This window comes from Nannobrachium achirus (genome assembly GCF_963921795.1).
Source record: "Nannobrachium achirus genome assembly, chromosome: 14".
Lineage (NCBI taxonomy): Eukaryota > Metazoa > Chordata > Actinopteri > Myctophiformes > Myctophidae > Nannobrachium > Nannobrachium achirus.
Window position 1 is genome coordinate 11,471,019 of NC_137821.1, and position 72,089 is coordinate 11,543,107.

General features: G+C 45.5%; 5 protein-coding genes across 5 annotated transcripts; all 5 read left to right on the top strand.

Moving 5' to 3' along the window:
- Positions 1–6,280: 6,280 nt before the first annotated feature.
- Positions 6,281–22,235, top strand: LOC308297800 (zonadhesin-like; the record flags this gene model as incomplete). Its single annotated transcript, XM_080741367.1, has 22 exons — positions 6,281–6,322; positions 8,556–8,697; positions 10,773–10,966; positions 13,244–13,385; positions 14,845–15,101; positions 15,305–15,453; positions 15,595–15,723; positions 15,841–15,982; positions 16,087–16,228; positions 16,519–16,718; positions 17,362–17,503; positions 17,983–18,239; positions 18,443–18,591; positions 18,733–18,861; positions 18,979–19,120; positions 19,225–19,366; positions 19,624–19,823; positions 20,467–20,608; positions 21,088–21,344; positions 21,548–21,696; positions 21,833–21,961; positions 22,079–22,235. 22 exons carry the CDS (start codon positions 6,281–6,283, stop codon positions 22,233–22,235), a joined length of 3,534 nt encoding a protein of 1,177 aa, XP_080597493.1.
- A 69-nt stretch (positions 22,236–22,304) lies between these two features.
- Positions 22,305–25,237, top strand: LOC308297802 (zonadhesin-like; the record flags this gene model as incomplete). The annotated part of the gene is made up of 7 exons (XM_080741369.1): positions 22,305–22,467; positions 22,631–22,830; positions 23,475–23,616; positions 24,090–24,346; positions 24,550–24,698; positions 24,835–24,963; positions 25,081–25,237. 7 exons carry the CDS (start codon positions 22,305–22,307, stop codon positions 25,235–25,237), a joined length of 1,197 nt encoding a protein of 398 aa, XP_080597495.1.
- A 69-nt stretch (positions 25,238–25,306) lies between these two features.
- Positions 25,307–38,691, top strand: LOC308297803 (IgGFc-binding protein-like; the record flags this gene model as incomplete). The annotated part of the gene is made up of 28 exons (XM_080741370.1): positions 25,307–25,469; positions 25,633–25,832; positions 26,477–26,618; positions 27,092–27,348; positions 27,552–27,700; positions 27,837–27,965; positions 28,083–28,224; positions 28,330–28,471; positions 28,727–28,926; positions 29,571–29,712; positions 30,186–30,442; positions 31,762–31,910; positions 32,047–32,175; positions 32,293–32,434; positions 32,540–32,681; positions 32,942–33,141; positions 33,786–33,927; positions 34,403–34,653; positions 34,876–35,024; positions 35,161–35,289; positions 35,407–35,548; positions 35,654–35,795; positions 36,070–36,269; positions 36,914–37,055; positions 37,531–37,781; positions 38,004–38,152; positions 38,289–38,417; positions 38,535–38,691. 28 exons carry the CDS (start codon positions 25,307–25,309, stop codon positions 38,689–38,691), a joined length of 4,668 nt encoding a protein of 1,555 aa, XP_080597496.1.
- A 69-nt stretch (positions 38,692–38,760) lies between these two features.
- On the top strand, positions 38,761–53,009 carry LOC308297804 (IgGFc-binding protein-like; the record flags this gene model as incomplete). Its single annotated transcript, XM_080741371.1, has 28 exons — positions 38,761–38,923; positions 39,193–39,392; positions 40,037–40,178; positions 40,652–40,908; positions 41,112–41,260; positions 41,397–41,525; positions 41,643–41,784; positions 41,890–42,031; positions 42,297–42,496; positions 45,034–45,175; positions 45,649–45,905; positions 46,109–46,257; positions 46,394–46,522; positions 46,640–46,781; positions 46,887–47,028; positions 47,298–47,497; positions 48,142–48,283; positions 48,757–49,013; positions 49,217–49,365; positions 49,502–49,630; positions 49,748–49,889; positions 49,995–50,136; positions 50,403–50,602; positions 51,247–51,388; positions 51,862–52,118; positions 52,322–52,470; positions 52,607–52,735; positions 52,853–53,009. The coding sequence occupies 28 exons, from the start codon at positions 38,761–38,763 to the stop codon at positions 53,007–53,009; spliced, it is 4,680 nt and encodes a 1,559-aa protein (XP_080597497.1).
- Positions 53,010–53,078: 69 nt separating this feature from the next.
- LOC308297805 (zonadhesin-like) lies at positions 53,079–59,106 on the top strand (the record flags this gene model as incomplete). The annotated part of the gene is made up of 14 exons (XM_080741372.1): positions 53,079–53,241; positions 53,490–53,689; positions 54,334–54,475; positions 54,951–55,201; positions 55,424–55,572; positions 55,709–55,837; positions 55,955–56,096; positions 56,202–56,343; positions 56,606–56,805; positions 57,344–57,485; positions 57,959–58,215; positions 58,419–58,567; positions 58,704–58,832; positions 58,950–59,106. The coding sequence occupies 14 exons, from the start codon at positions 53,079–53,081 to the stop codon at positions 59,104–59,106; spliced, it is 2,352 nt and encodes a 783-aa protein (XP_080597498.1).
- Positions 59,107–72,089: the final 12,983 nt, after the last annotated feature.

The window sequence follows — 72,089 nt, forward strand, 5'->3', positions numbered from 1 at the left end:
ATTGGTTGCCTGGACTAACTGGCTAACAGGCCAACCCTAAACATGTGATGTACCTGACCGACCGACCGACCGACCGACCGACCGACTGACTGACTGAGTCAGTTGTTAAGCTTTGAAGTTACGACATTGGTCAGTCAGTTGGTCTAACAATGAACCATCCCAAAGCACAGAAATCATACCTCCAGGCTACAGGATCCAGGGGTCATTCTATGAAAACGTGGCATTTTGTGTTCTCAGAACAAAACGATTTGTAAATTTGAATTAAAAATTACATAATTATAAAAATCATAATTTACATTCCTTGATGTGTTTTCATAACATGAGAACAATACATCTTCTTTATTGTATTGTTTTATAGGGTTATTTAAACACTAACACAATAATATTGAACCAAAAAAATCTGATTAAGAAATTCAATGTCTCATATAAAGCCTCAAGTGTCTTTTCATGACTTTGAAAAGGTTTTATTAATGAAAAAAGTGTGAAAAAAATAATATTTGAGTTGTGTCCCCATGTTTAGTCAACCCATACTGTTAAAAGAAAACAACCAATCAGAGGTAATGGAATGTTCCAAAAGTTCATCTTACCAGGAAGTGACATCATCACTCCTTCATGAAATTGCTGGCAAAATTAAGTGTACTCTTCTTTTAATGCCTTTTCTTTTTTTCGTTTGACACGAAATTATTGATAACTCAATAGATTAAAAGGACAGTAATCCACACAAAAATGTGTAAGATAAAATACCGGTAAGCTGAATTCATAACCTTTTCTAAAAAAAAATAAGGTGCTGTAGAGGGGTATCAATTGCTAAATTGCTGGTTGATCTGTGAGAAAAAAAGTGAAACTTGTAACTATTTTCGATTGAAAAGTGTTGAGTGTACCAAGAGGAAATAATCCTTCATATTGTATAAATACGTTTATAAAACATGTTCAAAAAGTAATATGTTGGTAACAGGGTTGACAAAATGCACATGCATGCTGATTAAAAGTGTGAAAGAATACATAAAATGAAATAGCCTAAGATGGCACGGTTCATGTTTCTGATAGGTATGGATCTACTTCATCCAAAACACATCTTAAAAACCTTTAAAATTGTATTTTAGAATGACCCAAGGTTGATGGCAGCTTACAGTATCTGGAAACAATACTGTATCTATTTAGCGTAACATTTTGAGAGAGTAATAGGTATAGCAGTTGCTTAATCATGATGATACATTTAAAGGTTTGGAAACAATATTTGGAAGTTACCATGGAGGTAACAGTTGCTACTGTATGTGGTTGCTACTGTACCTTGTCCCATTTAACAATCAAAGTGTTGTCGCTTCCTGTATTGTCATAGACAATAAAACATATCTGTAACCCAAGCAGGCAGTAACTCATTCCCTCCTCCACTATCTTTAATACAGGTACATCCACATGCATAGCATCTGGAGACCCACACTACACCACCTTTGACCGTCTCAACTACGACTTCATGGGCAAATGCAGCTATGTGATGTCTAAACCATGCAACCACACCTCCATGCACTACTTCGAGGTCCATGCCGACAACGAAAACAGCCAAAAATGGCCTACCGTTTCCTACGTAAAGGCTGTACACGTGTACTTGCAAGAGTACAGGGGGCAACAGGGCCAGCACCATGACTCGTGGATCTTGCTGAAGATTTCCATCCTGAAGGGAGGCACCGTACAGGTGAGATACGTGTAGCACCCAAATTACTGACCCAACTAATGACTACATGTTGATATTGATTAGATTGGCTAGGGCCCTCAGCTGGCATTTCAAACATCTCCGGAAGGAAAAATAGTGGAAGTCTGAGAAAATGCTTTAAAACACCTAACTTTACTTGACGTTATAATGAATTGTCATGTTTGTCCGTCTGTCTTGTGTTGCTCTTGCATAGCTGAATGGGATCAATGTCAACCTTCCAGTCAAGCTTCTTCGACTCTCTCCAACCAGCAGTGTCTCTGTGTTCAAGTATGGGAAACACTACACTGTAGCCATGGACTTTGGTGTGACCGTCCGCTACGATGGAAAGCACTACATGGACATCAAAGTGATCAAAGAGTGAGTGAAACTCATAACAGCCTATTCTTTTAATCATTTGATTGATCTAATTTTAAGATGCGTACAGTGACTGAACAGGTGTCCCATGAACTAATCCCGCTCCACTCTTACCTTTGCCTCCACCTGGTGTCCTGCAGTTACAAGGACACATTGTGTGGTCTGTGTGGAGACTACAATGACAATGCCAAGGATGACATGAGAAAGCCAGACGGCACCTTGACCAATGACCCCAATGTGTTCGGACACAGCTGGTTGACCGACCCCAACGTCAGCAAGTGAGTCATTTTAACATGAACGGCGCCTACTCCATCACGAACATGCATGAAAACATGCATTGATAAAGATACATTCATCCACAAACAACCACCATTTCCTTTCTTGTATCTCTATAGTTGTCCTGTGGTCTGCTGCCACACTCCGTGTACGGATGAGGAACAGGATCTGTATGAGAGCTCTGGATACTGTGGCATGCTGTTGGACAAGAAGGGACCCTTTGGTGTCTGTCACCGTAAGATCAACCCCAATGTGAGTGCTGCCTATTACACACAAAAATGGAAACACATTGCACATGCGTATGCTCTCAAAGACTCTGTCAACTCTTTTATTAATATTAATTCATTTGTTTATCAGCACCACTTCAAGAACTGTGTGTTTGACCTGTGTGCGCTGGACGGGGCCTTCCTGTGTGAGGCCATTGAAGCCTACGTCAATGAGTGCCAGGACCGTGGAGTCAACATCCCCCCCTGGAGGAACCAAACATTCTGCCGTGAGTCAACAGACCAGTGGAGGATGGATGGATGGATGGATGGATGGATGGGTGGGTGGATGGATGGATGGATGGATGGATGGATGGATGGATGGATGAGGGGATGAATGGATGGATGGATGGATGGATGGATGGATGGATGGATGGATGAGGGGATGAATGGATGGATGGATGGATGGATGGATGGATGGATGGATGGATGGATGGATGAGGGGATGAATGGAGAGAGGAGGGACAGAGTGATTGATTGATTGATTGATTGATGGAAGACTTTATTAGAAGTTTGCATAGGAAAAGGTACAGCTTCATGACAGTACAGTTCACTGGTACAAGGTCAACTAAAAGGATCGACACCTATATTGTTTAAATTGGGTTCCTTTTCAACTCATATAAGATGGAGGGAACAGGGAAAGCCCAATGAATGACAGGGTAATGCAGGAATGTATTGATCAAAGCTGACATGCCAGAAAAGATGAATATGGATGGATGGATTTTGCTACATCATCTGAGCAGAATGAGAAAGTATCCAAGGACTAATAACCAGTAAGACTCCCTAATCGGGAGATAAGCGACCGTCAGGTCACACAGTGTGATTTTAGGCCAAAATGTGTAGGAGAAGTGTCCAAAAATGTGTGTGTAAAAATCGGCCTGATGGTGGCGCTATATGGGACCGATGCATGTTGATGAGATGAGTGTAGCCATACTGTGTACCAATTTGCGTGATTTTAGGGCAAAATCTGTAGGAGCAGTGTCCAAAAATGTGTTTGAAAAATCGGCCTGATGGTGGCGCTATATGGGACAGAGCCATTTTGATTATATGAGTGTAGACATGCTGTGTAGCGATTTGCGTGATTTTAGGGCAAAATCTGTGGGAGTAGTGTCCAAAAATGTGTTTTAAAAAATCGGCCTGAAGGTGGCGCTAAATAGGACAGATCCATGTTGATGACATCAGTGTAGAGCAAGTGTGTACCGATTTGCGTGATTTTAGGGCAAGATTTTTAGGAGCAGTGTCATAAAATGGGTTTTAAAACATCGGCCTGAAGGTGGCGCTAAATTTGACATATCCATGTTGATGAGATGAGTGTCGACATACTGTGTACCGATTTGCGTGATTTTAGTGCAAAAATTGTAGGAGCAGTGTCCAAAAATGTTTTTTTCAAGAATCAGCCTCATGGTGCCGCTAGTCCGTCCGAGAATTGATGGGTGGAGGTTGTGGTTTGGCAGGCAAGGTGTATGTGTGCAAAATTTGGCATGGATCGGGGCAACGGTTGCGGAGATATGAGCAGGGCAAAATTGTGACGTGTGACGTGTGACGTGTGACGGACGGACGGACAGACAGACAGACGGACAGACAGACAGACAGACAGACAGCCGGTGGAGGTTTTGGTAGTAAGTGCGACCTGACGGTCGCAATAAACATGAGGTGACAATAAGCACCTGTTCCAGTTTTAATAGATGTGTGTGTGTGTGTGTGTGTGTGTGTGTGTGTGTGTGTGTGTGTGTGTGTGTGTGTGTGTGTGTGTGCGTGCGTGTGTGTTTATACATGTCCCTCTCTGTCATTCCTGCAGCTCTGGACTGTCCTGCTAACAGCCACTATGAGCCGTGTGCTGACCCCTGTCAGGACACGTGTATTGGGAAGCCCCCCACGGGCTGCGGTGGTCCCTGTGTGGAGTCGTGTGTGTGTGACCCCGGATACATCCTCAGTGCTGGAAAGTGTGTGAGGACCACCGACTGTGGATGCAAACACACCAACGGACAGTACTATGAGGTATATAGGAGAATGTGAAATGTCTACACAACTTAAGGAGGAATAGTTTCACACTTAATAGGTTATATCCCCGTTTTCAAAATTGTGCAGGATGTACTTCCTCTCCCTTTGTCCCATCCAATGTAATGCTCTGTGGTGGGTCTCAGTGTGTCAGCATGCTTAAAGATGGGGTGCCATGATTCCCCCTCCCTCCCCCCCCCAAAACATGATTATCATATATTATGATTGCGACCGTCAGGGAGCAGTTTACTATGAAAACCTCCACCGGCCGTCCGTCGGTCGGTCGGTCGGTCGGTCGGTCGGTCACACGTCACACGTCACACCTTTGCCCTGCTCATATCTCCGCATCAGTATAGGGCTTGTTTGTTTATTGTATGACATCACACCACATCATCAGCTGTGGACTCTGTGATGTCATTGTATCTCCATATATGGCCATCTCTGTATATGGAGATATAAGTCGTCCATGCCCAAGTATGGGCTGGTGAGGTCAGACTTTGTGTGATGCGTAGGTTATCTCCATATATGGAGATTCAACATTCCAGGCAATGCTCTCTTCCCTGGTGAGAATTGCCCCTTTATATAGGGCTTGTTTGTGTATTGTATGACATCACGCCACATCATCAGCTGTGGACTCTGTGATGTCATCGTATCTCCATATATGGCCATCTCCGTATATGGAGATATAAGTCGTCCATGCCCAAGTATGGGCTGGTGAGGTCAGACTTTGTGTGATGCGTAGGTTATCTCCATATATGGAGATTCAACATTCCAGGTGTAACTATGGCTACCCGTATGACGTGAGAGGTGGAGGTTGTGATATTTGTGGAGATAAGCGACCAACGGTCGCTTATCTCCCGATTAGGGAGTCTTACTGGTTGATTATACTAGGAGGAAGATTTCTTTTCTCCAAAAAAGTGTACAGAAAGAGTTAAAACTAGAAAAGTTGAATTTGGAAATTGCAAGTGTGGTTGCTGACGTGAGTATATTCTGCGGTAAGCTAACTGTCATGTGAAGCTCGACCAATTGATTCCCTATTGATTATTGATTCCCACTCCCATTGAGTCCCTACTGATTCCCTATCCCATTGATTCCCTATTGATTCCCATTCCCATTGATTCCATCAATTTCCAATGGCAGTGGAAAAGTTACCCAAGTAACAAATAAAGTTTCCTGATTCCATCAATTTCCAATGGCAGCAGAAAAGTTACCCTAGAAGTCTATAAAGTTTCTCTAGGACTATAATGTGTTGCCCTGTTGGGCAACCACACTAATTAGGTTTTTATGTAGCCACACCCACTAGCCTGGTTGTCATGGTTGGTGGTAACTGGTAACCCAGCTGAAGTTAGCCACACCCACAGTGTTGGGTGAATGGTAAAAGGGGAGGGGATGATTATATGATGTCACTCTATCTGTGTTTTTGGATCGGCACTTTTGACCCACAAGGTGGCAGCCTCGAGGAAGAAACCCAAAATACAAAGGGAATACATAATTGTTCATAACAACCACACCAGGGGGTCTAATGACGTTCTGTCAACCTCATAGATACATGAAAACCAGAAAAAGTACAAAACTATGGCACCACCTCTTTAACATATGGGGTGCCTAAGACGTCTTAACCTTCCTCCGAAGTGCTGTGGCCCCCTTAAGACGTCCCTGCACTTCTTAGCTGGTTACCATGGTAACCAATAGCCCTGTGCTGCAGCTGACGGGAATGAAGGTAAAGACTCCGTTTCCCATGATGCCTCGCGAAAGCCACTCCCGGCCATCCATTGAACTGTATTCATTCTGGCTGCAGAACAATCAATACATTTCTGCTTTTTTGGAGCTGTGTGCAGCTCCCTATACGTGGCTGTGTGGGTCTGTGTGTGTGTCTGTCTGTGTGTCTGTGTGTATGTAGCCTGACTTCGGCGCGTAACTAGTGCCGCACCATTTACGCCACTCGCGCAATATATACATCAAAATGTGCGGCTCGGCCGGGAATGGTGTTCTATTACCTTTCGTTCCGATCCGCCTTACCATGCCGACGTAATCGGCAAAAAACGACGCTTAATTGTCCCCATTGACTTATAATGGGACAATGCAAGAAATCACTTTCAAGTATTTTTCTCTCGTAAACCATAGGAGCTACAGTTTCAAACCTCGGAGAGGAGATTCATAATGATTTTAAGAATGAATCGAAAAATAATTACATCACTCGGCCTCATGGTGGCGCTATAACGGCCCACTTTACGTTTTGCCCTGTAACTCTTGAACCGTAGAACAGGAACCCCCGCAAACAATGAGCCTCCGAAAATCTGGTAAATACAATAGGAAAAAGCTGTGGCAGTGATCGATATTAGTTATTATTTAGTTATGGCAAAACTATGGCACTCAAATATTTTTAGCCACATTTCCCGGTCTGCTGGCGGGGTACTATGTAAATGTATAATTTACCAGTCTGTTGGGAAATGTAGACGTTATTTCTGTCTGTCTGTCTTTCTGTCTGTCTGTCTGCTGGCAAAGCAACGCCATTGGTTTCTACAAGCCCGCATTGGTTTCTTCAAATCCGCAGTTTTCTGCTACCAGAAATGAATGCTATTGGTTGGGACCAGAGCGAGCAGTAGGCTGAAAGAGAACCCGAAGAGGGCCTCATTTCCAGCACCGGTTACTGAGCCATTGTGTAGAACCCACTTAAAGCCCCCATGGACAAACCCATTTGGGACCCAGGCTGATATTGCCCACAAGTTGCCCATAATAATTTAGCCCACCGTGAAACAATATGGGACGTACTTGGCCATGCTGTCAGGGAGTAAGTAATCTATAGATAATCTATATGATCTGAATCAAGGTGTCATGAACTGAGAGGAGATGAAATGATTACATTAGAGATGATATAGATCAATTCCATGTATACATTAAGGCCTCTCCACACCAAAAAGTCTGCAAAGGACTGCAAAGAACTTGCAAAGGACTGCAAAGAACTGCAAAGAACTTGCAAAGGACTGCAAAGAACTGCACAGAACTTCGTCTGCCGACTGTATGCCGACTGTACTTACTGTATGCAATTGTGCGCATGCGCGGAGAGATCGCATGAAATACCATTCCAAACCAGGAGGTGGCAGTAGTCTGAAAGGCTATTTTCACTCGTCCCTGCATGCCGTCGCTGTCGGAAAATGCTGTTATTAAGCCTATTATTAATATTATTATTTGGATAAAGTAGAACAACCTTTAAAACCAATCATAATCATTTAAAATTATATCATGATCTGACACTTTCACAACAGCTTGTTGCTGCTTCAGCGTTCTGCCTCCGCTGCTGTGTGCAGTTGTATTATTTTGTCATACGATACGATGGTGTGACGTCACGCATTGAAAATATCAGAGCTACAAGCTCACAACATGTCGGAACTTGAAGCGTTGTGAGCTTACATATGTCTGCTATGCTCGACACGCACCGTCATACGCTGAAGCACACATCCAGCTTTTCACAGCTGAAAGAGGAGGTAATCTAACCACTAGTAGGCACGGAGGCACTCTGTACGTGACTGTTCTCCGTGCAGAGGAGAAGAAAAAAAAAAAACAACAACACGGGCAGCTGCTGCACTATTACTAGCCCACTTTATTCAGTTGTGTGTAGTGTGTTGTCTCGGTGTCCTCTGTGACTGTGTGGAAACAGTATGTATGCCAAACAGATAGCTATCAGCGGATTGTGTGTTGTCTTTTATCCGCTCTCGTTGGCTCATTTCACTGCCGACGGGCAAGGGACCGACTCAACAAAACCGGGCAAGTCCAGTTTTCCAGTTTTCGGTCGATAACGTTCCCGACCCGCTGCCGAAAACCTGACGATGAGCTCCCGTTCGGCAACCGACGCTATCCGCCGCCTTCCGCCGCCGAATCGTCGACGAATCTGTGCGGTTAAAAGTGGCCTTTAGACTAAAGACTGACTTCCTGCCCTGTCATCTGTTTGTCAGCCTGGAGAGATCATCTTTGGGGACGGCTGCTCCAGACTGTGTCGCTGTGCAGGGAACAACACCTTGGACTGTGTGGATAATTCCTGTGAGCCCACAGAAGAGTGTCGTGAGGTCAACAGAGAATTAGGCTGCTATCCCAAAGGTGAGAATATCAAGGAAAACAAAGGTGGCATTGGTTGGCTGGACTGACTGGCCTAATGCCAACAATATACTGTATTATGTGAATGCAACTGACTGACTGACTGACAGTTGTTAAACATTGAACTTACAGTGTTGTTCAGTCAGTTGGTCTAACAATGAAGCATCCCATAGCAGCTAAATTATCCCTCCAGGCTATGGGATCGATAAAGTTTATACTGAAAGGACAATGGCAGCTTACAGCATCTCTATTTCACATAAAAGTTTCTGGTTACATTTTAAGAGAGTAACAGGCCAATGATGCATTAATAGTGCTACATTTGATAACCTTCAACTTCAGATCCTACTACACCTGCACCTCCAACTCCTGGACCAACTACACCTGCACCTCCAATTATAATTGAAACTGCACCTCCAAATACTGGACCAACTGCTGCACCTTTAAATAGTGGACAAACTACACCAAAACCAACCACATCAGGCACAACATGTAAGTTTGAAAATAAACAAACATTGTCAGTATAGCATTTGAATGTTATAAATTCCTGGCCGTGCTCTCTTTGACGTTACTGACACAATCGGACGCTGCATGCATGATTTGAGGCATTTTGTTCCAAAAATGTGTTATGCAAAAGTTGACCCGCTGGTGGCGCTATAACAGGTCAATGTGAGAAGGGTGGCATCTGTTCCTTAATAGTGGGAATGTGCTTGCAAGATTTCACGCACATCGCAGGCTGATCGATAAAGTTTATACTGAAAGGACAATGGCAGCTTACAGCATCTCTATTTCATTTATGTTCCAAAAATGTGTTATGCAAAAGTTGACCCGCTGGTGGCGCTATAACAGGTCAATGTGAGAAGGGTGGCATCTGTTCCTTAACCTAGTGGGAATGTGCTTGCAAGATTTCACGCACATCGCAGGCTGATCGATAAAGTTTATACTGAAAGGACAATGGCAACTTACAGCATCTGTATTTCATTGACCTGTGAGAACAGGTCAATGTGAGAAGGGTGGCATCTGTTCCTTAACCTAGTGGGAATGTGCTTGCAAGATTTCACGCACATCGCAGGCTGGTCGATAAAGTTTATACTGAAAGGACAATGGCAGCTTACAGCATCTCTATTTCACATAAAAGTTTCTGGTTACATTTTAAGAGAGTAACAGGCCAATGATGCATTAATAGTGCTACATTTGATAACCTTCAACTTCAGATCCTACTACACCTGCACCTCCAACTCCTGGACCAACTACACCTGCACCTCCAATTATAATTGAAACTGCACCTCCAAATACTGGACCAACTGCTGCACCTTTAAATAGTGGACAAACTACACCAAAACCAACCACATCAGGCACAACATGTAAGTTTGAAAATAAACAAACATTGTCAGTATAGCATTTGAATGTTATAAATTCCTGGCCGTGCTCTCTTTGACGTTACTGACACAATCGGACGCTGCATGCATGATTTGAGGCATTTTGTTCCAAAAATGTGTTATGCAAAAGTTGACCCGCTGGTGGCGCTATAACAGGTCAATGTGAGAAGGGTGGCATCTGTTCCTTAACCTAGTGGGAATGTGCTTGCAAGATTTCACGCACATCGCAGGCTGATCGATAAAGTTTATACTGAAAGGACAATGGCAGCTTACAGCATCTCTATTTCACATAAAAGTTTCTGGTTACATTTTAAGAGAGTAACAGGCCAATTAGGCATTAATAGTGCTACATTTGATAACCTTCAACTTCAGATCCTACTACACCTGCACCTCCAACTCCTGGACCAACTACACCTGCACCTCCAATTATAATTGAAACTGCACCTCCAAATACTGGACCAACTGCTGCACCTTTAAATAGTGGACAAACTACACCAAAACCAACCGCATCAGGCACAACATGTAAGTTTGAAAATAAACAAACATTGTCAGTATAGCATTTGAATGTTATAAATTCCTGATAGATTGATTATAAATTCATTATAGATTCCTTTTGTCCTTTTCTCGTTTCTAACTCATTTACAAAGCATTTATTCCATTTTCTGACTGTGTTGTTTTTCTTTGTTATCTTGTGACCAACAGTAAGGTGTCCTCCTAATGCTGAGTACATAGAGTGTGGTCCAGCTTGTATTCCCAGCTGTCAGGAACCCTCCCCCATCTGCATTCTCCCCTGCATTAGTGGCTGCTTCTGTAAGCAGGGTTACGTCTTTAAGGGAAGCCGTTGTGTCAAACTGGAGACTTGTGGCTGTCTGGATGAACACAACAACTACTACGAGGTTAGATGCCATACTTTACAATGCTTAGTCTACCATTTCAATCTGATTAGGACCCACGTTGGAAACTATCTTTTCAAAGGAACCATTGCACACATAAGGCCAATTGCCTAGTCGGGATTCACCGCAAGAAACCATAAGAAACCCACGTGTCCGTGTTGACTGGGTGTAAATGATCTATAGATGATCTATAGATGATCTGAGTCAAGGTGTCATGAACTGAGACAATTAAATCATAATAAAAATATAGCTGCAAGCAGCGATAACGTTTCTAAGCCAGGAAAAAGTAGGAAAGGAAAAAAGCAGCGGAAAAAAGCAAAAGAAAGAAATCAAAGAAATCAAAGAAAAACTAGAAGCAGTGTTCTTCTGAGAACAGGTCTCCAGCAGGTCAGGTAGGTTTTTTGGCCTCCTGGTGGCTCTATAATAGGCCAAAGTGAAAGTATTTCATCATGAAAATGTGACATTGCATGTATGTTTTAGAGGCAGAAGAATAATTTGCATAAAACTGCAATATTCATTGAATTATAAAAAAAAAACAATTATAAAATATAGCTGCAAGCAGCGATAAAGTGGCCAAGCCAGAAAAAAGTAGGAAAGGAAAAAAGCTGCGGGAAAAAAGCAGGAAAAGCAAGAAGTGGGAAAAGAAATCAAAGAAAAACTAGAAAATATTGTTCCTTCGAAACAATTGTGGGCTCGCTTCAAGCCAGAAAACAATGGCTATGAAAGTACAAAATGTCAAGATCGCAGACCGTGCTCTCTTTGACGTTACTGACACAATCGGACGCTGCATGCATGATTTGAGGCATTTTGTTCCAAAAATGTGTTATGCAAAAGTTGACCCGCTGGTGGCGCTATAACAGGTCAATGTGAGAAGGGTGGCATCTGTTCCTTAACCTAGTGGGAATGTGCTTGCAAGATTTCACGCACATCGCAGGCTGTGTTCATGATTTGAGGTGTTTTTGGCCACTTTATCACTGCTTGCAGCTATATTTATTATTATTATTATTTTATTCTTTTTTTGTGTGCACTTCATAGGCATGTTAGTTAAAGGTCCTTAGATTGTGTGTAGAATGTTTCATGCAAATTGCAAAAAAAATATCCCAGAATAAAAACAGGTTTAAGCGTTTCACAAACTGCTCAAAATGATATAGCGCCCCCCTTTGGCCAATTGGGGTAAGATTGGTTTTAGTGATATTTGGATTAATCCTCTACATCTTTGCCAAATGCCATAAACATGTTACTTTGCATGTATGACTTTGAGGCAGAAGAATAATTTGCATAAAACTGCAATATTCATTGAATTATTGAAAAAGCATGTTTCAATTTAAAAAAAAATCCGATCTGACAGCTCTTTAGATATTGGTCCAAAGTTCATGTAAAAAATGTTTTGTGCACGTGACGTGAAAATACCAGAATAAAATGTGGGTTTAAGCGTTTTACAAACTGTTCAAAATGGCGGAAAATCTAAGGGCGGAGCTTACTTGACAAAGACAGAGATGTGTTCCTATTGAGTCAAGGCACGTGTGTAAGCAAGTTGCATGTCTTCAAGCCAAACAAGGCATGACTTATGCCCATCTAAAGTTTGAATTTTCAAATGCTTTGTATAGCGCCCCCCTTTGGCCAATTGGAATAAGATTGGTTTCAGTGATATTTGGACTAACCCTCTACATCTTTGCCAAATGTCATGAACGTGAATTTGCATGTATGATTTAGAGGCAGAAGAATAATTTGCATAAAACTGCAATATTCATTGAATTATTACAAACAAATTATTTCTCACCCCATAGTCTGAGAAGATGTTGGTCCAAAGTTCATGTGAAAAAATCTTTGTGCATTTGACGCGAAAATTCCAGGAGGAGATAGATTTTTACAGTTTTTCATATAATTCAAAATGGTGGGAGATCTAAAGGTCAGAGGTCAAAAGTCAGAGTGGAACAAATTGTTCGGCATGAGGAGACGTGTGTCCAGGTTTCATGGCTGTATGTCAAACAGAGCATGAGCTATAGTACCGGTTCAAAGTTTGCTTTTTCAAAGGCTTCCTACAGCGCCACCATTTGGCCAATTGTTGCAAAAAGTCACAGCTGAGCACATTAAAGTTTGAATGGTGTTTTTCGGTGTAAGTATGTAGGAGTAGATGTGTGCCAAAGTTTTGAGGAGAACTTACTATATATAGATGACTGATAGTTAATTAAATAATGAGGATAACATACGTGTGCTCGCTTTCAGCGAGCCCACAATTAGACTAAAGACTGTCTTCCTGCCCTGTTTTGTGTTTGTCAGCCTGGAGAGATCATCGTTGGGGACGGCTGCTCCAGACTGTGTCGCTGTGCAGGGAACAACACCTTGGACTGTGTGGATAACTTCTGTGACCCCACAGAAGAGTGTCGTGAGGTCAACGGAGTAGCAGGCTGCTATCCCAAAGGTGAGAGAATGAATATTAAGGAATACAAAGGCAGTATTGGTTGGCTGTACTGACTGGCCGGCAGGCCAACCATATACATGTGACTGACGTTAACCTGACGTTAAGCATTGAAGTTACGGCATTGGTCAGTCACTTGGTCTAACAATGAATCATCCCATAGCAGTGAAATCATCACTCCAGGCTATGGGATTGAGAACATTTTTACTGAAAGGACAATGGCAGTTTACGGTATCTGGAAACAATCTCTATTACACATGACAGTTTCTGATTACATTTTGAGAGAGTAATAGGCCATGCAGTTGCTTAATCATGATACACTTAATGGTTCAGTAATAATAATTGGAAGTTAGTTGCTATGTGGTTGCTACCCCGTCACATTTAACAATCAGAGTGTTGTGGCTTCCTGTATCGTTATATACATAACTAGTAAGACACCTCAGGGTGACTTGCGACCTCAGGGTGACATAAAGGGCGAGGTCGTGCCAATTCTTGGCCATCTGGCCAACCACAGCGTTTCTCTGACGCTTCTAGTTGTTGTCATTCTGGGGGGAGTTTGTTCATGTTTTTGTGAGGGTATCAACCCTAGGAGACACGGAGAGAACATGCAAACTCCACACAGAAAGGCCCTATCGCCAACCCCACCTAGAGTGTGGGCGCTGATGACGTGGAGTGAGGAACACACCGCCCATATATGTCCTTAATATTGATAACATAATATCCTTAATAATATCCTTAATATTGACAATATAGGAATCTCCATATATGGGCATAAAACGTACATAAGTAATGCCAAGCAGGGCCTTGTGTTAGGGCCTTGGTTTGATGCTTGTGGATCTCCATATATGGGCATAAGGGGGTACCCTAATATTCTCATTTTTGGCCTGGAAATCTCCATGTATGGGTTAGGGTTAGGGTTAGGGTGAGTTAGGGCCTTGGTTTGATGCCTGTGGATCTCCATATATGGGCCATAATAATGTTCTTAATATTGACAATATAGGAATCTCCATATATGGGCATAAAACGTAGGGCCTTGGTTTGATGCCTGTGGATCTCCATATATGGGCATAAGGGGTACCCTAACATTCGCATTTTTGTTCTCCATTTTCTGTACAATGTCACGTGACATCCCTTTTATGCCCACATATGAGTCATTCTGTACCACATCACTGTGATCAACTTTCGCTTTGCCATGCAATCAACTTCACAGTGAGTCACAGTGATGTGGTACAGAATGACTCATATATGGGCATAAAAGTGATGTCAAGTGACATCACTTCCTGTACTTCCTCTACTGAAAAACATGTGACATCACACTGACATCACTTCCTGTACAGCCGGACAGACAAGCGACAAGGTTTTTCAGGGTATAATGCGACCTTCGGTCGCAATTAATTAATTAAACATATTTGTAACCCAAGCAGGCAGTAACACTTTCCTTCCTCCACAATCTTTCATACAGGTACATCCACCTGCATAGCCCACACAGACCCACACTACACCACCTTTGACCGTCTCTACTACAGCTTCATGGGCAACTGCAGCTATGTGATGTCTAAACCCTGCAACCACACCTCCATGCCCCACTTCGAGGTCCATGCCGACAACGAAAACCGCTACACACCCACCATTTCCTACGTGAAGGCTGTGCATGTGTACGTGGGCGTGCTGAACTTGGGCTTGATGAAGATTTCCATCCTGAAAGGAGGCACCGTACAGGTGAGATAGGTGTAGCACCCACATTACTGACCCAAGAAGTGACTACAGAGGTTGATTAGATTGGCCAGGGCCCTCAGCCGGCATTTCAAAAATCTCTGAAAGGGAAAATTGTGGAGTCCTGATAAAATGCTTTAAAACACATAACTTTGCTTAACTTTATAATGAATTTCCATATTTGTCTGTCTTGTGCTGCTCTTGCGTAGCTGAATGGGAACAATGTCAACCTGCCAGTCACTCCAGCCAGCGGTGTCTCTGTGTTCAAGTCTGGGAGACACTACACTGTAGCCATGGACTTTGGTGTGACCGTCCGCTACGATGGAAACCATTACATGGACATCAAAGTGATCAAAGAGTGAGTGAAACTCATAACAGCCTATTCTTTAATCATTTGAATGATCAAATATAAAGATTTGTACAGTGACTGAACAGGTGTCCCATGTCATGACTTAATTCCTCTCAACTCTTTCCTTTGCCTCCACCTGGTGACCTGCAGTTACAAGGACACATTGTGTGGTCTCTGTGGAGACTACAATGACAATGCCAAGGATGACATGAGAAAGCCAGACGGCAACTTGACCAGTGACCGCAATGTGTTCGGACACAGCTGGGTGACCGACCCCAAGTGAGTCATTTTAACATGAACGGCGCCTACTCCATCATGAACATGCATGAACACATGCATTGATACAGATGCATTCATCCACAAACAACCACCATTTCCTTGCTTGTATCTCCATAGCTGTAATCCTCCATGCACCCAAGGGTGCACCCAAGGGTGTACGGATGAGGAACAGGATCTGTATAAGAGCTCTGGATACTGTGGCATGCTGTTGGACAAGAAGGGACCCTTTGCTGTCTGTCAACCTAAGGTCAACCCCAATGTGAGTGCTGCCTAATACACACAAACATGGAAACACATTGCACATGCATATGCTTCAAACACTCTGTCAACTATTTTCTTAATATGAATTCATTTGATTATCAGCAATACTTCAAGGACTGTGTGTTTGACCTGTGTGAGCTGGAAGGGAACTCGTCCATCCTGTGTGAGGCCATTGAAGCCTACGTCACTGAGTGCCAGGACCGTGGAGTCAACATCCCCCCCTGGAGGAACCAAACATTCTGCCGTGAGTCAACAGACCAGTGGAGGATGGATGGATGGATGGATGGATGAATAGATGGATGGATGGATGGATGGATGGATGGATGGATGGAGAATGAGAAAGAATCTAAAGACTAATGATAAAAATGAGGTCGCAATAAGAACCTGTTCCAGTTGTATGTGTGAGTGTGTGTGTGTGTGTGTGTGTGTGTGTGTGTGTGTGTGTGTGTGTGTGTGTGTGTGTGTGTGTGCGTGTGTGTGTGTGTGTGTGTGTGTGTGTGTGTGTATACTTATCCCTCTCTGTCCTTCCTGCAGCTCTGGACTGTCCCACTAACAGCCACTATGAGTCGTGTGCAGACCCCTGTCAGGACACGTGTGCTGGGAAGCCCCCCACGGGCTGCGGTGGTCCCTGTGTGGAATCGTGTGTGTGTGACCCCGGCTACATCGTCATTGCTGAAAAGTGTGTGAGGACCACCGAATGTGGATGCAAACACACCAACGGACAGTACTATGAGGTAGGAGAGTGTGAAATGTCTACTCAACCTAAGGAGGAATGGTTTTACACTAAATAGATTATACCCCCTTCTTCGAAATTGGGCAGGATGTTGAGGGAAGTAAAACATGTACTTCCGCTCCCTTTGCCCATCCAATGCTCTGTGGTGGGTGTCAGTGTGTCAGCACGCATTTTATGTTTTAGACACATTTCCCTGTCTGCTGGCAGGGTACTATGGAAATGTATAATTTACCAGTCTGTTGGGAGATGTAGACAAAACATATTCCCTTGTATTGAGATATATTTTATTGCGACTGGTAGGAGGTGAAATGCGACATCTGCTGGGCCATTAATGGGAACAGCAGCCTGAAATAGAGGAAGTGGTTTCATTTCCAGCACCGGGTACGGAGCCATTGGGTAGAACGTTTTGTGTTCGCAAAAACGAGATTTCCCCCTGACATTGGCCACATTAGTTTAGCCCACCTTGAAACAATATGGGACCCACGTGGCTCTGCTGACTGTGTGTAAATAATGATCGATATATGATCTGAGTCAAGGTGCCATGAACTGAGAGGAGATGAAATGATTACATTAGATGATAGCGATCAATTCCATGTATAAATCAGACTAAATGCTGACTTTATGCCCTGCCTTATGTGTGTCAGCCTGGAGAGATCATCTTTGGGGACGGCTGCTCCAGACTGTGTCACTGTGCAGGGAACTACACCTTCGACTGCGTGGATAATTCTTGTGACCCCACAGAAGAGTGTCGTGAGGTCAACGGAGTAGCAGGCTGCTATCCCACAGGTGATAATATCAAGAAAACAAAGGCAGCAATGGCTGGCTGGACTGACTGGCCGGCAGGCCAACCATATACATGGGACTGACGTTAAACTGACGTTAAGCATTGAAGTTACGGCATTGGTCAGTCAGTTGGTCTAACAATGAACCATCCCATAGCAGTGAAATCATCCCTCCAGGCTATGAGATTGAGAAAGTTTGTACAGAAAGGACAATGGTAGTTTACGGTATCTGGAAACAATCTCTATTACACATAAAAGTTTCTGATTACATTTTGAGAGAGTAATAGGCCATGCAGTTGCTTAATCATGATACACTTAAAGGTTTGGTAATAATATTCGGAAGTTAGTTGCTAAGTGGTTGCTACCCTGTCACTTTTAACAATCAGAGTGTTGTGGCTTCCTGCATCGTCATATACATAATTAAACATATTTGTAACCCGAGCAGGCAGTAACACTTTCCTTCCTCCACCATCTTTCATACAGGCACATCCACCTGCATAGCCCACACAGACCCACACTACACCACCTTTGACCGTCTCTACTACAGCTTCATGGGCAACTGCAGCTATGTGATGTCTAAACCCTGCAACCACACCTCCATGCCCCACTTCGAGGTCCATGCCGACAACGAAAACCGCTACACACCCACCATTTCCTACGTTAAGGCTGTGCATGTGTACGTGGGTGTGCTGAACTTGGGCTTGCTGAAGATTTCCATCCTGAAAGGAGGCACCGTACAGGTGAGATAGGTGTAGCACCCAAATTACTGACCCAACTAGTGACTACAGAGGTTGATTAGATTGGCCAGGGCCCTCAGCCGGCATTTCAAAAATCTCTGGAAGGGAAAATGGTGGAGTCCCGATAAAATGCTTTAAAACACATAACTTTGCTTAACTTTATATTGAATTTCCATGTTTGTCTGTCTTGTGCTGCTCTTGCGTAGCTGAATGGGAACAATGTCAACCTGCCAGTCACTCCAGCCAGCGGTGTCTCTGTGTTCAAGTCTGGGAGACACTACACTGTAGCCATGGACTTTGGTGTGACCGTCCGCTACGATGGAAACCATTACATGGACATCAAAGTGATCAAAGAGTGAGTGAAACTCATAACAGCCTATTCTTTAATCATTTGAATGATCAAATATAAAGATTTGTACAGTGACTGAACAGGTGTCCCATGTCATGACTTAATTCCTCTCAACTCTTTCCTTTGCCTCCACCTGGTGACCTGCAGTTACAAGGACACATTGTGTGGTCTCTGTGGAGACTACAATGACAATGCCAAGGATGACATGAGAAAGCCAGACGGCAACTTGACCAGTGACCGCAATGTGTTCGGACACAGCTGGGTGACCGACCCCAAGTGAGTCATTTTAACATGAACGGCGCCTACTCCATCATGAACATGCATGAACACATGCATTGATACAGATGCATTCATCCACAAACAACCACCATTTCCTTGCTTGTATCTCCATAGCTGTAATCCTCCATGCACCCAAGGGTGCACCCAAGGGTGTACGGATGAGGAACAGGATCTGTATAAGAGCTCTGGATACTGTGGCATGCTGTTGGACAAGAAGGGACCCTTTGCTGTCTGTCAACCTAAGGTCAACCCCAATGTGAGTGCTGCCTAATACACACAAACATGGAAACACATTGCACATGCATATGCTTCAAACACTCTGTCAACTATTTTCTTAATATGAATTCATTTGATTATCAGCAATACTTCAAGGACTGTGTGTTTGACCTGTGTGAGCTGGAAGGGAACTCGTCCATCCTGTGTGAGGCCATTGAAGCCTACGTCACTGAGTGCCAGGACCGTGGAGTCAACATCCCCCCCTGGAGGAACCAAACATTCTGCCGTGAGTCAACAGACCAGTGGAGGATGGATGGATGGATGAATAGATGGATGGATGGATGGATGGATGGATGGATGGATGGAGAATGAGAAAGAATCTAAAGACTAATGATAAAAATGAGGTCGCAATAAGAACCTGTTCCAGTTGTATGTGTGAGTGTGTGTGTGTGTGTGTGTTGTGTGTGTGTGTGTGTGCGTGTGCGTGTGTGTGTGTGTGTGTGTGTGTGTGTGTATACTTATCCCTCTCTGTCCTTCCTGCAGCTCTGGACTGTCCCACTAACAGCCACTATGAGTCGTGTGCAGACCCCTGTCAGGACACGTGTGCTGGGAAGCCCCCCACGGGCTGCGGTGGTCCCTGTGTGGAATCGTGTGTGTGTGACCCCGGCTACATCGTCATTGCTGAAAAGTGTGTGAGGACCACCGAATGTGGATGCAAACACACCAACGGACAGTACTATGAGGTAGGAGAGTGTGAAATGTCTACTCAACCTAAGGAGGAATGGTTTTACACTAAATAGATTATACCCCCTTCTTCGAAATTGGGCAGGATGTTGAGGGAAGTAAAACATGTACTTCCGCTCCCTTTGCCCATCCAATGCTCTGTGGTGGGTGTCAGTGTGTCAGCACGCATTTTATGTTTTAGACACATTTCCCTGTCTGCTGGCAGGGTACTATGGAAATGTATAATTTACCAGTCTGTTGGGAGATGTAGACAAAACATATTCCCTTGTATTGAGATATATTTTATTGCGACTGGTAGGAGGTGAAATGCGACATCTGCTGGGCCATTAATGGGAACAGCAGCCTGAAATAGAGGAAGTGGTTTCATTTCCAGCACCGGGTACGGAGCCATTGGGTAGAACGTTTTGTGTTCGCAAAAACGAGATTTCCCCCTGACATTGGCCACATTAGTTTAGCCCACCTTGAAACAATATGGGACCCACGTGGCTCTGCTGACTGTGTGTAAATAATGATCGATATATGATCTGAGTCAAGGTGCCATGAACTGAGAGGAGATGAAATGATTACATTAGATGATAGCGATCAATTCCATGTATAAATCAGACTAAATGCTGACTTTATGCCCTGCCTTATGTGTGTCAGCCTGGAGAGATCATCTTTGGGGACGGCTGCTCCAGACTGTGTCACTGTGCAGGGAACTACACCTTCGACTGCGTGGATAATTCTTGTGACCCCACAGAAGAGTGTCGTGAGGTCAACGGAGTAGCAGGCTGCTATCCCACAGGTGATAATATCAAGAAAACAAAGGCAGCAATGGCTGGCTGGACTGACTGGCCGGCAGGCCAACCATATACATGGGACTGACGTTAAACTGACGTTAAGCATTGAAGTTACGGCATTGGTCAGTCAGTTGGTCTAACAATGAACCATCCCATAGCAGTGAAATCATCCCTCCAGGCTATGAGATTGAGAAAGTTTGTACAGAAAGGACAATGGTAGTTTACGGTATCTGGAAACAATCTCTATTACACATAAAAGTTTCTGATTACATTTTGAGAGAGTAATAGGCCATGCAGTTGCTTAATCATGATACACTTAAAGGTTTGGTAATAATATTCGGAAGTTAGTTGCTAAGTGGTTGCTACCCTGTCACTTTTAACAATCAGAGTGTTGTGGCTTCCTGCATCGTCATATACATAATTAAACATATTTGTAACCCGAGCAGGCAGTAACACTTTCCTTCCTCCACCATCTTTCATACAGGCACATCCACCTGCATAGCCCACACAGACCCACACTACACCACCTTTGACCGTCTCTACTACAGCTTCATGGGCAACTGCAGCTATGTGATGTCTAAACCCTGCAACCACACCTCCATGCCCCACTTCGAGGTCCATGCCGACAACGAAAACCGCTACACACCCACCATTTCCTACGTTAAGGCTGTGCATGTGTACGTGGGTGTGCTGAACTTGGGCTTGCTGAAGATTTCCATCCTGAAAGGAGGCACCGTACAGGTGAGATAGGTGTAGCACCCAAATTACTGACCCAACTAGTGACTACAGAGGTTGATTAGATTGGCCAGGGCCCTCAGCCGGCATTTCAAAAATCTCTGGAAGGGAAAATGGTGGAGTCCCGATAAAATGCTTTAAAACACATAACTTTGCTTAACTTTATATTGAATTTCCATGTTTGTCTGTCTTGTGCTGCTCTTGCGTAGCTGAATGGGAACAATGTCAACCTGCCAGTCACTCCAGCCAGCGGTGTCTCTGTGTTCAAGTCTGGGAGACACTACACTGTAGCCATGGACTTTGGTGTGACCGTCCGCTACGATGGAAACCATTACATGGACATCAAAGTGATCAAAGAGTGAGTGAAACTCATAACAGCCTATTCTTTAATCATTTGAATGATCAAATATAAAGATTTGTACAGTGACTGAACAGGTGTCCCATGACTTAATTCCTCTCAACTCTTTCCTTTGCCTCCACCTGGTGACCTGCAGTTACAAGGACACATTGTGTGGTCTGTGTGGAGACTACAATGACAATGCCAAGGATGACATGAGAAAGCCAGACGGCAACTTGACCAGTGACCGCAATGTGTTCGGACACAGCTGGGTGACCGACCCCAAGTGAGTCATTTTAACATGAACGGCGCCTACTCCATCATGAACACGCATAAACACATGCATTGATACAGATGCATTCATCCACAAACAACCACCATTTCCTTGCTTGTATCTCCATAGCTGTAATCCTCCATGCACCCAAGGGTGCACCCAAGGGTGTACGGATGAGGAACAGGATCTGTATAAGAGCTCTGGATACTGTGGCATGCTGTTGGACAAGAAGGGACCCTTTGCTGTCTGTCACCCTAAGGTCAACCCCAATGTGAGTGCTGCCTAGTACACACAAACATGGAAACACATTGCACATGCATATGCTTTCAAACACTCTGTCAACTATTTTCTTAATATGAATTCATTTGATTATCAGCAATACTTCAAGGACTGTGTGTTTGACCTGTGTGAGCTGGAAGGGAACTCGTCCATCCTGTGTGAGGCCATTGAAGCCTACGTCACTGAGTGCCAGGACCGTGGAGTCAACATCCCCCCCTGGAGGAACCAAACATTCTGCCGTGAGTCAACAGACCAGTGGAGGATGGATGGATGGATGGATGGATGAATAGATGGATGAATAGGTGGATGGATTTATGGAGAATGAGAAAGAATCTAAGGACTAATGAGGGGGGGGGGGTGTGCGTGTGTGTTTATACTTATCCCTCTCTGTCCTTCCTGCAGCTCTGGACTGTCCCACTAACAGCCACTATGAGTCGTGTGCAGACCCCTGTCAGGACACGTGTGCTGGGAAGCCCCCCACGGGCTGCGGTGGTCCCTGTGTGGAATCGTGTGTGTGTGACCCCGGCTACATCCTCATTGCTGAAAAGTGTGTGAGGACCACCGAATGTGGATGCAAACACACCAACGGACAGTACTATGAGGTAGGAGAGTGTGAAATGTCTACTCAACCTAAGGAGGAATGGTTTTACACTAAATAGATTATACCCCCTTCTTCGAAGTTGGGCAGGATTTTGAGGGAAGTAAAACATGTACTTCCGCTCCCTTTGCCCATCCAATGCTCTGTGGTGGGTGTCAGTGTGTCAGCACGCAATTTATGTTTTAGACACATTTCCCGGTCTGCTGGCAGGGTACTATGGAAATGTATAATTTACCAGTCTGTTGGGAGATGTAGACAAAACATATTCCCTTGTATTGAGATATATTTTATTGCGACTGGTAGGAGGTGAAATGGCGACATCTGCTGGGCCATTAATGGGAACAGCAGCCTGAAAGAGAGGAAGTGGTTTCATTTCCAGCACCGGGTACTGAGCCATTGGGTAGAACGTTTTGCGTTCGCAAAAACGAGATTTTCCCCTGACATTGCCCACATTAGTTTAGCCCACCTTGAAACAATATGGGACCCACGTGGCTGTGCTGACTGTGTGTAAATAATGATAGATATATGATCTGAGTCAAGGTGCCATGAACTGAGAGGAGATGAAATGATTACATTAGATGATAGCGATCAATTCCATGTATAAATCAGACTAAATACTGATTTTGTGCCCTGCCTTATGTGTGTCAGCCTGGAGAGATCATCTTTGGGGACGGCTGCTCCAGACTGTGTCACTGTGCAGGGAACTACACCTTCGACTGCGTGGATAATTCATGTGACCCCACAGAAGAGTGTCGTGAGGTCAACGGAGTAGCAGGCTGCTATCCCACAGGTGATAAGGAAACGAAGGCAGCATTGGCTGGCTGGACTGACTGGCCGACAGGCCAACCAAATACATGTTACTGACGTTAACCTGACGTTAAGCATTGAAGTTACGGCATTGGTCAGTCAGTTGGTCTAACAATGAACCATCCCATAGCAGTGAAATCATCCCTCCAGGCTATGAGATTGAGAAAGTTTGTACAGAAAGGACAATGGTAGTTTACGGTATCTGGAAACAATCTCTATTACACATAAAAGTTTCTGATTACATTTTGAGAGAGTAATAGGCCATGCAGTTGCTTAATCATGATACACTTAAAGGTTTGGTAATAATATTCGGAAGTTAGTTGCTAAGTGGTTGCTACCCTGTCACTTTTAACAATCAGAGTGTTGTGGCTTCCTGCATCGTCATATACATAATTAAACATATTTGTAACCCGAGCAGGCAGTAACACTTTCCTTCCTCCACCATCTTTCATACAGGCACATCCACCTGCATAGCCCACACAGACCCACACTACACCACCTTTGACCGTCTCTACTACAGCTTCATGGGCAACTGCAGCTATGTGATGTCTAAACCCTGCAACCACACCTCCATGCCCCACTTCGAGGTCCATGCCGACAACGAAAACCGCTACACACCCACCATTTCCTACGTTAAGGCTGTGCATGTGTACGTGGGTGTGCTGAACTTGGGCTTGCTGAAGATTTCCATCCTGAAAGGAGGCACCGTACAGGTGAGATAGGTGTAGCACCCAAATTACTGACCCAACTAGTGACTACAGAGGTTGATTAGATTGGCCAGGGCCCTCAGCCGGCATTTCAAAAATCTCTGGAAGGGAAAATGGTGGAGTCCCGATAAAATGCTTTAAAACACATAACTTTGCTTAACTTTATATTGAATTTCCATGTTTGTCTGTCTTGTGCTGCTCTTGCGTAGCTGAATGGGAACAATGTCAACCTGCCAGTCACTCCAGCCAGCGGTGTCTCTGTGTTCAAGTCTGGGAGACACTACACTGTAGCCATGGACTTTGGTGTGACCGTCCGCTACGATGGAAACCATTACATGGACATCAAAGTGATCAAAGAGTGAGTGAAACTCATAACAGCCTATTCTTTAATCATTTGAATGATCAAATATAAAGATTTGTACAGTGACTGAACAGGTGTCCCATGACTTAATTCCTCTCAACTCTTTCCTTTGCCTCCACCTGGTGACCTGCAGTTACAAGGACACATTGTGTGGTCTGTGTGGAGACTACAATGACAATGCCAAGGATGACATGAGAAAGCCAGACGGCAACTTGACCAGTGACCGCAATGTGTTCGGACACAGCTGGGTGACCGACCCCAAGTGAGTCATTTTAACATGAACGGCGCCTACTCCATCATGAACACGCATAAACACATGCATTGATACAGATGCATTCATCCACAAACAACCACCATTTCCTTGCTTGTATCTCCATAGCTGTAATCCTCCATGCACCCAAGGGTGCACCCAAGGGTGTACGGATGAGGAACAGGATCTGTATAAGAGCTCTGGATACTGTGGCATGCTGTTGGACAAGAAGGGACCCTTTGCTGTCTGTCACCCTAAGGTCAACCCCAATGTGAGTGCTGCCTAGTACACACAAACATGGAAACACATTGCACATGCATATGCTTTCAAACACTCTGTCAACTATTTTCTTAATATGAATTCATTTGATTATCAGCAATACTTCAAGGACTGTGTGTTTGACCTGTGTGAGCTGGAAGGGAACTCGTCCATCCTGTGTGAGGCCATTGAAGCCTACGTCACTGAGTGCCAGGACCGTGGAGTCAACATCCCCCCCTGGAGGAACCAAACATTCTGCCGTGAGTCAACAGACCAGTGGAGGATGGATGGATGGATGGATGGATGAATAGATGGATGAATAGGTGGATGGATTTATGGAGAATGAGAAAGAATCTAAGGACTAATGAGGGGGGGGGGGTGTGCGTGTGTGTTTATACTTATCCCTCTCTGTCCTTCCTGCAGCTCTGGACTGTCCCACTAACAGCCACTATGAGTCGTGTGCAGACCCCTGTCAGGACACGTGTGCTGGGAAGCCCCCCACGGGCTGCGGTGGTCCCTGTGTGGAATCGTGTGTGTGTGACCCCGGCTACATCCTCATTGCTGAAAAGTGTGTGAGGACCACCGAATGTGGATGCAAACACACCAACGGACAGTACTATGAGGTAGGAGAGTGTGAAATGTCTACTCAACCTAAGGAGGAATGGTTTTACACTAAATAGATTATACCCCCTTCTTCGAAGTTGGGCAGGATTTTGAGGGAAGTAAAACATGTACTTCCGCTCCCTTTGCCCATCCAATGCTCTGTGGTGGGTGTCAGTGTGTCAGCACGCAATTTATGTTTTAGACACATTTCCCGGTCTGCTGGCAGGGTACTATGGAAATGTATAATTTACCAGTCTGTTGGGAGATGTAGACAAAACATATTCCCTTGTATTGAGATATATTTTATTGCGACTGGTAGGAGGTGAAATGGCGACATCTGCTGGGCCATTAATGGGAACAGCAGCCTGAAAGAGAGGAAGTGGTTTCATTTCCAGCACCGGGTACTGAGCCATTGGGTAGAACGTTTTGCGTTCGCAAAAACGAGATTTCCCCCTGACATTGCCCACATTAGTTTAGCCCACCTTGAAACAATATGGGACCCACGTGGCTGTGCTGACTGTGTGTAAATAATGATAGATATATGATCTGAGTCAAGGTGCCATGAACTGAGAGGAGATGAAATGATTACATTAGATGATAGCGATCAATTCCATGTATAAATCAGACTAAATACTGATTTTGTGCCCTGCCTTATGTGTGTCAGCCTGGAGAGATCATCTTTGGGGACGGCTGCTCCAGACTGTGTCACTGTGCAGGGAACTACACCTTCGACTGCGTGGATAATTCATGTGACCCCACAGAAGAGTGTCGTGAGGTCAACGGAGTAGCAGGCTGCTATCCCACAGGTGATAAGGAAACGAAGGCAGCATTGGCTGGCTGGACTGACTGGCCGACAGGCCAACCAAATACATGTTACTGACGTTAACCTGACGTTAAGCATTGAAGTTACGGCATTGGTCAGTCAGTTGGTCTAACAATGAACCATCCCATAGCAGTGAAATCATCCCTCCAGGCTATGAGATTGAGAAAGTTTGTACAGAAAGGACAATGGCAGTTTACGGTATCTGGAAACAATCTCTATTACACATAAAAGTTTCTGATTACATTTTGAGAGAGTAATAGGCCATGCAGTTGCTTAATCATGATACACTTAAAGGTTTGGTAATAATATTCGGAAGTTAGTTGCTAAGTGGTTGCTACCCTGTCACTTTTAACAATCAGAGTGTTGTGGCTTCCTGCATCGTCATATACATAATTAAACATATTTGTAACCCGAGCAGGCAGTAACACTTTCCTTCTTCCACCATCTTTCATACAGGCACATCCACCTGCATAGCCCACACAGACCCACACTACACCACCTTTGACCGTCTCTACTACAGCTTCATGGGCAACTGCAGCTATGTGATGTCTAAACCCTGCAACCACACCTCCATGCCCCACTTCGAGGTCCATGCCGACAACGAAAACCGCTACACACCCACCATTTCCTACGTTAAGGCTGTGCATGTGTACGTGGGTGTGCTGAACTTGGGCTTGCTGAAGATTTCCATCCTGAAAGGAGGCACCGTACAGGTGAGATAGGTGTAGCACCCAAATTACTGACCCAACTAGTGACTACAGAGGTTGATTAGATTGGCCAGGGCCCTCAGCCGGCATTTCAAAAATCTCTGGAAGGGAAAATGGTGGAGTCCCGATAAAATGCTTTAAAACACATAACTTTGCTTAACTTTATATTGAATTTCCATGTTTGTCTGTCTTGTGCTGCTCTTGCGTAGCTGAATGGGAACAATGTCAACCTGCCAGTCACTCCAGCCAGCGGTGTCTCTGTGTTCAAGTCTGGGAGACACTACACTGTAGCCATGGACTTTGGTGTGACCGTCCGCTACGATGGAAACCATTACATGGACATCAAAGTGATCAAAGAGTGAGTGAAACTCATAACAGCCTATTCTTTAATCATTTGAATGATCAAATATAAAGATTTGTACAGTGACTGAACAGGTGTCCCATGACTTAATTCCTCTCAACTCTTTCCTTTGCCTCCACCTGGTGACCTGCAGTTACAAGGACACATTGTGTGGTCTGTGTGGAGACTACAATGACAATGCCAAGGATGACATGAGAAAGCCAGACGGCAACTTGACCAGTGACCGCAATGTGTTCGGACACAGCTGGGTGACCGACCCCAAGTGAGTCATTTTAACATGAACGGCGCCTACTCCATCATGAACACGCATAAACACATGCATTGATACAGATGCATTCATCCACAAACAACCACCATTTCCTTGCTTGTATCTCCATAGCTGTAATCCTCCATGCACCCAAGGGTGCACCCAAGGGTGTACGGATGAGGAACAGGATCTGTATAAGAGCTCTGGATACTGTGGCATGCTGTTGGACAAGAAGGGACCCTTTGCTGTCTGTCACCCTAAGGTCAACCCCAATGTGAGTGCTGCCTAGTACACACAAACATGGAAACACATTGCACATGCATATGCTTTCAAACACTCTGTCAACTATTTTCTTAATATGAATTCATTTGATTATCAGCAATACTTCAAGGACTGTGTGTTTGACCTGTGTGAGCTGGAAGGGAACTCGTCCATCCTGTGTGAGGCCATTGAAGCCTACGTCACTGAGTGCCAGGACCGTGGAGTCAACATCCCCCCCTGGAGGAACCAAACATTCTGCCGTGAGTCAACAGACCAGTGGAGGATGGATGGATGGATGGATGGATGAATAGATGGATGAATAGGTGGATGGATTTATGGAGAATGAGAAAGAATCTAAGGACTAATGATAAAAATGAGGTCGCAATAAGAACCTGTTCCAGTTTCGTGCGTGTGTGTGTGTGTGTGTGTGTGGGGGGGGGGGGGGGGGGGGTGTGCGTGTGTGTGTGTGTGTGTGTGTGTGTGTTTATACTTATCCCTCTCTGTCCTTCCTGCAGCTCTGGACTGTCCCACTAACAGCCACTATGAGTCGTGTGCAGACCCCTGTCAGGACACGTGTGCTGGGAAGCCCCCCACGGGCTGCGGTGGTCCCTGTGTGGAATCGTGTGTGTGTGACCCCGGCTACATCCTCATTGCTGAAAAGTGTGTGAGGACCACCGAATGTGGATGCAAACACACCAACGGACAGTACTATGAGGTAGGAGAGTGTGAAATGTCTACTCAACCTAAGGAGGAATGGTTTTACACTAAATAGATTATACCCCCTTCTTCGAAGTTGGGCAGGATTTTGAGGGAAGTAAAACATGTACTTCCGCTCCCTTTGCCCATCCAATGCTCTGTGGTGGGTGTCAGTGTGTCAGCACGCAATTTATGTTTTAGACACATTTCCCGGTCTGCTGGCAGGGTACTATGGAAATGTATAATTTACCAGTCTGTTGGGAGATGTAGACAAAACATATTCCCTTGTATTGAGATATATTTTATTGCGACTGGTAGGAGGTGAAATGGCGACATCTGCTGGGCCATTAATGGGAACAGCAGCCTGAAAGAGAGGAAGTGGTTTCATTTCCAGCACCGGGTACTGAGCCATTGGGTAGAACGTTTTGCGTTCGCAAAAACGAGATTTCCCCCTGACATTGCCCACATTAGTTTAGCCCACCTTGAAACAATATGGGACCCACGTGGCTGTGCTGACTGTGTGTAAATAATGATAGATATATGATCTGAGTCAAGGTGCCATGAACTGAGAGGAGATGAAATGATTACATTAGATGATAGCGATCAATTCCATGTATAAATCAGACTAAATACTGATTTTGTGCCCTGCCTTATGTGTGTCAGCCTGGAGAGATCATCTTTGGGGACGGCTGCTCCAGACTGTGTCACTGTGCAGGGAACTACACCTTCGACTGCGTGGATAATTCATGTGACCCCACAGAAGAGTGTCGTGAGGTCAACGGAGTAGCAGGCTGCTATCCCACAGGTGATAAGGAAACGAAGGCAGCATTGGCTGGCTGGACTGACTGGCCGACAGGCCAACCAAATACATGTTACTGACGTTAACCTGACGTTAAGCATTGAAGTTACGGCATTGGTCAGTCAGTTGGTCTAACAATGAACCATCCCATAGCAGTGAAATCATCCCTCCAGGCTATGAGATTGAGAAAGTTTGTACAGAAAGGACAATGGCAGTTTACGGTATCTGGAAACAATCTCTATTACACATAAAAGTTTCTGATTACATTTTGAGAGAGTAATAGGCCATGCAGTTGCTTAATCATGATACACTTAAAGGTTTGGTAATAATATTCGGAAGTTAGTTGCTAAGTGGTTGCTACCCTGTCACTTTTAACAATCAGAGTGTTGTGGCTTCCTGCATCGTCATATACATAATTAAACATATTTGTAACCCGAGCAGGCAGTAACACTTTCCTTCTTCCACCATCTTTCATACAGGCACATCCACCTGCATAGCCCACACAGACCCACACTACACCACCTTTGACCGTCTCTACTACAGCTTCATGGGCAACTGCAGCTATGTGATGTCTAAACCCTGCAACCACACCTCCATGCCCCACTTCGAGGTCCATGCCGACAACGAAAACCGCTACACACCCACCATTTCCTACGTTAAGGCTGTGCATGTGTACGTGGGTGTGCTGAACTTGGGCTTGCTGAAGATTTCCATCCTGAAAGGAGGCACCGTACAGGTGAGATAGGTGTAGCACCCAAATTACTGACCCAACTACCCTGCTAGAAAAACCAGCACAGACCAGCACAATTTTCATGCTGGTCTGTGCTGGTCTATGCTGGTTTATGCTGGTTCATGCTGGTCTGTGCTGGTGCTGGTGCTGGTCTATGCTGGTCTGTGCTGGTCCCATGCTGGTCCACCAGCACAGACCAGCACCAGCACCAGCACAGACCAGCATGAACCAGCATAAACCAGCATAGACCAGCACAGACCAGTACAGACCAGCACCAGCACAAACCAGCACATGTTGTGTTTTACTGCTGGTCTGTGCTGGTGCTGGTGCTGGTCCAGCACAGACCAGCATGAACCAGCATAGACCAGCACAGACCAGCACCAGCACAAACCAGCACATGTTGTGTTTTACTGCTGGTCTGTGCTGGTGCTGGTGCTGGTCCAGCACAGACCAGCATGAACCAGCATAGACCAGCACAGACCAGCACCAGCACAAACCAGCACATGTTGTGTTTTACTGCTGGTCTGTGCTGGTGCTGGTGCTGGTCCAGCACAGACCAGCATGAACCAGCATAAACCAGCACAGACCAGCACCAGCACAAACCAGCACATGTTGTGTTTTACTGCTGGTCTGTGCTGGTGCTGGTCTGTGCTGGTGCTGGTCTGTGCTGGTCTAAGCTGGTCATATACAAATAGGGACAAACACCCATTTTAACTAACAGGTTCCAGTGGCGCCGAGGATAAGTGCAGGACTGAAGTGCCAGAGGTAGTAAGTTCGAATCCCACTCACACCCACAATGTCAAAAATAATGTCACAATCTAATATGGTCAAATACAGAACAGGATTCAAGCACCAGAGCAAAGAGCAAATTAAACCAGCAAAGACCTGGTCCACTTCTCAGGGGGGTCCCCCGGGGGTCCCTGACCACACCAGCACAGACCAGCACCAGCACAGACCAGCAGTAAGCGCTGGTTTGTGCTGGTGCTGGTCTGTGCTGGTTCATGCTGGTTTAGATGGTGGGACCAGCACAAACCAGCACCAGCACCAGCACCAGCACAGACCAGCTCGAAAACACAACATGCGCTGGTTTGTGCTGGTGCTGGTGCTGGTGCTGGTGCTGGTCTTACTGCTGGTCTTGTGCTGGTTTTTCTAGCAGGGTAGTGACTACAGAGGTTGATTAGATTGGCCAGGGCCCTCAGCCGGCATTTCAAAAATCTCTGGAAGGGAAAATGGTGGAGTCCCGATAAAATGCTTTAAAACACATAACTTTGCTTAACTTTATATTGAATTTCCATGTCTGTCTGTCTTGTGCTGCTCTTGCGTAGCTGAATGGGAACAATGTCAACCTGCCAGTCACTCCAGCCAGCGGTGTCTCTGTGTTCAAGTCTGGGAGACACTACACTGTAGCCATGGACTTTGGTGTGACCGTCCGCTACGATGGAAACCATTACATGGACATCAAAGTGATCAAAGAGTGAGTGAAACTCATAACAGCCTATTCTTTAATCATTTGAATGATCAAATATAAAGATTTGTACAGTGACTGAACAGGTGTCCCATGACTTAATTCCTCTCCACTCTTTCCTTTGCCTCCACCTGGTGACCTGCAGTTACAAGGACACATTGTGTGGTCTGTGTGGAGACTACAATGACAATGCCAAGGATGACATGAGAAAGCCAGACGGCAACTTGACCAGTGACCGCAATGTGTTCGGACACAGCTGGGTGACCGACCCCAAGTGAGTCATTTTAACATGAACGGCGCCTACTCCATCATGAACACGCATAAACACATGCATTGATACAGATGCATTCATCCACAAACAACCACCATTTCCTTGCTTGTATCTCCATAGCTGTAATCCTCCATGCACCCAAGGGTGCACCCAAGGGTGTACGGATGAGGAACAGGATCTGTATAAGAGCTCTGGATACTGTGGCATGCTGTTGGACAAGAAGGGACCCTTTGCTGTCTGTCACCCTAAGGTCAACCCCAATGTGAGTGCTGCCTAGTACACACAAACATGGAAACACATTGCACATGCATATGCTTTCAAACACTCTGTCAACTATTTTCTTAATATGAATTCATTTGATTATCAGCAATACTTCAAGGACTGTGTGTTTGACCTGTGTGAGCTGGAAGGGAACTCGTCCATCCTGTGTGAGGCCATTGAAGCCTACGTCACTGAGTGCCAGGACCGTGGAGTCAACATCCCCCCCTGGAGGAACCAAACATTCTGCCGTGAGTCAACAGACCAGTGGAGGATGGATGGATGGATGGATGGATGAATAGATGGATGAATAGGTGGATGGATTTATGGAGAATGAGAAAGAATCTAAGGACTAATGATAAAAATGAGGTCGCAATAAGAACCTGTTCCAGTTTCGTGTGTGTGTGTGTGTGTGTGTGTGTGTGTGTGGGGGGGGGGGGGTGTGCGCGTGTGTGTGTGTGTGTGTGTGTGTGTGTGTGTTTATACTTATCCCTCTCTGTCCTTCCTGCAGCTCTGGACTGTCCCACTAACAGCCACTATGAGTCGTGTGCAGACCCCTGTCAGGACACGTGTGCTGGGAAGCCCCCCACGGGCTGCGGTGGTCCCTGTGTGGAATCGTGTGTGTGTGACCCCGGCTACATCCTCATTGCTGAAAAGTGTGTGAGGACCACCGAATGTGGATGCAAACACACCAACGGACAGTACTATGAGGTAGGAGAGTGTGAAATGTCTACTCAACCTAAGGAGGAATGGTTTTACACTAAATAGATTATACCCCCTTCTTCGAAGTTGGGCAGGATTTTGAGGGAAGTAAAACATGTACTTCTGCTCCCTTTGCCCATCCAATGCTCTGTGGTGGGTGTCAGTGTGTCAGCACGCAATTTATGTTTTAGACACATTTCCCGGTCTGCTGGCAGGGTACTATGGAAATGTATAATTTACCAGTCTGTTGGGAGATGTAGACAAAACATATTCCCTTGTATTGAGATATATTTTATTGCGACTGGTAGGAGGTGAAATGGCGACATCTGCTGGGCCATTAATGGGAACAGCAGCCTGAAAGAGAGGAAGTGGTTTCATTTCCAGCACCGGGTACTGAGCCATTGGGTAGAACGTTTTGCGTTCGCAAAAACGAGATTTCCCCCTGACATTGCCCACATTAGTTTAGCCCACCTTGAAACAATATGGGACCCACGTGGCTGTGCTGACTGTGTGTAAATAATGATAGATATATGATCTGAGTCAAGGTGCCATGAACTGAGAGGAGATGAAATGATTACATTAGATGATAGCGATCAATTCCATGTATATATCAGACTAAATACTGATTTTGTGCCCTGCCTTATGTGTGTCAGCCTGGAGAGATCATCTTTGGGGACGGCTGCTCCAGACTGTGTCACTGTGCAGGGAACTACACCTTCGACTGCGTGGATAATTCTTGTGACCCCACAGAAGAGTGTCGTGAGGTCAACGGAGTAGCAGGCTGCTATCCCACAGGTGATAATATCAAGAAAACAAAGGCAGCAATGGCTGGCTGGACTGACTGGCCGGCAGGCCAACCATATACATGTGACTGACGTTAAACTGACGTTAAGCATTGAAGTTACGGCATTGGTCAGTCAATTGGTCTAACAATGAACCATCCCATAGCAGTGAAATCATCCCTCCAGGCTATGAGATTGAGAAAGTTTGTACTGAAAGGACAATGGCAGTTAACGGTATCTGGAAACAATCTCTATTACACATGACAGTTTCTGATTACATTTTGAGAGAGTAATAGGCCATGCAGTTGCTTAATCATGATACACTTAAAGGGTTGGTAATAATATTCGGAAGTTAGTTGCTATGTGGTTGCTATCCTGTCACATTTAACAATCAGAGTGTTGCAGCTTCCTGTATCGTCATATACACAATTAAACATATTTGTAACCCAAGCAGGCAGTAACACATTTCTCCACCATCTTTCATACAGGTACATCCACCTGCATAGCAGCTGGAGACCCACACTACACCACCTTTGACCGTCTCTACTATAACTTCATGGGCAACTGCAGCTATGTGATGTCTAAACCCTGCAACCACACCTCCATGCCCCACTTCGAGGTCCATGCCGACAACGAAAACCTCTACAAAAAACACTACTATACTGTTTCATGGGTGAAGGCTGTGCACGTGTACGTGGATTTGCTGAAGATTTCAATCCTGAAGGGAGGCACCGTACAGGTGAGATAGTTGTAGCACCCAAATGAGTGACCCAACTAGTGACTACAGAGGTTGATGTTGATTAGATTGGCCAGGGCCCTCAGCCGGCATTTAAAAAGACTATGCTAGGGAAAATGGGGGAGTCCTGATAAAATGCTTTAAAATACATAACTTAACTTAATTTAACCTTATACTCAATTGCCATGTGTGTCTGTCTGTCTGTCTTGTGCTGCTCTTGCGTAGCTGAATGGGAACTATGTCAACCTGCCAGTCACTCCAGCCAGCGGTGTCTCTGTGTTCAAGTCTGGGAGACTCTACACTGTAGCCATGGACTTTGGTGTGACCGTCCGCTACGATGGAAACCATTACATGGACATCAAAGTGATCAAAGAGTGAGTGAAACTCATAACAGCCTATTCTTTAATCATTTGAATGATCAAATATAAAGATTTGTACAGTGACTGAACAGGTGTCCCATGACTTAATTCCTCTCCACTCTTTCCTTTGCCTCCACCTGGTGACCTGCAGTTACAAGGACACATTGTGTGGTCTGTGTGGAGACTACAATGACAATGCCAAGGATGACATGAGAAAGCCAGACGGCAACTTGACCAATGACCCCAATATGTTCGGACACAGCTGGGTGACCGACCCCAAGTGAGTCATTTTAACATGAACTGCGCCTACTCCATCATGAACACGCATAAACACATGCATTGATACAGATGCATTCATCCACAAACAACCACCATTTCCTTGCTTGTATCTCCATAGCTGTAATCCTCCATGCACCCAAGGGTGCACCCAAGGGTGTACGGATGAGGAACAGGATCTGTATAAGAGCTCTGGATACTGTGGCATGCTGTTGGACAAGAAGGGACCCTTTGCTGTCTGTCACCCTAAGGTCAACCCCAATGTGAGTGCTGCCTAGTACACACAAACATGGAAACACATTGCACATGCATATGCTTTCAAACACTCTGTCAACTATTTTCTTAATATGAATTCATTTGATTATCAGCAATACTTCAAGGACTGTGTGTTTGACCTGTGTGAGCTGGAAGGGAACTCGTCCATCCTGTGTGAGGCCATTGAAGCCTACGTCACTGAGTGCCAGGACCGTGGAGTCAACATCCCCCCCTGGAGGAACCAAACATTCTGCCGTGAGTCAACAGACCAGTGGAGGATGGATGGATGGATGGATGGATGAATAGATGGATGAATAGGTGGATGGATTTATGGAGAATGAGAAAGAATCTAAGGACTAATGATAAAAATGAGGTCGCAATAAGAACCTGTTCCAGTTTCGTGTGTGTGTGTGTGTGTGTGTGTGTGTGTGTGTGGGGGGGGGGGGGGGGGGGGGGGGGTGTGCGCGTGTGTGTGTGTGTGTGTGTGTGTGTGTGTGTTTATACTTATCCCTCTCTGTCCTTCCTGCAGCTCTGGACTGTCCCACTAACAGCCACTATGAGTCGTGTGCAGACCCCTGTCAGGACACGTGTGCTGGGAAGCCCCCCACGGGCTGCGGTGGTCCCTGTGTGGAATCGTGTGTGTGTGACCCCGGCTACATCCTCATTGCTGAAAAGTGTGTGAGGACCACCGAATGTGGATGCAAACACACCAACGGACAGTACTATGAGGTAGGAGAGTGTGAAATGTCTACTCAACCTAAGGAGGAATGGTTTTACACTAAATAGATTATACCCCCTTCTTCGAAGTTGGGCAGGATTTTGAGGGAAGTAAAACATGTACTTCTGCTCCCTTTGCCCATCCAATGCTCTGTGGTGGGTGTCAGTGTGTCAGCACGCAATTTATGTTTTAGACACATTTCCCGGTCTGCTGGCAGGGTACTATGGAAATGTATAATTTACCAGTCTGTTGGGAGATGTAGACAAAACATATTCCCTTGTATTGAGATATATTTTATTGCGACTGGTAGGAGGTGAAATGGCGACATCTGCTGGGCCATTAATGGGAACAGCAGCCTGAAAGAGAGGAAGTGGTTTCATTTCCAGCACCGGGTACTGAGCCATTGGGTAGAACGTTTTGCGTTCGCAAAAACGAGATTTCCCCCTGACATTGCCCACATTAGTTTAGCCCACCTTGAAACAATATGGGACCCACGTGGCTGTGCTGACTGTGTGTAAATAATGATAGATATATGATCTGAGTCAAGGTGCCATGAACTGAGAGGAGATGAAATGATTACATTAGATGATAGCGATCAATTCCATGTATATATCAGACTAAATACTGATTTTGTGCCCTGCCTTATGTGTGTCAGCCTGGAGAGATCATCTTTGGGGACGGCTGCTCCAGACTGTGTCACTGTGCAGGGAACTACACCTTCGACTGCGTGGATAATTCTTGTGACCCCACAGAAGAGTGTCGTGAGGTCAACGGAGTAGCAGGCTGCTATCCCACAGGTGATAATATCAAGAAAACAAAGGCAGCAATGGCTGGCTGGACTGACTGGCCGGCAGGCCAACCATATACATGTGACTGACGTTAAACTGACGTTAAGCATTGAAGTTACGGCATTGGTCAGTCAATTGGTCTAACAATGAACCATCCCATAGCAGTGAAATCATCCCTCCAGGCTATGAGATTGAGAAAGTTTGTACTGAAAGGACAATGGCAGTTAACGGTATCTGGAAACAATCTCTATTACACATGACAGTTTCTGATTACATTTTGAGAGAGTAATAGGCCATGCAGTTGCTTAATCATGATACACTTAAAGGGTTGGTAATAATATTCGGAAGTTAGTTGCTATGTGGTTGCTACCCTGTCACATTTAACAATCAGAGTGTTGCAGCTTCCTGTATCGTCATATACACAATTAAACATATTTGTAACCCAAGCAGGCAGTAACACATTTCTCCACCATCTTTCATACAGGTACATCCACCTGCATAGCAGCTGGAGACCCACACTACACCACCTTTGACCGTCTCTACTATAACTTCATGGGCAACTGCAGCTATGTGATGTCTAAACCCTGCAACCACACCTCCATGCCCCACTTCGAGGTCCATGCCGACAACGAAAACCTCTACAAAAAACACTACTATACTGTTTCATGGGTGAAGGCTGTGCACGTGTACGTGGATTTGCTGAAGATTTCAATCCTGAAGGGAGGCACCGTACAGGTGAGATAGTTGTAGCACCCAAATGAGTGACCCAACTAGTGACTACAGAGGTTGATGTTGATTAGATTGGCCAGGGCCCTCAGCCGGCATTTAAAAAGACTATGCTAGGGAAAATGGGGGAGTCCTGATAAAATGCTTTAAAATACATAACTTAACTTAATTTAACCTTATACTCAATTGCCATGTGTGTCTGTCTGTCTGTCTTGTGCTGCTCTTGCGTAGCTGAATGGGAACTATGTCAACCTGCCAGTCACTCCAGCCAGCGGTGTCTCTGTGTTCAAGTCTGGGAGACTCTACACTGTAGCCATGGACTTTGGTGTGACCGTCCGCTACGATGGAAACCATTACATGGACATCAAAGTGATCAAAGAGTGAGTGAAACTCATAACAGCCTATTCTTTAATCATTTGAATGATCAAATATAAAGATTTGTACAGTGACTGAACAGGTGTCCCATGACTTAATTCCTCTCCACTCTTTCCTTTGCCTCCACCTGGTGACCTGCAGTTACAAGGACACATTGTGTGGTCTGTGTGGAGACTACAATGACAATGCCAAGGATGACATGAGAAAGCCAGACGGCAACTTGACCAATGACCCCAATATGTTCGGACACAGCTGGGTGACCGACCCCAAGTGAGTCATTTTAACATGAACTGCGCCTACTCCATCATGAACACGCATAAACACATGCATTGATACAGATGCATTCATCCACAAACAACCACCATTTCCTTGCTTGTATCTCCATAGCTGTAATCCTCCATGCACCCAAGGGTGCACCCAAGGGTGTACGGATGAGGAACAGGATCTGTATAAGAGCTCTGGATACTGTGGCATGCTGTTGGACAAGAAGGGACCCTTTGCTGTCTGTCACCCTAAGGTCAACCCCAATGTGAGTGCTGCCTAGTACACACAAACATGGAAACACATTGCACATGCATATGCTTTCAAACACTCTGTCAACTATTTTCTTAATATGAATTCATTTGATTATCAGCAATACTTCAAGGACTGTGTGTTTGACCTGTGTGAGCTGGAAGGGAACTCGTCCATCCTGTGTGAGGCCATTGAAGCCTACGTCACTGAGTGCCAGGACCGTGGAGTCAACATCCCCCCCTGGAGGAACCAAACATTCTGCCGTGAGTCAACAGACCAGTGGAGGATGGATGGATGGATGGATGGATGAATAGATGGATGAATAGGTGGATGGATTTATGGAGAATGAGAAAGAATCTAAGGACTAATGATAAAAATGAGGTCGCAATAAGAACCTGTTCCAGTTTCGTGCGTGTGTGTGTGTGTGTGTGTGTGTGGGGGGGGGGGGGGGGGGGGTGTGCGTGTGTGTGTGTGTGTGTGTGTGTGTGTGTGTGTGTGTGTTTATACTTATCCCTCTCTGTCCTTCCTGCAGCTCTGGACTGTCCCACTAACAGCCACTATGAGTCGTGTGCAGACCCCTGTCAGGACACGTGTGCTGGGAAGCCCCCCACGGGCTGCGGTGGTCCCTGTGTGGAATCGTGTGTGTGTGACCCCGGCTACATCCTCATTGCTGAAAAGTGTGTGAGGACCACCGAATGTGGATGCAAACACACCAACGGACAGTACTATGAGGTAGGAGAGTGTGAAATGTCTACTCAACCTAAGGAGGAATGGTTTTACACTAAATAGATTATACCCCCTTCTTCGAAGTTGGGCAGGATTTTGAGGGAAGTAAAACATGTACTTCCGCTCCCTTTGCCCATCCAATGCTCTGTGGTGGGTGTCAGTGTGTCAGCACGCAATTTATGTTTTAGACACATTTCCCGGTCTGCTGGCAGGGTACTATGGAAATGTATAATTTACCAGTCTGTTGGGAGATGTAGACAAAACATATTCCCTTGTATTGAGATATATTTTATTGCGACTGGTAGGAGGTGAAATGGCGACATCTGCTGGGCCATTAATGGGAACAGCAGCCTGAAAGAGAGGAAGTGGTTTCATTTCCAGCACCGGGTACTGAGCCATTGGGTAGAACGTTTTGCGTTCGCAAAAACGAGATTTCCCCCTGACATTGCCCACATTAGTTTAGCCCACCTTGAAACAATATGGGACCCACGTGGCTGTGCTGACTGTGTGTAAATAATGATAGATATATGATCTGAGTCAAGGTGCCATGAACTGAGAGGAGATGAAATGATTACATTAGATGATAGCGATCAATTCCATGTATAAATCAGACTAAATACTGATTTTGTGCCCTGCCTTATGTGTGTCAGCCTGGAGAGATCATCTTTGGGGACGGCTGCTCCAGACTGTGTCACTGTGCAGGGAACTACACCTTCGACTGCGTGGATAATTCATGTGACCCCACAGAAGAGTGTCGTGAGGTCAACGGAGTAGCAGGCTGCTATCCCACAGGTGATAAGGAAACGAAGGCAGCATTGGCTGGCTGGACTGACTGGCCGACAGGCCAACCAAATACATGTTACTGACGTTAACCTGACGTTAAGCATTGAAGTTACGGCATTGGTCAGTCAGTTGGTCTAACAATGAACCATCCCATAGCAGTGAAATCATCCCTCCAGGCTATGAGATTGAGAAAGTTTGTACAGAAAGGACAATGGCAGTTTACGGTATCTGGAAACAATCTCTATTACACATAAAAGTTTCTGATTACATTTTGAGAGAGTAATAGGCCATGCAGTTGCTTAATCATGATACACTTAAAGGTTTGGTAATAATATTCGGAAGTTAGTTGCTAAGTGGTTGCTACCCTGTCACTTTTAACAATCAGAGTGTTGTGGCTTCCTGCATCGTCATATACATAATTAAACATATTTGTAACCCGAGCAGGCAGTAACACTTTCCTTCTTCCACCATCTTTCATACAGGCACATCCACCTGCATAGCCCACACAGACCCACACTACACCACCTTTGACCGTCTCTACTACAGCTTCATGGGCAACTGCAGCTATGTGATGTCTAAACCCTGCAACCACACCTCCATGCCCCACTTCGAGGTCCATGCCGACAACGAAAACCGCTACACACCCACCATTTCCTACGTTAAGGCTGTGCATGTGTACGTGGGTGTGCTGAACTTGGGCTTGCTGAAGATTTCCATCCTGAAAGGAGGCACCGTACAGGTGAGATAGGTGTAGCACCCAAATTACTGACCCAACTAGTGACTACAGAGGTTGATTAGATTGGCCAGGGCCCTCAGCCGGCATTTCAAAAATCTCTGGAAGGGAAAATGGTGGAGTCCCGATAAAATGCTTTAAAACACATAACTTTGCTTAACTTTATATTGAATTTCCATGTCTGTCTGTCTTGTGCTGCTCTTGCGTAGCTGAATGGGAACAATGTCAACCTGCCAGTCACTCCAGCCAGCGGTGTCTCTGTGTTCAAGTCTGGGAGACACTACACTGTAGCCATGGACTTTGGTGTGACCGTCCGCTACGATGGAAACCATTACATGGACATCAAAGTGATCAAAGAGTGAGTGAAACTCATAACAGCCTATTCTTTAATCATTTGAATGATCAAATATAAAGATTTGTACAGTGACTGAACAGGTGTCCCATGACTTAATTCCTCTCCACTCTTTCCTTTGCCTCCACCTGGTGACCTGCAGTTACAAGGACACATTGTGTGGTCTGTGTGGAGACTACAATGACAATGCCAAGGATGACATGAGAAAGCCAGACGGCAACTTGACCAGTGACCGCAATGTGTTCGGACACAGCTGGGTGACCGACCCCAAGTGAGTCATTTTAACATGAACGGCGCCTACTCCATCATGAACACGCATAAACACATGCATTGATACAGATGCATTCATCCACAAACAACCACCATTTCCTTGCTTGTATCTCCATAGCTGTAATCCTCCATGCACCCAAGGGTGCACCCAAGGGTGTACGGATGAGGAACAGGATCTGTATAAGAGCTCTGGATACTGTGGCATGCTGTTGGACAAGAAGGGACCCTTTGCTGTCTGTCACCCTAAGGTCAACCCCAATGTGAGTGCTGCCTAGTACACACAAACATGGAAACACATTGCACATGCATATGCTTTCAAACACTCTGTCAACTATTTTCTTAATATGAATTCATTTGATTATCAGCAATACTTCAAGGACTGTGTGTTTGACCTGTGTGAGCTGGAAGGGAACTCGTCCATCCTGTGTGAGGCCATTGAAGCCTACGTCACTGAGTGCCAGGACCGTGGAGTCAACATCCCCCCCTGGAGGAACCAAACATTCTGCCGTGAGTCAACAGACCAGTGGAGGATGGATGGATGGATGGATGGATGAATAGATGGATGAATAGGTGGATGGATTTATGGAGAATGAGAAAGAATCTAAGGACTAATGATAAAAATGAGGTCGCAATAAGAACCTGTTCCAGTTTCGTGCGTGTGTGTGTGTGTGTGTGTGTGTGTGGGGGGGGGGGGGGGGGGTGCGTGTGTGTGTGTGTGTGTGTGTGTGTGTGTGTGTGTGTTTATACTTATCCCTCTCTGTCCTTCCTGCAGCTCTGGACTGTCCCACTAACAGCCACTATGAGTCGTGTGCAGACCCCTGTCAGGACACGTGTGCTGGGAAGCCCCCCACGGGCTGCGGTGGTCCCTGTGTGGAATCGTGTGTGTGTGACCCCGGCTACATCCTCATTGCTGAAAAGTGTGTGAGGACCACCGAATGTGGATGCAAACACACCAACGGACAGTACTATGAGGTAGGAGAGTGTGAAATGTCTACTCAACCTAAGGAGGAATGGTTTTACACTAAATAGATTATACCCCCTTCTTCGAAGTTGGGCAGGATTTTGAGGGAAGTAAAACATGTACTTCCGCTCCCTTTGCCCATCCAATGCTCTGTGGTGGGTGTCAGTGTGTCAGCACGCAATTTATGTTTTAGACACATTTCCCGGTCTGCTGGCAGGGTACTATGGAAATGTATAATTTACCAGTCTGTTGGGAGATGTAGACAAAACATATTCCCTTGTATTGAGATATATTTTATTGCGACTGGTAGGAGGTGAAATGGCGACATCTGCTGGGCCATTAACACTTGGGTGACTGAACTGAAAAAACTACCCCTCCGCCTGCATTTACCGTTCATTTAGACCGTTAGATTTTCTCCCTTTTGGCCGAGCTGCGCAACACCTCCTCCCCCTGCAGCCGGCGGGGGTTCTATTGTCTTCCAAATGTGAATTAGCATTTCAATTGACCTCTCAAAATACGACGGGACAACAAGCTCACCATAGCCACACAGTTTGTGAGCTTATATAATTAAACATTTGTTTGGCAAAGCTTTCATATATGTCCCGACTTTATTATTATTATTACTAGAAATTTATATAAGTTAGTTAATTATAAAGAGAACGTTGATCAGTAGGCTCACTAGAGCGAAGCCGTGGCGAGCGAAGCCGTGGCCCAACACAAAGTTAACAAAGAAATTACATAAACAAGGGAAATAACAAATAAAGAATGGTCTAAACACAACTTATAAAGCAACGAAAATAATAAGCTAAATAAGAGGAAACGAAAAATACAATAACTTAGCCAAACAGAACCTTTCCGAAGCGTTCAGAACTCAACAAAAACTCAACACATCTTAAAAATAAATAAATAAATAAATCCCGTCCTGTCCCACTCCTGTAGGCTACAAGGACTCCTCATACCTGGAGTTGTTGTCTTATGTCTTTCTCTGCTTTACTGTAGCCTACTCACTACTCAGGGATTAGACACAAGTTCATAGGACTACTCTTCTCGGACCCCGAAAACTTTAAAGGTAGAAATGTATTTTATTCACAGCTTTTATGCGCAACTCTATTGTTGCGCTGACTGCATGCGTCAGCCTGCGTGCATCTCTTAGTTTTCACTTGAGTTGAGAAACAAACCACTTCAATATGATGGACGTTATGTAACATTTTGTCAACAATCTCTGCACCTTTGGAGTAATATAAAAGTTCACTTTGAGTCTTTGACACTTATTTATGTCCATCGCGCTGTTCAACTCTGCACAACGCGGCACAAAGCGTTGCAGCGTGATGCGATCTATAGCCTAGGCCTATATAGAGAGAAAGAGAGAGAGAGAGAGATAATTCACATTCTCTTCACTCTGTAAAATGTTCACGTAGTGTTTTTTGCTTAGGCATGTAACAATAAAAAGCAAATGATTATCCATTAGAAATTAAACGTGCAGGACACAAGTGTCGGGTGCCTATACTGTTTGATCGCACCCATGTCACCGTGACATGCGTGCCGTCTAAAAGCCGTCTCCACTCGGACAGAACAGGCGCAGCGTGTGCGCAGCGTGTGCCGTGTAGGCCTAGGCATATCTATACAATATATTCATTTTGGCCGATAACTTATAGATCACCCAGTTGTTCTTTATAGTTTATGTATTATTAGCTGAAATGATGCTTAGCTTTTAGAAACACGCTGTGCAGTGGCAGCAGCGTCGCACTTCTCCCGGTCAGCAAGAGCATCATCTCCCCGCAAATGATTGCTCATGCACGGCTAAAATAATAAATAGGCCTACATTATATACACCATAGCGATTCTCATAATTAATATTATATTGATACTATTTATGAAATAAAACATTTCAAGGTAGTGGTTTTAATGTCTTTGCTAAGCTGACAGTGAAATGCAAATGATCCATTACCTTGAACAAAGGCGCACAACGGGAGCGCTAAACGTGTGAATTCTCTTAGGAGGGGGAGAATGGGGGAGAGCGGTCTATTCTGCCGATAATTACCGTCAGAGTGGTATAATTGTATTTTATTTCATAATTAGGAAACGTTTCAGAAGGGGAAAAAAAACGAGAACATATATCTTGAGTATTTAGGAAAAGTCATGGAAGGGGAAATTTCTGAGACCTTCACAGGGAGAGTTATTGCACTTTGAAATCTCAAAATCGGCCTAAAGGACCGGTTAGTCACCCGTGTGTTAATGGGAACAGCAGCCTGAAAGAGAGGAAGTGGTTTCATTTCCAGCACCGGGTACTGAGCCATTGGGTAGAACGTTTTGCGTTCGCAAAAACGAGATTTCCCCCTGACATTGCCCACATTAGTTTAGCCCACCTTGAAACAATATGGGACCCACGTGGCTGTGCTGACTGTGTGTAAATAATGATAGATATATGATCTGAGTCAAGGTGCCATGAACTGAGAGGAGATGAAATGATTACATTAGATGATAGCGATCAATTCCATGTATAAATCAGACTAAATACTGATTTTGTGCCCTGCCTTATGTGTGTCAGCCTGGAGAGATCATCTTTGGGGACGGCTGCTCCAGACTGTGTCACTGTGCAGGGAACTACACCTTCGACTGCGTGGATAATTCATGTGACCCCACAGAAGAGTGTCGTGAGGTCAACGGAGTAGCAGGCTGCTATCCCACAGGTGATAAGGAAACGAAGGCAGCATTGGCTGGCTGGACTGACTGGCCGACAGGCCAACCAAATACATGTTACTGACGTTAACCTGACGTTAAGCATTGAAGTTACGGCATTGGTCAGTCAGTTGGTCTAACAATGAACCATCCCATAGCAGTGAAATCATCCCTCCAGGCTATGAGATTGAGAAAGTTTGTACAGAAAGGACAATGGCAGTTTACGGTATCTGGAAACAATCTCTATTACACATAAAAGTTTCTGATTACATTTTGAGAGAGTAATAGGCCATGCAGTTGCTTAATCATGATACACTTAAAGGTTTGGTAATAATATTCGGAAGTTAGTTGCTAAGTGGTTGCTACCCTGTCACTTTTAACAATCAGAGTGTTGTGGCTTCCTGCATCGTCATATACATAATTAAACATATTTGTAACCCGAGCAGGCAGTAACACTTTCCTTCTTCCACCATCTTTCATACAGGCACATCCACCTGCATAGCCCACACAGACCCACACTACACCACCTTTGACCGTCTCTACTACAGCTTCATGGGCAACTGCAGCTATGTGATGTCTAAACCCTGCAACCACACCTCCATGCCCCACTTCGAGGTCCATGCCGACAACGAAAACCGCTACACACCCACCATTTCCTACGTTAAGGCTGTGCATGTGTACGTGGGTGTGCTGAACTTGGGCTTGCTGAAGATTTCCATCCTGAAAGGAGGCACCGTACAGGTGAGATAGGTGTAGCACCCAAATTACTGACCCAACTAGTGACTACAGAGGTTGATTAGATTGGCCAGGGCCCTCAGCCGGCATTTCAAAAATCTCTGGAAGGGAAAATGGTGGAGTCCCGATAAAATGCTTTAAAACACATAACTTTGCTTAACTTTATATTGAATTTCCATGTCTGTCTGTCTTGTGCTGCTCTTGCGTAGCTGAATGGGAACAATGTCAACCTGCCAGTCACTCCAGCCAGCGGTGTCTCTGTGTTCAAGTCTGGGAGACACTACACTGTAGCCATGGACTTTGGTGTGACCGTCCGCTACGATGGAAACCATTACATGGACATCAAAGTGATCAAAGAGTGAGTGAAACTCATAACAGCCTATTCTTTAATCATTTGAATGATCAAATATAAAGATTTGTACAGTGACTGAACAGGTGTCCCATGACTTAATTCCTCTCCACTCTTTCCTTTGCCTCCACCTGGTGACCTGCAGTTACAAGGACACATTGTGTGGTCTGTGTGGAGACTACAATGACAATGCCAAGGATGACATGAGAAAGCCAGACGGCAACTTGACCAGTGACCGCAATGTGTTCGGACACAGCTGGGTGACCGACCCCAAGTGAGTCATTTTAACATGAACGGCGCCTACTCCATCATGAACACGCATAAACACATGCATTGATACAGATGCATTCATCCACAAACAACCACCATTTCCTTGCTTGTATCTCCATAGCTGTAATCCTCCATGCACCCAAGGGTGCACCCAAGGGTGTACGGATGAGGAACAGGATCTGTATAAGAGCTCTGGATACTGTGGCATGCTGTTGGACAAGAAGGGACCCTTTGCTGTCTGTCACCCTAAGGTCAACCCCAATGTGAGTGCTGCCTAGTACACACAAACATGGAAACACATTGCACATGCATATGCTTTCAAACACTCTGTCAACTATTTTCTTAATATGAATTCATTTGATTATCAGCAATACTTCAAGGACTGTGTGTTTGACCTGTGTGAGCTGGAAGGGAACTCGTCCATCCTGTGTGAGGCCATTGAAGCCTACGTCACTGAGTGCCAGGACCGTGGAGTCAACATCCCCCCCTGGAGGAACCAAACATTCTGCCGTGAGTCAACAGACCAGTGGAGGATGGATGGATGGATGGATGGATGAATAGATGGATGAATAGGTGGATGGATTTATGGAGAATGAGAAAGAATCTAAGGACTAATGATAAAAATGAGGTCGCAATAAGAACCTGTTCCAGTTTCGTGCGTGTGTGTGTGTGTGTGTGTGTGTGTGGGGGGGGGGGGGGGGGGGGGGTGTGCGTGTGTGTGTGTGTGTGTGTGTGTGTGTGTGTGTGTTTATACTTATCCCTCTCTGTCCTTCCTGCAGCTCTGGACTGTCCCACTAACAGCCACTATGAGTCGTGTGCAGACCCCTGTCAGGACACGTGTGCTGGGAAGCCCCCCACGGGCTGCGGTGGTCCCTGTGTGGAATCGTGTGTGTGTGACCCCGGCTACATCCTCATTGCTGAAAAGTGTGTGAGGACCACCGAATGTGGATGCAAACACACCAACGGACAGTACTATGAGGTAGGAGAGTGTGAAATGTCTACTCAACCTAAGGAGGAATGGTTTTACACTAAATAGATTATACCCCCTTCTTCGAAGTTGGGCAGGATTTTGAGGGAAGTAAAACATGTACTTCCGCTCCCTTTGCCCATCCAATGCTCTGTGGTGGGTGTCAGTGTGTCAGCACGCAATTTATGTTTTAGACACATTTCCCGGTCTGCTGGCAGGGTACTATGGAAATGTATAATTTACCAGTCTGTTGGGAGATGTAGACAAAACATATTCCCTTGTATTGAGATATATTTTATTGCGACTGGTAGGAGGTGAAATGGCGACATCTGCTGGGCCATTAATGGGAACAGCAGCCTGAAAGAGAGGAAGTGGTTTCATTTCCAGCACCGGGTACTGAGCCATTGGGTAGAACGTTTTGCGTTCGCAAAAACGAGATTTCCCCCTGACATTGCCCACATTAGTTTAGCCCACCTTGAAACAATATGGGACCCACGTGGCTGTGCTGACTGTGTGTAAATAATGATAGATATATGATCTGAGTCAAGGTGCCATGAACTGAGAGGAGATGAAATGATTACATTAGATGATAGCGATCAATTCCATGTATAAATCAGACTAAATACTGATTTTGTGCCCTGCCTTATGTGTGTCAGCCTGGAGAGATCATCTTTGGGGACGGCTGCTCCAGACTGTGTCACTGTGCAGGGAACTACACCTTCGACTGCGTGGATAATTCATGTGACCCCACAGAAGAGTGTCGTGAGGTCAACGGAGTAGCAGGCTGCTATCCCACAGGTGATAAGGAAACGAAGGCAGCATTGGCTGGCTGGACTGACTGGCCGACAGGCCAACCAAATACATGTTACTGACGTTAACCTGACGTTAAGCATTGAAGTTACGGCATTGGTCAGTCAGTTGGTCTAACAATGAACCATCCCATAGCAGTGAAATCATCCCTCCAGGCTATGAGATTGAGAAAGTTTGTACAGAAAGGACAATGGCAGTTTACGGTATCTGGAAACAATCTCTATTACACATAAAAGTTTCTGATTACATTTTGAGAGAGTAATAGGCCATGCAGTTGCTTAATCATGATACACTTAAAGGTTTGGTAATAATATTCGGAAGTTAGTTGCTAAGTGGTTGCTACCCTGTCACTTTTAACAATCAGAGTGTTGTGGCTTCCTGCATCGTCATATACATAATTAAACATATTTGTAACCCGAGCAGGCAGTAACACTTTCCTTCTTCCACCATCTTTCATACAGGCACATCCACCTGCATAGCCCACACAGACCCACACTACACCACCTTTGACCGTCTCTACTACAGCTTCATGGGCAACTGCAGCTATGTGATGTCTAAACCCTGCAACCACACCTCCATGCCCCACTTCGAGGTCCATGCCGACAACGAAAACCGCTACACACCCACCATTTCCTACGTTAAGGCTGTGCATGTGTACGTGGGTGTGCTGAACTTGGGCTTGCTGAAGATTTCCATCCTGAAAGGAGGCACCGTACAGGTGAGATAGGTGTAGCACCCAAATTACTGACCCAACTAGTGACTACAGAGGTTGATTAGATTGGCCAGGGCCCTCAGCCGGCATTTCAAAAATCTCTGGAAGGGAAAATGGTGGAGTCCCGATAAAATGCTTTAAAACACATAACTTTGCTTAACTTTATATTGAATTTCCATGTCTGTCTGTCTTGTGCTGCTCTTGCGTAGCTGAATGGGAACAATGTCAACCTGCCAGTCACTCCAGCCAGCGGTGTCTCTGTGTTCAAGTCTGGGAGACACTACACTGTAGCCATGGACTTTGGTGTGACCGTCCGCTACGATGGAAACCATTACATGGACATCAAAGTGATCAAAGAGTGAGTGAAACTCATAACAGCCTATTCTTTAATCATTTGAATGATCAAATATAAAGATTTGTACAGTGACTGAACAGGTGTCCCATGACTTAATTCCTCTCCACTCTTTCCTTTGCCTCCACCTGGTGACCTGCAGTTACAAGGACACATTGTGTGGTCTGTGTGGAGACTACAATGACAATGCCAAGGATGACATGAGAAAGCCAGACGGCAACTTGACCAGTGACCGCAATGTGTTCGGACACAGCTGGGTGACCGACCCCAAGTGAGTCATTTTAACATGAACGGCGCCTACTCCATCATGAACACGCATAAACACATGCATTGATACAGATGCATTCATCCACAAACAACCACCATTTCCTTGCTTGTATCTCCATAGCTGTAATCCTCCATGCACCCAAGGGTGCACCCAAGGGTGTACGGATGAGGAACAGGATCTGTATAAGAGCTCTGGATACTGTGGCATGCTGTTGGACAAGAAGGGACCCTTTGCTGTCTGTCACCCTAAGGTCAACCCCAATGTGAGTGCTGCCTAGTACACACAAACATGGAAACACATTGCACATGCATATGCTTTCAAACACTCTGTCAACTATTTTCTTAATATGAATTCATTTGATTATCAGCAATACTTCAAGGACTGTGTGTTTGACCTGTGTGAGCTGGAAGGGAACTCGTCCATCCTGTGTGAGGCCATTGAAGCCTACGTCACTGAGTGCCAGGACCGTGGAGTCAACATCCCCCCCTGGAGGAACCAAACATTCTGCCGTGAGTCAACAGACCAGTGGAGGATGGATGGATGGATGGATGGATGAATAGATGGATGAATAGGTGGATGGATTTATGGAGAATGAGAAAGAATCTAAGGACTAATGATAAAAATGAGGTCGCAATAAGAACCTGTTCCAGTTTCGTGCGTGTGTGTGTGTGTGTGTGTGTGTGTGGGGGGGGGGGGGGGGGGGTGTGCGTGTGTGTGTGTGTGTGTGTGTGTGTGTGTGTGTGTTTATACTTATCCCTCTCTGTCCTTCCTGCAGCTCTGGACTGTCCCACTAACAGCCACTATGAGTCGTGTGCAGACCCCTGTCAGGACACGTGTGCTGGGAAGCCCCCCACGGGCTGCGGTGGTCCCTGTGTGGAATCGTGTGTGTGTGACCCCGGCTACATCCTCATTGCTGAAAAGTGTGTGAGGACCACCGAATGTGGATGCAAACACACCAACGGACAGTACTATGAGGTAGGAGAGTGTGAAATGTCTACTCAACCTAAGGAGGAATGGTTTTACACTAAATAGATTATACCCCCTTCTTCGAAGTTGGGCAGGATTTTGAGGGAAGTAAAACATGTACTTCCGCTCCCTTTGCCCATCCAATGCTCTGTGGTGGGTGTCAGTGTGTCAGCACGCAATTTATGTTTTAGACACATTTCCCGGTCTGCTGGCAGGGTACTATGGAAATGTATAATTTACCAGTCTGTTGGGAGATGTAGACAAAACATATTCCCTTGTATTGAGATATATTTTATTGCGACTGGTAGGAGGTGAAATGGCGACATCTGCTGGGCCATTAATGGGAACAGCAGCCTGAAAGAGAGGAAGTGGTTTCATTTCCAGCACCGGGTACTGAGCCATTGGGTAGAACGTTTTGCGTTCGCAAAAACGAGATTTCCCCCTGACATTGCCCACATTAGTTTAGCCCACCTTGAAACAATATGGGACCCACGTGGCTGTGCTGACTGTGTGTAAATAATGATAGATATATGATCTGAGTCAAGGTGCCATGAACTGAGAGGAGATGAAATGATTACATTAGATGATAGCGATCAATTCCATGTATAAATCAGACTAAATACTGATTTTGTGCCCTGCCTTATGTGTGTCAGCCTGGAGAGATCATCTTTGGGGACGGCTGCTCCAGACTGTGTCACTGTGCAGGGAACTACACCTTCGACTGCGTGGATAATTCATGTGACCCCACAGAAGAGTGTCGTGAGGTCAACGGAGTAGCAGGCTGCTATCCCACAGGTGATAAGGAAACGAAGGCAGCATTGGCTGGCTGGACTGACTGGCCGACAGGCCAACCAAATACATGTTACTGACGTTAACCTGACGTTAAGCATTGAAGTTACGGCATTGGTCAGTCAGTTGGTCTAACAATGAACCATCCCATAGCAGTGAAATCATCCCTCCAGGCTATGAGATTGAGAAAGTTTGTACAGAAAGGACAATGGCAGTTTACGGTATCTGGAAACAATCTCTATTACACATAAAAGTTTCTGATTACATTTTGAGAGAGTAATAGGCCATGCAGTTGCTTAATCATGATACACTTAAAGGTTTGGTAATAATATTCGGAAGTTAGTTGCTAAGTGGTTGCTACCCTGTCACTTTTAACAATCAGAGTGTTGTGGCTTCCTGCATCGTCATATACATAATTAAACATATTTGTAACCCGAGCAGGCAGTAACACTTTCCTTCTTCCACCATCTTTCATACAGGCACATCCACCTGCATAGCCCACACAGACCCACACTACACCACCTTTGACCGTCTCTACTACAGCTTCATGGGCAACTGCAGCTATGTGATGTCTAAACCCTGCAACCACACCTCCATGCCCCACTTCGAGGTCCATGCCGACAACGAAAACCGCTACACACCCACCATTTCCTACGTTAAGGCTGTGCATGTGTACGTGGGTGTGCTGAACTTGGGCTTGCTGAAGATTTCCATCCTGAAAGGAGGCACCGTACAGGTGAGATAGGTGTAGCACCCAAATTACTGACCCAACTAGTGACTACAGAGGTTGATTAGATTGGCCAGGGCCCTCAGCCGGCATTTCAAAAATCTCTGGAAGGGAAAATGGTGGAGTCCCGATAAAATGCTTTAAAACACATAACTTTGCTTAACTTTATATTGAATTTCCATGTCTGTCTGTCTTGTGCTGCTCTTGCGTAGCTGAATGGGAACAATGTCAACCTGCCAGTCACTCCAGCCAGCGGTGTCTCTGTGTTCAAGTCTGGGAGACACTACACTGTAGCCATGGACTTTGGTGTGACCGTCCGCTACGATGGAAACCATTACATGGACATCAAAGTGATCAAAGAGTGAGTGAAACTCATAACAGCCTATTCTTTAATCATTTGAATGATCAAATATAAAGATTTGTACAGTGACTGAACAGGTGTCCCATGACTTAATTCCTCTCCACTCTTTCCTTTGCCTCCACCTGGTGACCTGCAGTTACAAGGACACATTGTGTGGTCTGTGTGGAGACTACAATGACAATGCCAAGGATGACATGAGAAAGCCAGACGGCAACTTGACCAGTGACCGCAATGTGTTCGGACACAGCTGGGTGACCGACCCCAAGTGAGTCATTTTAACATGAACGGCGCCTACTCCATCATGAACACGCATAAACACATGCATTGATACAGATGCATTCATCCACAAACAACCACCATTTCCTTGCTTGTATCTCCATAGCTGTAATCCTCCATGCACCCAAGGGTGCACCCAAGGGTGTACGGATGAGGAACAGGATCTGTATAAGAGCTCTGGATACTGTGGCATGCTGTTGGACAAGAAGGGACCCTTTGCTGTCTGTCACCCTAAGGTCAACCCCAATGTGAGTGCTGCCTAGTACACACAAACATGGAAACACATTGCACATGCATATGCTTTCAAACACTCTGTCAACTATTTTCTTAATATGAATTCATTTGATTATCAGCAATACTTCAAGGACTGTGTGTTTGACCTGTGTGAGCTGGAAGGGAACTCGTCCATCCTGTGTGAGGCCATTGAAGCCTACGTCACTGAGTGCCAGGACCGTGGAGTCAACATCCCCCCCTGGAGGAACCAAACATTCTGCCGTGAGTCAACAGACCAGTGGAGGATGGATGGATGGATGGATGGATGAATAGATGGATGAATAGGTGGATGGATTTATGGAGAATGAGAAAGAATCTAAGGACTAATGATAAAAATGAGGTCGCAATAAGAACCTGTTCCAGTTTCGTGCGTGTGTGTGTGTGTGTGTGTGTGTGTGTGGGGGGGGGTGTGCGTGTGTGTGTGTGTGTGTGTGTGTGTTTATACTTATCCCTCTCTGTCCTTCCTGCAGCTCTGGACTGTCCCACTAACAGCCACTATGAGTCGTGTGCAGACCCCTGTCAGGACACGTGTGCTGGGAAGCCCCCCACGGGCTGCGGTGGTCCCTGTGTGGAATCGTGTGTGTGTGACCCCGGCTACATCCTCATTGCTGAAAAGTGTGTGAGGACCACCGAATGTGGATGCAAACACACCAACGGACAGTACTATGAGGTAGGAGAGTGTGAAATGTCTACTCAACCTAAGGAGGAATGGTTTTACACTAAATAGATTATACCCCCTTCTTCGAAGTTGGGCAGGATTTTGAGGGAAGTAAAACATGTACTTCCGCTCCCTTTGCCCATCCAATGCTCTGTGGTGGGTGTCAGTGTGTCAGCACGCAATTTATGTTTTAGACACATTTCCCGGTCTGCTGGCAGGGTACTATGGAAATGTATAATTTACCAGTCTGTTGGGAGATGTAGACAAAACATATTCCCTTGTATTGAGATATATTTTATTGCGACTGGTAGGAGGTGAAATGGCGACATCTGCTGGGCCATTAATGGGAACAGCAGCCTGAAAGAGAGGAAGTGGTTTCATTTCCAGCACCAGGTACTGAGCCATTGGGTAGAACGTTTTGCGTTCGCAAAAACGAGATTTCCCCCTGACATTGCCCACATTAGTTTAGCCCACCTTGAAACAATATGGGACCCACGTGGCTGTGCTGACTGTGTGTAAATAATGATAGATATATGATCTGAGTCAAGGTGCCATGAACTGAGAGGAGATGAAATGATTACATTAGATGATAGCGATCAATTCCATGTATATATCAGACTAAATACTGATTTTGTGCCCTGCCTTATGTGTGTCAGCCTGGAGAGATCATCTTTGGGGACGGCTGCTCCAGACTGTGTCACTGTGCAGGGAACTACACCTTCGACTGCGTGGATAATTCTTGTGACCCCACAGAAGAGTGTCGTGAGGTCAACGGAGTAGCAGGCTGCTATCCCACAGGTGATAATATCAAGAAAACAAAGGCAGCAATGGCTGGCTGGACTGACTGGCCGGCAGGCCAACCATATACATGTGACTGACGTTAAACTGACGTTAAGCATTGAAGTTACGGCATTGGTCAGTCAATTGGTCTAACAATGAACCATCCCATAGCAGTGAAATCATCCCTCCAGGCTATGAGATTGAGAAAGTTTGTACTGAAAGGACAATGGCAGTTAACGGTATCTGGAAACAATCTCTATTACACATGACAGTTTCTGATTACATTTTGAGAGAGTAATAGGCCATGCAGTTGCTTAATCATGATACACTTAAAGGGTTGGTAATAATATTCGGAAGTTAGTTGCTATGTGGTTGCTACCCTGTCACATTTAACAATCAGAGTGTTGCAGCTTCCTGTATCGTCATATACACAATTAAACATATTTGTAACCCAAGCAGGCAGTAACACATTTCTCCACCATCTTTCATACAGGTACATCCACCTGCATAGCAGCTGGAGACCCACACTACACCACCTTTGACCGTCTCTACTATAACTTCATGGGCAACTGCAGCTATGTGATGTCTAAACCCTGCAACCACACCTCCATGCCCCACTTCGAGGTCCATGCCGACAACGAAAACCTCTACAAAAAACACTACTATACTGTTTCATGGGTGAAGGCTGTGCACGTGTACGTGGATTTGCTGAAGATTTCAATCCTGAAGGGAGGCACCGTACAGGTGAGATAGTTGTAGCACCCAAATGAGTGACCCAACTAGTGACTACAGAGGTTGATGTTGATTAGATTGGCCAGGGCCCTCAGCCGGCATTTAAAAAGACTATGCTAGGGAAAATGGGGGAGTCCTGATAAAATGCTTTAAAATACATAACTTAACTTAATTTAACCTTATACTCAATTGCCATGTGTGTCTGTCTGTCTGTCTTGTGCTGCTCTTGCGTAGCTGAATGGGAACTATGTCAACCTGCCAGTCACTCCAGCCAGCGGTGTCTCTGTGTTCAAGTCTGGGAGACTCTACACTGTAGCCATGGACTTTGGTGTGACCGTCCGCTACGATGGAAACCATTACATGGACATCAAAGTGATCAAAGAGTGAGTGAAACTCATAACAGCCTATTCTTTAATCATTTGAATGATCAAATATAAAGATTTGTACAGTGACTGAACAGGTGTCCCATGACTTAATTCCTCTCCACTCTTTCCTTTGCCTCCACCTGGTGACCTGCAGTTACAAGGACACATTGTGTGGTCTGTGTGGAGACTACAATGACAATGCCAAGGATGACATGAGAAAGCCAGACGGCAACTTGACCAATGACCCCAATATGTTCGGACACAGCTGGGTGACCGACCCCAAGTGAGTCATTTTAACATGAACTGCGCCTACTCCATCATGAACACGCATAAACACATGCATTGATACAGATGCATTCATCCACAAACAACCACCATTTCCTTGCTTGTATCTCCATAGCTGTAATCCTCCATGCACCCAAGGGTGCACCCAATGGTGTACGGAAGAGGAACAGGATCTGTATAAGAGCTCTGGATACTGTGGCATGCTATTGGACAAGAAGGGACCCTTTGCTGTCTGTCACCCTAAGGTCAACCCCAATGTGAGTGCTGCCTAATACACACAAACATGGAAACACATTGCACATGCATATGCTTTCAAACACACTGTCAACTATTTTCTTAATATGAATTCATTTGATTATCAGCAATACTTCAAGGACTGTGTGTTTGACCTGTGTGAGCTGGAAGGGAACTCGTCCATCCTGTGTGAGGCCATTGAAGCCTACGTCACTGAGTGCCAGGACCGTGGAGTCAACATCCCCCCCTGGAGGAACCAAACATTCTGCCGTGAGTCAACAGTCCAGTGGAGGATGGATGGATGGATGGATGAATAGATGGATGAATAGATGGATGGATTTATGGAGAATGAGAAAGAATCTAAGGACTAATGATAAAAATGAGGTCGCAAAAAGAACCTGTTCCATGTTTGTGTGTGTGTGTGTGTGTGTGTGTGTGTGTGTGTGTGTGTGGGGGGGGGGGGGGGGGGGGGGGTGTGTGTGTGTGCGTGTGTGTGTGTGTTTATACTTATCCCTCTCTGTCCTTCCTGCAGCTCTGGACTGTCCCACTAACAGCCACTATGAGTCGTGTGCAGACCCCTGTCAGGACACGTGTGCTGGGAAGCCCCCCACGGGCTGCGGTGGTCCCTGTGTGGAATCGTGTGTGTGTGACCCCGGCTACATCCTCATTGCTGAAAAGTGTGTGAGGACCACCGAATGTGGATGCAAACACACCAACGGACAGTACTATGAGGTAGGAGAGTGTGAAATGTCTACTCAACCTAAGGAGGAATGGTTTTACACTAAATAGATTATACCCCCTTCTTCGAAGTTGGGCAGGATTTTGAGGGAAGTAAAACATGTACTTCCGCTCCCTTTGCCCATCCAATGCTCTGTGGTGGGTGTCAGTGTGTCAGCACGCAATTTATGTTTTAGACACATTTCCCGGTCTGCTGGCAGGGTACTATGGAAATGTATAATTTACCAGTCTGTTGGGAGATGTAGACAAAACATATTCCCTTGTATTGAGATATATTTTATTGCGACTGGTAGGAGGTGAAATGGCGACATCTGCTGGGCCATTAATGGGAACAGCAGCCTGAAAGAGAGGAAGTGGTTTCATTTCCAGCACCGGGTACTGAGCCATTGGGTAGAACGTATTGCGTTCGCAAAAACGAGATTTCCCCCTGACATTGCCCACATTAGTTTAGCCCACCTTGAAACAATATGGGACCATTCCATGTATAAATCAGACTAAATACTGACTTTGTGCCTTGCCTTATGTGTGTCAGCCTGGAGAGATCATCTTTGGGGACGGCTGCTCCAGACTGTGTCACTGTGCAGGGAACTACACCTTCGACTGCGTGGATAATTCATGTGACCCCACAGAAGAGTGTCGTGAGGTCAACGGAGTAGCAGGCTGCTATCCCACAGGTGATAAGGAAACGAAGGCAGCATTGGCTGGCTGGACTGACTGGCCGACAGGCCAACCAAATACATGTTACTGACGTTAACCTGACGTTAAGCATTGAAGTTACGGCATTGGTCAGTCAGTTGGTCTAACAATGAACCATCCCATAGCAGTGAAATCATCCCTCCAGGCTATGAGATTGAGAACGTTTGTACAGAAAGGACAATGGCAGTTTACGGTATCTGGAAACAATCTCTATTACACATAAAAGTTTCTGATTACATTTTGAGAGAGTAATAGGCCATGCAGTTGCTTAATCATGATACACTTAAAGGTTTGGTAATAATATTCGGAAGTTAGTTGCTAAGTGGTTGCTACCCTGTCACTTTTAACAATCAGAGTGTTGTGGCTTCCTGCATCGTCATATACATAATTAAACATATTTGTAACCCGAGCAGGCAGTAACACTTTCCTTCCTCCACCATCTTTCATACAGGCACATCCACCTGCATAGCCCACACAGACCCACACTACACCACCTTTGACCGTCTCTACTACAGCTTCATGGGCAACTGCAGCTATGTGATGTCTAAACCCTGCAACCACACCTCCATGCCCCACTTCGAGGTCCATGCCGACAACGAAAACCGCTACACACCCACCATTTCCTACGTTAAGGCTGTGCATGTGTACGTGGGTGTGCTGAACTTGGGCTTGCTGAAGATTTCCATCCTGAAAGGAGGCACCGTACAGGTGAGATAGGTGTAGCACCCAAATTACTGACCCAACTAGTGACTACAGAGGTTGATTAGATTGGCCAGGGCCCTCAGCCGGCATTTCAAAAATCTCTGGAAGGGAAAATGGTGGAGTCCCGATAAAATGCTTTAAAACACATAACTTTGCTTAACTTTATATTGAATTTCCATGTTTGTCTGTCTTGTGCTGCTCTTGCGTAGCTGAATGGGAACAATGTCAACCTGCCAGTCACTCCAGCCAGCGGTGTCTCTGTGTTCAAGTCTGGGAGACACTACACTGTAGCCATGGACTTTGGTGTGACCGTCCGCTACGATGGAAACCATTACATGGACATCAAAGTGATCAAAGAGTGAGTGAAACTCATAACAGCCTATTCTTTAATCATTTGAATGATCAAATATAAAGATTTGTACAGTGACTGAACAGGTGTCCCATGACTTAATTCCTCTCAACTCTTTCCTTTGCCTCCACCTGGTGACCTGCAGTTACAAGGACACATTGTGTGGTCTGTGTGGAGACTACAATGACAATGCCAAGGATGACATGAGAAAGCCAGACGGCAACTTGACCAGTGACCGCAATGTGTTCGGACACAGCTGGGTGACCGACCCCAAGTGAGTCATTTTAACATGAACGGCGCCTACTCCATCATGAACACGCATAAACACATGCATTGATACAGATGCATTCATCCACAAACAACCACCATTTCCTTGCTTGTATCTCCATAGCTGTAATCCTCCATGCACCCAAGGGTGCACCCAAGGGTGTACGGATGAGGAACAGGATCTGTATAAGAGCTCTGGATACTGTGGCATGCTGTTGGACAAGAAGGGACCCTTTGCTGTCTGTCACCCTAAGGTCAACCCCAATGTGAGTGCTGCCTAGTACACACAAACATGGAAACACATTGCACATGCATATGCTTTCAAACACTCTGTCAACTATTTTCTTAATATGAATTCATTTGATTATCAGCAATACTTCAAGGACTGTGTGTTTGACCTGTGTGAGCTGGAAGGGAACTCGTCCATCCTGTGTGAGGCCATTGAAGCCTACGTCACTGAGTGCCAGGACCGTGGAGTCAACATCCCCCCCTGGAGGAACCAAACATTCTGCCGTGAGTCAACAGACCAGTGGAGGATGGATGGATGGATGGATGGATGAATAGATGGATGAATAGGTGGATGGATTTATGGAGAATGAGAAAGAATCTAAGGACTAATGATAAAAATGAGGTCGCAATAAGAACCTGTTCCAGTTTCGTGCGTGTGTGTGTGTGTGTGGGGGGGGGGGGGGGGGGGGGTGTGCGTGTGTGTGTGTGTGTGTGTGTGTGTGTGTGTGTGTGTGTGTGTTTATACTTATCCCTCTCTGTCCTTCCTGCAGCTCTGGACTGTCCCACTAACAGCCACTATGAGTCGTGTGCAGACCCCTGTCAGGACACGTGTGCTGGGAAGCCCCCCACGGGCTGCGGTGGTCCCTGTGTGGAATCGTGTGTGTGTGACCCCGGCTACATCCTCATTGCTGAAAAGTGTGTGAGGACCACCGAATGTGGATGCAAACACACCAACGGACAGTACTATGAGGTAGGAGAGTGTGAAATGTCTACTCAACCTAAGGAGGAATGGTTTTACACTAAATAGATTATACCCCCTTCTTCGAAGTTGGGCAGGATTTTGAGGGAAGTAAAACATGTACTTCCGCTCCCTTTGCCCATCCAATGCTCTGTGGTGGGTGTCAGTGTGTCAGCACGCAATTTATGTTTTAGACACATTTCCCGGTCTGCTGGCAGGGTACTATGGAAATGTATAATTTACCAGTCTGTTGGGAGATGTAGACAAAACATATTCCCTTGTATTGAGATATATTTTATTGCGACTGGTAGGAGGTGAAATGGCGACATCTGCTGGGCCATTAATGGGAACAGCAGCCTGAAAGAGAGGAAGTGGTTTCATTTCCAGCACCGGGTACTGAGCCATTGGGTAGAACGTTTTGCGTTCGCAAAAACGAGATTTCCCCCTGACATTGCCCACATTAGTTTAGCCCACCTTGAAACAATATGGGACCCACGTGGCTGTGCTGACTGTGTGTAAATAATGATAGATATATGATCTGAGTCAAGGTGCCATGAACTGAGAGGAGATGAAATGATTACATTAGATGATAGCGATCAATTCCATGTATAAATCAGACTAAATACTGATTTTGTGCCCTGCCTTATGTGTGTCAGCCTGGAGAGATCATCTTTGGGGACGGCTGCTCCAGACTGTGTCACTGTGCAGGGAACTACACCTTCGACTGCGTGGATAATTCATGTGACCCCACAGAAGAGTGTCGTGAGGTCAACGGAGTAGCAGGCTGCTATCCCACAGGTGATAAGGAAACGAAGGCAGCATTGGCCGGCTGGACTGACTGGCCGACAGGCCAACCAAATACATGTTACTGACGTTAACCTGACGTTAAGCATTGAAGTTACGGCATTGGTCAGTCAGTTGGTCTAACAATGAACCATCCCATAGCAGTGAAATCATCCCTCCAGGCTATGAGATTGAGAAAGTTTGTACAGAAAGGACAATGGCAGTTTACGGTATCTGGAAACAATCTCTATTACACATAAAAGTTTCTGATTACATTTTGAGAGAGTAATAGGCCATGCAGTTGCTTAATCATGATACACTTAAAGGTTTGGTAATAATATTCGGAAGTTAGTTGCTAAGTGGTTGCTACCCTGTCACTTTTAACAATCAGAGTGTTGTGGCTTCCTGCATCGTCATATACATAATTAAACATATTTGTAACCCGAGCAGGCAGTAACACTTTCCTTCCTCCACCATCTTTCATACAGGCACATCCACCTGCATAGCCCACACAGACCCACACTACACCACCTTTGACCGTCTCTACTACAGCTTCATGGGCAACTGCAGCTATGTGATGTCTAAACCCTGCAACCACACCTCCATGCCCCACTTCGAGGTCCATGCCGACAACGAAAACCGCTACACACCCACCATTTCCTACGTTAAGGCTGTGCATGTGTACGTGGGTGTGCTGAACTTGGGCTTGCTGAAGATTTCCATCCTGAAAGGAGGCACCGTACAGGTGAGATAGGTGTAGCACCCAAATTACTGACCCAACTAGTGACTACAGAGGTTGATTAGATTGGCCAGGGCCCTCAGCCGGCATTTCAAAAATCTCTGGAAGGGAAAATGGTGGAGTCCCGATAAAATGCTTTAAAACACATAACTTTGCTTAACTTTATATTGAATTTCCATGTCTGTCTGTCTTGTGCTGCTCTTGCGTAGCTGAATGGGAACAATGTCAACCTGCCAGTCACTCCAGCCAGCGGTGTCTCTGTGTTCAAGTCTGGGAGACACTACACTGTAGCCATGGACTTTGGTGTGACCGTCCGCTACGATGGAAACCATTACATGGACATCAAAGTGATCAAAGAGTGAGTGAAACTCATAACAGCCTATTCTTTAATCATTTGAATGATCAAATATAAAGATTTGTACAGTGACTGAACAGGTGTCCCATGACTTAATTCCTCTCAACTCTTTCCTTTGCCTCCACCTGGTGACCTGCAGTTACAAGGACACATTGTGTGGTCTGTGTGGAGACTACAATGACAATGCCAAGGATGACATGAGAAAGCCAGACGGCAACTTGACCAGTGACCGCAATGTGTTCGGACACAGCTGGGTGACCGACCCCAAGTGAGTCATTTTAACATGAACGGCGCCTACTCCATCATGAACACGCATAAACACATGCATTGATACAGATGCATTCATCCACAAACAACCACCATTTCCTTGCTTGTATCTCCATAGCTGTAATCCTCCATGCACCCAAGGGTGCACCCAAGGGTGTACGGATGAGGAACAGGATCTGTATAAGAGCTCTGGATACTGTGGCATGCTGTTGGACAAGAAGGGACCCTTTGCTGTCTGTCACCCTAAGGTCAACCCCAATGTGAGTGCTGCCTAGTACACACAAACATGGAAACACATTGCACATGCATATGCTTTCAAACACTCTGTCAACTATTTTCTTAATATGAATTCATTTGATTATCAGCAATACTTCAAGGACTGTGTGTTTGACCTGTGTGAGCTGGAAGGGAACTCGTCCATCCTGTGTGAGGCCATTGAAGCCTACGTCACTGAGTGCCAGGACCGTGGAGTCAACATCCCCCCCTGGAGGAACCAAACATTCTGCCGTGAGTCAACAGACCAGTGGAGGATGGATGGATGGATGGATGGATGAATAGATGGATGAATAGGTGGATGGATTTATGGAGAATGAGAAAGAATCTAAGGACTAATGATAAAAATGAGGTCGCAATAAGAACCTGTTCCAGTTTCGTGCGTGTGTGTGTGTGTGTGTGTGTGGGGGGGGGGGGGGGTGTGTGCGTGTGTGTGTGTGTGTGTGTGTGTGTGTGTGTGTGTGTGTGTGTGTTTATACTTATCCCTCTCTGTCCTTCCTGCAGCTCTGGACTGTCCCACTAACAGCCACTATGAGTCGTGTGCAGACCCCTGTCAGGACACGTGTGCTGGGAAGCCCCCCACGGGCTGCGGTGGTCCCTGTGTGGAATCGTGTGTGTGTGACCCCGGCTACATCCTCATTGCTGAAAAGTGTGTGAGGACCACCGAATGTGGATGCAAACACACCAACGGACAGTACTATGAGGTAGGAGAGTGTGAAATGTCTACTCAACCTAAGGAGGAATGGTTTTACACTAAATAGATTATACCCCCTTCTTCGAAGTTGGGCAGGATTTTGAGGGAAGTAAAACATGTACTTCCGCTCCCTTTGCCCATCCAATGCTCTGTGGTGGGTGTCAGTGTGTCAGCACGCAATTTATGTTTTAGACACATTTCCCGGTCTGCTGGCAGGGTACTATGGAAATGTATAATTTACCAGTCTGTTGGGAGATGTAGACAAAACATATTCCCTTGTATTGAGATATATTTTATTGCGACTGGTAGGAGGTGAAATGGCGACATCTGCTGGGCCATTAATGGGAACAGCAGCCTGAAAGAGAGGAAGTGGTTTCATTTCCAGCACCGGGTACTGAGCCATTGGGTAGAACGTTTTGCGTTCGCAAAAACGAGATTTCCCCCTGACATTGCCCACATTAGTTTAGCCCACCTTGAAACAATATGGGACCCACGTGGCTGTGCTGACTGTGTGTAAATAATGATAGATATATGATCTGAGTCAAGGTGCCATGAACTGAGAGGAGATGAAATGATTACATTAGATGATAGCGATCAATTCCATGTATATATCAGACTAAATACTGATTTTGTGCCCTGCCTTATGTGTGTCAGCCTGGAGAGATCATCTTTGGGGACGGCTGCTCCAGACTGTGTCACTGTGCAGGGAACTACACCTTCGACTGCGTGGATAATTCTTGTGACCCCACAGAAGAGTGTCGTGAGGTCAACGGAGTAGCAGGCTGCTATCCCACAGGTGATAATATCAAGAAAACAAAGGCAGCAATGGCTGGCTGGACTGACTGGCCGGCAGGCCAACCATATACATGTGACTGACGTTAAACTGACGTTAAGCATTGAAGTTACGGCATTGGTCAGTCAATTGGTCTAACAATGAACCATCCCATAGCAGTGAAATCATCCCTCCAGGCTATGAGATTGAGAAATTTGTACTGAAAGGACAATGGCAGTTAACGGTATCTGGAAACAATCTCTATTACACATGACAGTTTCTGATTACATTTTGAGAGAGTAATAGGCCATGCAGTTGCTTAATCATGATACACTTAAAGGGTTGGTAATAATATTCGGAAGTTAGTTGCTATGTGGTTGCTACCCTGTCACATTTAACAATCAGAGTGTTGCAGCTTCCTGTATCGTCATATACACAATTAAACATATTTGTAACCCAAGCAGGCAGTAACACATTTCTCCACCATCTTTCATACAGGTACATCCACCTGCATAGCAGCTGGAGACCCACACTACACCACCTTTGACCGTCTCTACTATAACTTCATGGGCAACTGCAGCTATGTGATGTCTAAACCCTGCAACCACACCTCCATGCCCCACTTCGAGGTCCATGCCGACAACGAAAACCTCTACAAAAAACACTACTATACTGTTTCATGGGTGAAGGCTGTGCACGTGTACGTGGATTTGCTGAAGATTTCAATCCTGAAGGGAGGCACCGTACAGGTGAGATAGTTGTAGCACCCAAATGAGTGACCCAACTAGTGACTACAGAGGTTGATGTTGATTAGATTGGCCAGGGCCCTCAGCCGGCATTTAAAAAGACTATGCTAGGGAAAATGGGGGAGTCCTGATAAAATGCTTTAAAATACATAACTTAACTTAATTTAACCTTATACTCAATTGCCATGTGTGTCTGTCTGTCTGTCTTGTGCTGCTCTTGCGTAGCTGAATGGGAACTATGTCAACCTGCCAGTCACTCCAGCCAGCGGTGTCTCTGTGTTCAAGTCTGGGAGACTCTACACTGTAGCCATGGACTTTGGTGTGACCGTCCGCTACGATGGAAACCATTACATGGACATCAAAGTGATCAAAGAGTGAGTGAAACTCATAACAGCCTATTCTTTAATCATTTGAATGATCAAATATAAAGATTTGTACAGTGACTGAACAGGTGTCCCATGACTTAATTCCTCTCCACTCTTTCCTTTGCCTCCACCTGGTGACCTGCAGTTACAAGGACACATTGTGTGGTCTGTGTGGAGACTACAATGACAATGCCAAGGATGACATGAGAAAGCCAGACGGCAACTTGACCAATGACCCCAATATGTTCGGACACAGCTGGGTGACCGACCCCAAGTGAGTCATTTTAACATGAACTGCGCCTACTCCATCATGAACACGCATAAACACATGCATTGATACAGATGCATTCATCCACAAACAACCACCATTTCCTTGCTTGTATCTCCATAGCTGTAATCCTCCATGCACCCAAGGGTGCACCCAATGGTGTACGGATGAGGAACAGGATCTGTATAAGAGCTTTGGATACTGTGGCATGCTAGCATGCTATTGGACAAGAAGGGACCCTTTGCTGTCTGTCACCCTAAGGTCAACCCCAATGTGAGTGCTGCCTAATACACACAAACATGGAAACACATTGCACATGCATATGCTTTCAAACACACTGTCAACTATTTTCTTAATATGAATTCATTTGATTATCAGCAATACTTCAAGGACTGTGTGTTTGACCTGTGTGAGCTGGAAGGGAACTCGTCCATCCTGTGTGAGGCCATTGAAGCCTACGTCACTGAGTGCCAGGACCGTGGAGTCAACATCCCCCCCTGGAGGAACCAAACATTCTGCCGTGAGTCAACAGTCCAGTGGAGGATGGATGGATGGATGGATGAATAGATGGATGAATAGATGGATGGATTTATGGAGAATGAGAAAGAATCTAAGGACTAATGATAAAAATGAGGTCGCAAAAAGAACCTGTTCCATGTTTGTGTGTGTGTGTGTGTGTGTGTGTGGGGGGGGGGGGGGGGGGGGGTGTGTGTGGGTGTGCGTGTGTGTGTGTGTTTATACTTATCCCTCTCTGTCCTTCCTGCAGCTCTGGACTGTCCCACTAACAGCCACTATGAGTCGTGTGCAGACCCCTGTCAGGACACGTGTGCTGGGAAGCCCCCCACGGGCTGCGGTGGTCCCTGTGTGGAATCGTGTGTGTGTGACCCCGGCTACATCCTCATTGCTGAAAAGTGTGTGAGGACCACCGAATGTGGATGCAAACACACCAACGGACAGTACTATGAGGTAGGAGAGTGTGAAATGTCTACTCAACCTAAGGAGGAATGGTTTTACACTAAATCGATTATACCCCCTTCCTCGAAGTTGGGCAGGATTTTGAGGGAAGTAAAACATGTACTTCCGCTCCCTTTGCCCATCCAATGCTCTGTGGTGGGTGTCAGTGTGTCAGCACGCAATTTATGTTTTAGACACATTTCCCGGTCTGCTGGCAGGGTACTATGGAAATGTATAATTTACCAGTCTGTTGGGAGATGTAGACAAAACATATTCCCTTGTATTGAGATATATTTTATTGCGACTGGTAGGAGGTGAAATGGCGACATCTGCTGGGCCATTAATGGGAACAGCAGCCTGAAAGAGAGGAAGTGGTTTCATTTCCAGCACCGGGTACTGAGCCATTGGGTAGAACGTTTTGCGTTCGCAAAAACGAGATTTCCCCCTGACATTGCCCACATTAGTTTAGCCCACCTTGAAACAATATGGGACCCACGTGGCTGTGCTGACTGTGTGTAAATGATGATAGATATATGATCTGAGTCAAGGTGCCATGAACTGAGAGGAGATGAAATGATTACATTAGATGATAGCGATCAATTCCATGTATAAATCAGACTAAATACTGATTTTGTGCCCTGCCTTATGTGTGTCAGCCTGGAGAGATCATCTTTGGGGACGGCTGCTCCAGACTGTGTCACTGTGCAGGGAACTACACCTTCGACTGCGTGGATAATTCTTGTGACCCCACAGAAGAGTGTCGTGAGGTCAACGGAGTAGCAGGCTGCTATCCCACAGGTGATAATATCAAGAAAACAAAGGCAGCAATGGCTGGCTGGACTGACTGGCCGGCAGGCCAACCATATACATGTGACTGACGTTAAACTGACGTTAAGCATTGAAGTTACGGCATTGGTCAGTCAATTGGTCTAACAATGAACCATCCCATAGCAGTGAAATCATCCCTCCAGGCTATGAGATTGAGAAAGTTTGTACTGAAAGGACAATGGCAGTTAACGGTATCTGGAAACAATCTCTATTACACATGACAGTTTCTGATTACATTTTGAGAGAGTAATAGGCCATGCAGTTGCTTAATCATGATACATTTAAAGGGTTGGTAATAATATTCGGAAGTTAGTTGCTATGTGGTTGCTACCCTGTCACATTTAACAATCAGAGTGTTGTAGCTTCCTGTATCGTCATATAAACAATTAAACATATTTGTAACCCAAGCAGGCAGTAACACATTTCTCCACCATCTTTCATACAGGTACATCCACCTGCATAGCAGCTGGAGACCCACACTACACCACCTTTGACCGTCTCTACTATAACTTCATGGGCAACTGCAGCTATGTGATGTCTAAACCCTGCAACCACACCTCCATGCCCCACTTCGAGGTCCATGCCGACAACGAAAACCTCTACAAAAAACACTACTATACTGTTTCATGGGTGAAGGCTGTGCACGTGTACGTGGATTTGCTGAAGATTTCAATCCTGAAGGGAGGCACCGTACAGGTGAGATAGTTGTAGCACCCAAATGAGTGACCCAACTAGTGACTACAGAGGTTGATGTTGATTAGATTGGCCAGGGCCCTCAGCCGGCATTTAAAAAGACTATGCTAGGGAAAATGGGGGAGTCCTGATAAAATGCTTTAAAATACATAACTTAACTTAATTTAACCTTATACTCAATTGCCATGTGTGTCTGTCTGTCTGTCTTGTGCTGCTCTTGCGTAGCTGAATGGGAACTATGTCAACCTGCCAGTCACTCCAGCCAGCGGTGTCTCTGTGTTCAAGTCTGGGAGACTCTACACTGTAGCCATGGACTTTGGTGTGACCGTCCGCTACGATGGAAACCATTACATGGACATCAAAGTGATCAAAGAGTGAGTGAAACTCATAACAGCCTATTCTTTAATCATTTGAATGATCAAATATAAAGATTTGTACAGTGACTGAACAGGTGTCCCATGACTTAATTCCTCTCCACTCTTTCCTTTGCCTCCACCTGGTGACCTGCAGTTACAAGGACACATTGTGTGGTCTGTGTGGAGACTACAATGACAATGCCAAGGATGACATGAGAAAGCCAGACGGCAACTTGACCAATGACCCCAATGTGTTCGGACACAGCTGGGTGACCGACCCCAAGTGAGTCATTTTAACATGAACTGCGCCTACTCCATCATGAACACGCATAAACACATGCATTGATACAGATGCATTCATCCACAAACAACCACCATTTCCTTGCTTGTATCTCCATAGCTGTAATCCTCCATGCACCCAAGGGTGCACCCAATGGTGTACGGATGAGGAACAGGATCTGTATAAGAGCTCTGGATACTGTGGCATGCTGTTGGACAAGAAGGGACCCTTTGCTGTCTGTCACCCTAAGGTCAACCCCAATGTGAGTGCTGCCTAATACACACAAACATGGAAACACATTGCACATGCATATGCTTTCAAACACACTGTCAACTATTTTTGTCTCCACCAGCCGAAGGCAGGGGGAGAGTATGTTTTCGCCCCTGTCCGTCCGTCCGTGCGTCCGTGCGTCCTCCGAGTTTGTTAACAGCTAATCTCCGGCGCCATTGGCCCGATCGCTGCCAAACTGAGCACACACACTCCCTGGATGCCAATTCAGAACCTCTGCCCCACATTTTTCAAATCAGCCTCATGGTGGCGCTATAACAGGCCGATTTGTGTGGCCTGGTTTTTACCAGCTAATCTCCGGCGCCGTTGGCCCAATCGCTGCCAAACTGAGCACACACACTCCCTGGATGCTAATTCAGAACCTCTGCCTCACATTTTTTAAATCAGTCTCATGGTGGTGCTATAACAGGCCGATTTGTGTGGCCTGGTGGAGACCTGTGCTCGGAAGAGCACTGCTTCTAGTCTTAATATGAATTTATTTGATTATCAGCAATACTTCAAGGACTGTTTGTTTGACCTGTGTGAGCTGGAAGGGAACTCGTCCATCCTGTGTGAGGCCATTGAAGCCTACGTCACTGAGTGCCAGGACCGTGGAGTCAACATCCCCCCCTGGAGGAACCAAACATTCTGCCGTGAGTCAACAGACCAGTGGAGGATGGATGGATGGATGGATGGATGAATAGATGGATGAATAGGTGGATGGATGGATGGAGAATGAGAAAGAATCTAAGGATTAATGATAAAAATGAGGTCGCAATAAGAACCTGTTCCAGTTTTGTGTAAGTGTGTGTGTGTGTGTGTGTGTGTGTGTGTGTGTGTGTGTGTGTGTGTGTGTGTGTGTGTGTGCGCGCGCGTGTGTTTGTATTTTTGCGTGTGTGTGTGTGTGTTTATACATATCCCTCTCTGTCCTTCCTGCAGCTCTGGACTGTCCCACTAACAGCCACTATGAGTCGTGTGCAGACCCCTGTCAGGACACGTGTGCTGGGAAGCCCCCCACGGGCTGCGGTGGTCCCTGTGTGGAATCGTGTGTGTGTGACCCCGGCTACATCCTCATTGCTGAAAAGTGTGTGAGGACCACCGAATGTGGATGCAAACACACCAACGGACAGTACTATGAGGTAAGAGAGTGTGAAATGTCTACTCAACCTAAGGAGGAATGGTTTTACACTAAATAGATTATACCCCCTTCTTCAAAGTTGGGCAGGATGTTGAGTGAAGTAAAACATGTACTTCCGCTCCCTTTGCCCATCCAATGCTCTGTGGTGGGTGTCAGTGTGTCAGCATGCAATTTATGTTTTAGACACATTTCCCGGTCTGCTGGTGGGGTACTATGGAAATGTATAATTTACCAGTCTGTTGGGAGATGTAGACAAAACATATTCCCTTGTATTGAGATATATTTTATTGCGACTGGTAGGAGGTGAAATGGCGACACCTGCTGGGCCATTAATGGGTACAGCAGCCTGAAAGAGAACCTGGAAGAGGGTTTCATTTCCAGCACCGGTTACTGAGCCATTGGGTAGAACCCACTTAGAACCCATTTAAACTGCAGTCAAATCCAGCCTAAATCCGATTTAAATCTCAAATTGGGTCTTTTGGCCTGACTATTCACACTGCATTTGCAAGTGACCATATCATATCTGCGTGTTCAAACAGATTTTAACAACCCAAAGCTGCCCTGTGTCGACATATCTGCTTTGGTTACTCTGGTAACGATGTAGGCGTCATGGCGCAAGTGACGATTTGGACAGTTTTATTTGAGACTTGGAAGGTTAGATCAGGTTACTGCATTCAGACTGAGAGCATCTCCTGAAATCAGATTTTAATCAGATCTGAAAAAACATCTGAATGTGGCTCAAGTCGCATTTGTACAAATCGGATTCCATGTGACTTGTTTTGTATTTAGACTTATTTAGACAAATTGGATTCCAATCTGAATGTGGCACAGATGTGATTCAGGCTTGATTTGGCTGCCAGTGTAAATGGGGCCTGAAAGTCTACATGGGCAAATCCTGGTGGGACCCACATGTATCCGGCTGACTTTGCCCACATTAGTTTAGCCCACCTTGAAACAATATGGGACCCTCGTGGCTGTGCTGACTGTGTGTAAATAATGATAGATATATGATCTGATTCAAGGTGCCATGAACTGAGAGGAGATGAAATGATTACATTAGATGATAGCGATCAATTCCATGTATAAATCAGACTAAATACTGATTTTGTGCCCTGCCTTATGTGTGTCAGCCTGGAGAGATCATCTTTGGGGACGGCTGCTCCAGACTGTGTCACTGTACAAAGAACAACACCTTCGACTGCGTGGATAATTCTTGTGACCCCACAGAAGAGTGTCGTGAGGTCAACGGAGTAGCAGGCTGCTATCCCACAGGTGATAATATCAAGAAAACAAAGGCAGCAATGGCTGGCTGGACTGACTGGCCGGCAGGCCAACCATATACATGTGACTGACGTTAAACTGACGTTAAGCATTGAAGTTACGGCATTGGTCAGTCAATTGGTCTAACAATGAACCATCCCATAGCAGTGAAATCATCCCTCCAGGCTATGAGATTGAGAAAGTTTGTACTGAAAGGACAATGGCAGTTAACGGTATCTGGAAACAATCTCTATTACACATGACAGTTTCTGATTACATTTTGAGAGAGTAATAGGCCATGCAGTTGCTTAATCATGATACACTTAAAGGGTTGGTAATAATATTCGGAAGTTAGTTGCTATGTGGTTGCTACCCTGTCACATTTAACAATCAGAGTGTTGTAGCTTCCTGTATCGTCATATACACAATTAAACATATTTGTAACCCAAGCAGGCAGTAACACATTTCTCCACCATCTTTCATACAGGTACATCCACCTGCATAGCAGCTGGAGACCCACACTACACCACCTTTGACCGTCTCTACTATAACTTCATGGGCAACTGCAGCTATGTGATGTCTAAACCCTGCAACCACACCTCCATGCCCCACTTCGAGGTCCATGCCGACAACGAAAACCTCTACAAAAAACACTACTATACTGTTTCATGGGTGAAGGCTGTGCACGTGTACGTGGATTTGCTGAAGATTTCAATCCTGAAGGGAGGCACCGTACAGGTGAGATAGTTGTAGCACCCAAATTAGTGACCCAACTAGTGACTACAGAGGTTGATGTTGATTAGATTGGCCAGGGCCCTCAGCCGGCATTTAAAAAGACTATGCTAGGGAAAATGGGGGAGTCCTGATAAAATGCTTTAAAATACATAACTTAACTTAATTTAACCTTATACTCAATTGCCATGTGTGTCTGTCTGTCTGTCTGTCTTGTGCTGCTCTTGCGTAGCTGAATGGGAACTATGTCAACCTGCCAGTCACTCCAGCCAGCGGTGTCTCTGTGTTCAAGTCTGGGAGACACTACACTGTAGCCATGGACTTTGGTGTGACCGTCCGCTACGATGGAAACCATTACATGGACATCAAAGTGATCAAAGAGTGAGTGAAACTCATAACAGCCTATTCTTTAATCATTTGAATGATCAAATATAAAGATTTGTACAGTGACTGAACAGGTGTCCCATGACTTAATTCCTCTCCACTCTTTCCTTTGCCTCCACCTGGTGACCTGCAGTTACAAGGAC